This window comes from Cannabis sativa, chromosome 6, assembly GCF_029168945.1.
Source record: "Cannabis sativa cultivar Pink pepper isolate KNU-18-1 chromosome 6, ASM2916894v1, whole genome shotgun sequence".
Classification (NCBI taxonomy): Eukaryota; Viridiplantae; Streptophyta; class Magnoliopsida; order Rosales; family Cannabaceae; genus Cannabis; species Cannabis sativa.
In genome coordinates, this window is record NC_083606.1 from 71804763 (window position 1) to 71876851 (window position 72089).

The window sequence follows — 72089 nt, forward strand, 5'->3', positions numbered from 1 at the left end:
GATATCATGGGACTTCCAACTCCCTCAATGGACGAAGAATATTTAACACAATATAATCAATGTGTGTTAGATCAACATTTCAAGATATATTATGAAGATGAAAATGAAAATATAATCAAAGTTGGTGGTAGATTGAGTGACAAAAATTTCGAACAAGAACTCTACACTCCTAAGCTTTCTGATTATTTGCCTAAGCAAAATAAAATCGAAGAGGTATATACATTTACACTTATAAAATAAACACATAAAAGTTATAATTTATTGCATTGATGTTCTTACTTTATAATTATAATATGCATGAAACAGCAATATGTTGATGTTGAAGCGAAATTAGAGTCTACAAAACGAAAAATCCACAACAATTACCAAAAAATAGAGCAAAAGAACCATACAACGACAAAACTTTCTGAAGAAAAAGATTTTTCTAAAAAAATCAAGGCACTGGAAAACAACAAGGCCGATGATCACTTGTGTGACAAAAAGTCCCAAACAGTAGAATCAAACACCCAAAAGCTTCTTGACCATCTCCCTAAGAACAAACTCGAAAAGGTATATTATATTTATACATTAGACAAACACATAAATTATAATTTGGTGCATTTAAATCTCTTTTTTTTTTTATATTGATGTTCTTACTTTATAATTATAATATGAATGAAGCAGCAAAGTGTTGACTTTGAAGCAAAACTTGAGTCTACAAAACGAAAACTCCACAACAGTTACCAAAAAATAGAGCAAAAGAAGCATAAATCGATAAAACTTTCTGAGGTAAATGATTTTTCCAAAAAAATCATGGTACCAGAAAGTAACAAGGCTCGTGAGCACTTGTGTGACAAAAGGTCCCAAGCAATAGAACCAAACACCCAAAAGTTTCTTGATCATCTCCCTAAGAACAAACCCGAAAAGGTATATTATATTTACACTAATTAGACAAACACATAAATTATAATTTACTGGATTCATATTTTTTTTACATTAATGTTCTTACTCTATAATTATAATATGCACGGAAGAGCAACAAAGTATTAATCTTGAAGCGAAACTAGAGTCTACAAAACAAAAACTCCACGACAGTTATCAAAAAATTGAAAAAAAGAAACACCAATCGATCCTACTTTCTGAGGTGAAAGATTACTCCAAAAAGATTGAGGTACCAAAGATTATCAGAAGTTCCTTGCAAGTAAAACAAAAGACTCTCAAACTTCCTAATTACGTGCCTAAGCAAGATAAATCCGAAAAGGTACATATATTTATATTTATTAGCCAAAGAATTGAAAGTTATAAGTTATTCCATTAATGTTCTCACTATATGATTATAATTTGCATGAAACAGCAAAGTGTTGAGGATGAGACAAAACTAGAGTCCACAAAAAGGAAACAAATGGAGCAAAAGAAGCATATAATATGCATGAAACAACAAAATATTGACCTTGAAACAAAATTAGAGTCTACAAAACAGAAACTCCACAACAGTTACCAAAAAATAGAGCAAAAGAAGCATAAGATAATTCAACTTCTTGAGGTAAAAGATTTGCCCAGGACAACAGAGGTACAAATTTAATTCAACTTGTACAATTTCATTACTAATGCTTTCTTACTTGATAAAATCAATACATTAATACTTATTATTATTTTTTTGATTCAGACTAAGAGGCGATGCTTGTGGCATAGACGTTAAATGAACAAAGTGATAATTTTGCAAATGATTGGTGGTTTGAGTGGGTGCCAACCTAGTTGGTATGTACTCAAATCATCCAACAAAATCAAAGGATGCTACAATTTCATGTATATAATTATTTCACAAATGAAGACTCTATAATTCTTACTTCATGTATGTATCCAATTTCAAAATATGTTTATATTATAGACAGAAGAACAATTATTCTTATAATGCAATACAAAATTATTTCACATATTTACTATTACTAATCAATTTACCTTTAAAATTTCAAGGCCTAAATTATTTAGAAACTAAGATATTCTTGGAAATGTGGATGTGGATTATAAGTATTATTATGTTTTTATATTTGTGCTTCAAATTAATGAATAGAGTCATAAAATATGTATTGACAAAGAATATAAAAGTATCAAAGCTAACCTTAATTAGCCAATGATAATGACTAAATCCCATAACAAGAAGCTTTTGACATTAGTTGCTAAACAAAAGTAAAAAAAAAACAAACACCAAAACAAATTTGATAATTTTGGTATTATATGGAGCCAAGTTGATGACACCAACAAATAGTTACCACCTAAAACAAAAACTACTATCTTTTATCTATCTTAAGAGTCAGAAATCTTCTATCCTAACACCATTACTGGCAACTAGATAAGCATCCTTGGACCTAGATTTCTTGACTCCAGCAGTGAACCATACCTTATCGGATTTGGAACTTTCAACTGCCACACAAGTGACCTTAACCCAAACTAGCACTTGTTTTCATTCCCTCAATTCCTGTTAGCTTTCCCCTTAGCAGTATCGCTTTCACTCGGTTTGCATACCTTATTACAGATGAATCCTTGAAGCTAACTTCGCACGGTGATGGCAAATACACGATCAGCCTTGCCTTTGTTTCATCAAATTCGTAACAGGTTATGTTCTGAGGAAAGAGTCCCGGTGGTAAGTTGTACTCTCGGAGGAGATCTGGCCAGGAATCATCTAGGAAGGGTGGTTTCTATTCATACGTCCCGATTGGATTTCTCGGAAGCTCTTTGTGGAGAAGCGGCAGCCTGTTGCTTAGCGGTGTCGGTTGCCTTAGATTTGAAGTATAATTATGTAATTGTGGAGAGTGACTCGAGACTAGTAATCAACGCTCTCAATGGGAAGGTGTCCCATTGGGCACTTGAGAACTATGTCTCCTTTTGTTCTAAGTCTTCTCCTTCTTTAATGTGTTGTAATTTTTCTAATATTAGTAGGACATGCAACTATGCGGCGCACAATGTCGCTAAGTGGGCTTTTACCCACCAAGTGTATGGATCGGTCCCGATCAATTCTGTTCCGGAAAATATTTTATGTAATGACCATGAGGTCTAGTTTTATTCAATATAACTTTACGCTTATTTTTTTTTAAAAAAAAGAGTTATAATACAATAGATATAAGTGGAGGGGGAAGTTCTTCTGCAATCAGCATTCACCGAAAGAGCATAATTAGCTAGCCTATGAGCAGCAGTATTCACATATCTATTAAAATGAGATATCTGCACTCCTGAAAAATTGGACACTAACTGTGAAATGTTTGGTAACAAATAATGAAAATTAGAGACAGCAGTTTGATGTGACTTCAATTCGTTTAAAAAAATAATAATTTAGAGAATAATATAATATGAAAAAAATTATTTAAAATTTGTTAAAAAAAGAAAGAGTTAGTATTTTTTATTTTTTATAACATAAAGTAGTACATATATATTAGAAAAAAGAATTTAAAAAAAATGCATAGTCGTGCATATTATTTAGTAAAAAAAATAAGAAATTAATAAAATAGTCTAAAAATAAATAAAATAAACAAGTAAATGAGATGACGCATTTTAATTATTAATAAAAAGTAAAAAGGATATAATTGTAACTATACTTAAACATACCTTAAAAAGTTACATGTCACTCATTTATAAAGAGAGTGCAATATAGAGTGCTCTCAGCATTCCTCTTTTAATCAATTGTCTTTATTTCACATGGGTCCCTAAGCATGTATCATATTTGTGTGTAATTTATGTGTACACATATCATTATTTATTGCACAAAATATGTTAACTTTAGAGAAAAAAAAAATTAACAATAGAAAAAAAAAAAACCATATATAAATAAAGTTAACAAGATTTCTAAGAACAAATATCGCTGAAATAGTTACCAGAGCAGACATCGTCACCAAAAAAATCGATGGAGCAGCCATCATCCCTGAAATTTGTTAATGTCGCTGAATTTTTTTCAAAAATATTGTGTACTGTGTTAAGTTTTCACTATTGTTTTACGGTTATTTTTTAGTTATTCCACTGTTGTTTTTAGTTATTCTGTTTTGTGTTCCATTTTTGTTTTTATAAAAACACAGTATTTTCGAAAAAAAATTCGTGTGACAGTATTTTTGTAAAAATTAATCAAAATTTTAGTATTTTTTGTAAGTTTTTCTTTTATTTTTAAATCCTTACGGATAGAGTATTTTTTTAAATCCCCACAATAGAAGAGTCCAAAATGTATATTACACAAAAAAAAAAAAAAAGTAAATATATATTGTCAAGAGTTCCTCAAGTGTTCATGCTTGACCTTAATTTCATTTTAATATTTAGGTTTACAATGGTTTTTTTTCTTCTTATTATTACCTTTAGTTAGTTATTTATTTATTTTATATTATATTAATTATTATTTGTACTTTAGTTAATTTTTTAATCATGTTATTTATTTTTTTAAGGGCTCCACGTATTTTTTAAATTAAAATTAATTTGTTTTTTTTAAGAAAAAAAGAAGAGATTATTTAAATTTAACACTTTTGAAACATGTAATAATTTTTAAAAGGATTATATAATCCTAATATTTTTAGAACTTAAAATAGATATTTATTGTAAATATATAACGTTTTCATTTTCATTTTCTATACATGATCAAACTATCAAAGTATTAAAAAATCTACTGTCCACTCCACATCTCTTACTTTCCACATAATATCATATAATAGTGATCACAACATCTCATCTTTACAAAATTTTGCAAATGGTATTTTATTTCTTTATTCCTTCTTTAATTAATTATTATTATTATTATTATTATTATTATTATTATTAAGCATATCTCTATTTGAAACTTACCAAGCTACTCGAGATGTTTGCAAACGCAACAACGCAGTCTCTTCTTTTCTCACTTCATTTCTTCAGTACAACAACATCCAACAAATCACATTTTCAATATAAACTGCTCTACCTCTCAGTTAAGGGAGGTGTTTCTATAGACTACTAAAATATCAATACACACACCCTTCTTTGAAAAAGAAGAATCATTCCAAATAGTAATACTGTTATGATTTTTTTTATTTTCAATTTCATGATGTTACTAATATCATTTTTAATATATTTTCTTAATAAGTTGTGTTTAATTTTTATTCTTTGAAATTTTATACAATATTTTATATAAATTTTCTTTTTTAAATTACTTTGATGCTTATTTTTCCTCTTACCACTATGTATTAAACATTGTTTATTTTTAACTTATAATATAACATTTATAAATTAAAATAAACATAACTTAAAATAAAACTAAACATATATATCTTGCGCATAACATTTATATAAACTAAAACTTAAAAGCTAAAAAAAATATAATTATAGATCTAGCAATAACAAAAACTACATAAGAGATCTATTAGACCAAGATGAGTTCAAGACAAAAAAGAGGCATACTACCAATTAATTCACTAATAATCATATAGCACCAGAAGGAACTCCACCCATGTTGTAAGGAACTGGTACTGGTAGTATGCCTTCAAGAGCAGGGCTCGTTTGAAATGTCGTATTAGGTTGTATTGTATTGTATTGTATTTTATGTAATATTTTTATATAAAATTATATGTGGTATTAATTTTTATGGACACCTAAATATATAATATTTTAGTATATATTAAAGTTTAACATAGTATTATATAAAAATATGATAAATAATCTAATTCAATACAATACAATACGACCTAATACGGTGTTCTAAACGAGTCATCAATGGAAAGATCGGCCAGGCATGTTACGACCAGGTGGGAAACGGTGGAAACCACGCCCCCTAGGAAGCATCTGTGGCTGCACAAATGAAGGGTGTGGTTGGACAATGGGCATATAAAAGTTTGGCCTCACCCCAGGAAGTAACTGTTGTTGGTACCCAAACCCGAGTTGGGGAGGAATCATAGGCATACAGGGGTTAACTGGTGGCACCATTGTTGGTGGACGCATTTGAGAGAATTGTGCCTGCAACCTTGCTCTTCTATCCTCTTTGCGTTGTGCAAGTGCTACATACAGTGGTTTGCTAACGACCATTTTACCGTTCATCTCCACAAGAGCTCGGGATGCTTCCTCAACAGTCGATAAAGCAACAAATCCAAATCCCATGCTAACACCATTAGGTTTACGCATGACCTTGCATGAAGTAATTGTACCAAACACAAAGAACAATTCCTTCAATTTTTCATCAGTAACACTATCATCTAGATTTTTAACATATAGATTCATTCCTTTGTTTTTGTCAACATTCTGCTCAGCACCCAATTTTCTTTTCTCTTTGCGAATAAAGGGTCCAACAAAAACTTGTTTGTCATTAAGTAGCATGCCATTGAGCTTCTCAATTGCACTTTGAGCAGCCTCTTTACTATCAAATTGAACAAAACCATATCCTTTGGATTGACCCGAAACATCATCAGTTGCTATTTTGCAAGATAAAATGTTACCAAATATTGAAAATGTTTCGTGTAAAGCTTTGCTGTCAATTCCTTTATCCAAGTTCTTAACAAATATATTTGCAATTCCACTCTTTCGAATACTCGGGTCCCGATAAGAATACATTATCCTAATTGGCTTACCATTAACAGTAGAAAAATTCATCAAATTCAATGCCCGAGAAGCTTCTTGAGGATTACTAAAATTCACATAACCATAACCAAGGGACAGATGTGAGATCAGATCCCTGCAGACCCGAACTGAAACGACGTAACCCATTTGGCTAAATATCTCAAAAAGATCGGCTTCGTTGATGGAGGCATCAAGATCGCCAACATATAAAGATGTCATTGTCACACCATTTTGAGTAGGAACCTCAACTTGATCAACCTGAGCCATTTTGAGGATATATAGAAAGATGAGAATGATGAGTTTTGACTACACCAAAGATCAGAGAGATTAAGAGAGATATGGTGGAGAATAAATTCGACTGATACTAAAATGAGAATGAGATTGAAAACGTTATTGTACACTTATATATATATATATATATATATATATAGTAATAATATCCCTTTTAACTTATAATCACACTAGGATTAGATGTAATCTTTTTTATGTAAATATTTTTGTAAAAGATATAACTAACTCATTAACTGTAATTAATAATAATAATAATCGTATTAGGATATATAAGATATAATTTTTGTATTTTAATAATATATACTAGGGCACGTGGCAAACGAGTTAAGAAATTAATTAAAATCTAAATGTTTTTTTTTTTAATTTGATAAAATAAGGAACAAGTAAAAAAAAAAAAAAACTTATAATTGCAAACTAAATATAATTGATTGGAAGAAGAAAAGACATGAAAAGAAACCGGCGAGAACGAGACTTCCGATGGGTACATATGGACGGTTGAGATCAGTTCCGCATTCGTGGCAATTGTAGATTAAAGCTAATATTGATTAGTGTGTTTGGTTAGTGAGAAAATAAAAATAGTTTCTTTAGTTTTGAATAAGAAGAAAAGCTAAGTGAAGACTCTTATATCATTGTAAATCTTATATCATAATATATTTTTGCAAATGGTATATATATTTTTGTTTATATATCTTAATATATCTTATATCATTGTAGGTGTGAAAATGAACAATTTCACTTTATTGATCTAAAAAATTCAGATATTATTTATGTTTGAATATATAAAATGTATGACATGGCATGTATTTTTTTTTAGATAACAAAGGCTATTATATTAAAACAAGAGTTGCAACAATGGAGTTAGAAGAAATCACCTGATTGGCTCCTTTGTGATTGAAGAATCTGGATCTAGCTTATCTGTTCACTCGATTAACCCTGAGGAGGAGAATGTCAAATCTCCTCCACAGGCGACATGAGAGGTGTTGCTTGGAACTATAGAGGGTTGGGGCAGACCTCTACAGTTCAGGAGCTGAAGTCCCTGCTCAGATCGCGCTCTCCGGATTTTGTGTTTTTGACTGAGCTCAAGGTGGATGCCAATCCCCTGAGGCACATACTTCTCTCTTGCCTAGTCCTTCGCCGCCTATGAAGGATAGCTGGACGCCTCCACCTCTGGACTGGATAAAATTAAATTGTGATGTTCGCGTGGGTTTGGAGAGTATGTGCACAGCTGTTGTGGCCAGGAATCATCTAGGAAGGGTGGTTTCTATTCATACGTCCCGATTGGATTTCTCGGAAGCTCTTTGTGGAGAAGCGGCAGCCTGTTGCTTAGCGGTGTCGGTTGCCTTAGATTTGAAGTATAATTATGTAATTGTGGAGAGTGACTCGAGACTAGTAATCAACGCTCTCAATGGGAAGGTGTCCCATTGGGCACTTGAGAACTATGTCTCATTTTGTTCTAAGTCTTCTCCTTCTTTAATATGTTGTAATTTTTCTAATATTAGTAGGACATGTAACTATGCGGCACACAATGTCGCTAAGTGGGCTTTTACCCACCAAGTGTATGGATCGGTCCCGATCAATTCTGTTCCGGAAAATATTTTATGTAATGACCGTGAGGTCTAGTTTTATTCAATATAACTTTACGCTTATTTTCAAAAAAAAAAAAAGAGTTATAATACAATAGATATAAGTGGAGGGGGAAGTTCTTCTGCAATCAGCATTCACCGAAAGAGCATAATTAGCTAGCCTATAAGCAGCAGTATTCGCAGATCTATTAAAATGAGATATCTCCACTCCTAGAAAATTGGACACTAACTGTGAAATGTTTGGTAACAAATAATGAAAATTAGAGACAACAGTTTGATGTGACTTCAATTCGCTAAAAAAAAAATAATTTAGAGAATAATACATATGAAAAAAAAAAATTTAATTTGTTAAAAGAAAGAAAGAGTTAGTATTTTTTATTTTTTATAAGATAAAATAGTACATATATATTAGAAAAAATAATTTAAAAAAAATGCATAATCGTGCATATTATTTAGTAAAAAATATAAAAAATTAATAAAATAGTCTAAAAATAAATAAAATAAACAAGTAAATGAGATGACGCATTTTAATTATTAATAAAAAGTAAAAAAGATATAATTGTAACTATACTTAAACATACCTTAAAAAGTTAAATATGTCACTCATTTATAAAGAGAGTGCAATATAGACTATAGAGTGCCCTTAACATTCCTCTTTTAATCAATTGTCTTTATTTCACATGGGTCCCTAAGTGTGTATCATATTTGTGTGTGATTTATGTGTACACATATCATTATTTATTGCACAAAATATGTTAACTTTAGAGAAAAAAAAAATTAACAATGAAAAAAAAAAAACCCATATATAAATAAAGTTAACAAGATTTCTAAGAACAAATATCGCTGAAATAGTTACCAGAGTAGACATCGTCACCAAAAAAATCGATGGAGCATACATCATCCCTGAAATTTGTTAATGTCGCTGAATTTTTTTCAAAAATACTGTGTACTGTGTTAAGTTTTCACTATTATTTTACGGTTGTTTTTTAGTTATTCCACTGTTGTTTTTAGTTATTCTGTTTTGTGTTCCACTTTTGTTTTTATAAAAACACAGTATTTTCGAAAAAAAATTCCGTGTGACAGTATTTTTGTAAAAATTAACCAAAATTTTAGTAATTTTTGTAAGTTTTTCTTTTATTTTTAAATCCTTACAGATAGAGTATTTTTTGAAATCCCCACAATAGAAGAGTCCAAAATGTATATTACATTAAAAAAAATAAATAAATAAATAAATATATATTGTTAAGAGTTCCTGAAGTGTTCATGCTTGACCTTAATTTCATTTTAATATTTAGGTTTACAATGGTTTTTTTTCTTCTTATTATTACCTTTAGTTTGTTATTTATTTATTTTTATATTAATTATTATTTGTACTTTAGTTAATTTTTTAACCATGTTATTTATTTTTTTAAGGGCCCCACGTATTTTTTAAATTGAAATTAATTTGTTTTTTTTTTAAAAAAAAAAAAAAGACATTATTTAAATTTAAAACTTTTGAAACACGTAATAATTTTTAAAAAGATTATATAATCCTAATATTTTTAGAACTTAAAATAGATATTTATTGTTTATATAGAACATTTTCATTTTCATTTTCTATACCTAATCATATAATAGTGATCACAACACCTCATCTTTACAAAATTTTGCAAATGGTATTTTATTTCCTTATTCCTTCTTTAATTAATTAATTATTATTATTATTATTATTATTATTATTATTATTATTATTATTATTATTATTTCCGTTCATTTCGTTAGTTTGTTTTTTGATTTTATATTACTTGTTAGTTTTATCCACGTGCGCTTAGTTGTAAGTTATTATTTATTTTTTTAATAGATAATATCTAATAATATCCTAATCCTAATAGTATAACTTTAAAGTTTATATATATAAGTAATTATAACGTTTTCAATTTCATTTTCACACTCAAAAAATTAATTACTCTCTCTTGCTCTTAATCTCTTCTCTTTTTCGGCCTATACTAACAATTCATCATCTTAGTCCATTACAAGATTTGCAAATGGTATATATATTTTTCCAAATTAATTATTATTTCTGTTTTCTTTTTTGAAAAATCATTTCTGTTTATTAATATACTAATTCAATTTGGATTTTAGATGGATAAAGACATGATACATAGCTTACCTTCCATATTTAATGGAATTGAGGAGAGTGATGACAATGATATCATGGGACTTCCAACTCCCTCAATGGACGAAGAATATTTAACACAATATAATCAATGTGTGTTAGATCAACATTTCAAGATATATTATGAAGATGAAAATGAAAATATAATCAAAGTTGGTGGTAGATTGAGTGACAAAAATTTTGAACAAGAACTCTACACTCCTAAGCTTTCTGATTATTTGCCTAAGCAAAATAAAATCGAAGAGGTATATACATTTACACTTATAAAATAAACACATAAAAGTTATAATTTATTGCATTGATGTTCTTACTTTATAATTATAATATGCATGAAACAGCAATATGTTGATGTTGAAGCGAAATTAGAGTCTACAAAACGAAAAATCCACAACAATTACCAAAAAATAGAGCAAAAGAACCATACAACGACAAAACTTTCTGAAGAAAAAGATTTTTCTAAAAAAATCAAGGCACTGGAAAACAACAAGGCCGATGATCACTTGTGTGACAAAAAGTCCCAAACAGTAGAATCAAACACCCAAAAGCTTCTTGACCATCTCCCTAAGAACAAACTCGAAAAGGTATATTATATTTATACATTAGACAAACACATAAATTATAATTTGGTGCATTTAAATCTCTTTTTTTTTATATTGATGTTCTTACTTTATAATTATAATATGAATGAAGCAGCAAAGTGTTGACTTTGAAGCAAAACTTGAGTCTACAAAACGAAAACTCCACAACAGTTACCAAAAAATAGAGCAAAAGAAGCATAAATCGATAAAACTTTCTGAGGTAAATGATTTTTCCAAAAAAATCATGGTACCAGAAAGTAACAAGGCTCGTGAGCACTTGTGTGACAAAAGGTCCCAAGCAATAGAACCAAACACCCAAAAGTTTCTTGATCATCTCCCTAAGAACAAACCCGAAAAGGTATATTATATTTACACTAATTAGACAAACACATAAATTATAATTTACTGGATTCATATTTTTTTTACATTAATGTTCTTACTCTATAATTATAATATGCACGGAACAGCAACAAAGTATTAATCTTGAAGCGAAACTAGAGTCTACAAAACAAAAACTCCACGACAGTTATCAAAAAATTGAAAAAAAGAAACACCAATCGATCCTACTTTCTGAGGTGAAAGATTACTCCAAAAAGATTGAGGTACCAAAGATTATCAGAAGTTCCTTGCAAGTAAAACAAAAGACTCTCAAACTTCCTAATTACGTGCCTAAGCAAGATAAATCCAAAAAGGTACATATATTTATATTTATTAGCCAAAGAATTGAAAGTTATAAGTTATTCCATTAATGTTCTCACTATATGATTATAATTTGCATGAAACAGCAAAGTGTTGAGGATGAGACAAAACTAGAGTCCACAAAAAGGAAACAAATGGAGCAAAAGAAGCATATAATATGCATGAAACAACAAAATATTGACCTTGAAACAAAATTAGAGTCTACAAAACAGAAACTCCACAACAGTTACCAAAAAATAGAGCAAAAGAAGCATAAGATAATTCAACTTCTTGAGGTAAAAGATTTGCCCAGGACAACAGAGGTACAAATTTAATTCAACTTGTACAATTTCATTACTAATGCTTTCTTACTTGATAAAATCAATACATTAATACTTATTATTATTTTTTTGATTCAGACTAAGAGGTGATGCTTGTGGCATAGACGTTAAATGAACAAAGTGATAATTTTGCAAATGATTGGTGGTTTGAGTGGGTGCCAACCTAGTTGGTATGTACTCAAATCATCCAACAAAATCAAAGGATGCTACAATTTCATGTATATAATTATTTCACAAATGAAGACTCTATAATTCTTACTTCATGTATGTATCCAATTTCAAAATATGTTTATATTATAGACAGAAGAACAATTATTCTTATAATGCAATACAAAATTATTTCACATATTTACTATTACTAATCAATTTACCTTTAAAATTTCAAGGCCTAAATTATTTAGAAACTAAGATATTCTTGGAAATGTAGATGTGGATTATAAGTATTATTATGTTTTTATATTTGTGCTTCAAATTAATGAATAGAGTCATAAAATATGTATTGACAAAGAATATAAAAGTATCAAAGCTAACCTTAATTAGCCAATGATAATGACTAAATCCCATAACAAGAAGCTTTTGACATTAGTTGCTAAACAAAAGTAAAAAAAAACAAACATGTTAGGTTATAATTAACCTATATTTCGGGTCTTTAAAGTTAGCATTATCTCGTCTATTGGTGTCTTTTGGAGCAGTTTTACGCTTGATTTTCATGATTTCAGGTTCCCGGGGTGTTAAAGTTCGAATTCAGTCAAATGGCGAAAAACTGGGACAAACTTGGAAAAATTGGAAAATTTGGTTCCTGAAGCATCAGTAGTCGCGACCTCTGATGAGCCTGGTCGCGACCCTTTTTCCTGGTCGCGACCCAGGTCGCGACTTCGTAAGATAGGCAGAAACTCGGTTTTTCGAGTTTTGCCTGTAGTCGCGACCAGCTTAGATGCTAGTCGCGACTATGTACGGAAATCGCAGATTTGACCTAATTTTGATTTTTCACTCAATTGGAGGCTCACCACTTATCCCTATATAAGGAATACGACATTGAAGGTCAAAGGGAAGCAAAAACAGACCTAATAGTGGAGGCAAAGTGGAGAGGAAGCTATCTTGAAGACCCGGAGCGATACCACCTTCTAGTTTCTTTCTTTTACCCTTTTTATTCATCTTTATGTTTGTTTTTAATTCTGAATTAATCATGGATGTTTTTAGAGTAGTTATGAACTAAATTTCCCAATAAGGGAGGATGATGATTGTTGTTTAAGTTTATGCCTAGTTAAGAAATAATTGCCATTCCTTCATCTTATGTGTGAATACTATCTTTATTTGTGTTTAATTTCATGTGTAAGCTTGATCACCTTTTACATGCTCTATGATCCTAATTCGAAATCTGAAAAGTGAGAATTAGGAATGCTAAAATTTGGATAGTCTAGGTTTTGATGTAAAACGAAAGTATTTACATAGCCTAGTGACTAATAGATTATTGCTTAATGCTGATTTTGTGTTGATCTAATTAAGAAGTTAATTAGAGAACGTATTATTTAGAACCTAAAAGATCTGAAAAGAGTTAGGTTAATTTATAATCTGTCTTTCACATTGAGATAAGGATAGCAATTAGGTATTAACATAGGTGACTTATCAACAGGATTCACCTCCCTAATCTCTCATCTTGATTAATCTTCGTTTATTTTCTCTTTAATTTCTGAGTTATTTACTTTTAAAATTGCAACTTATTATTTTACCAAATAGAATCATAATTATAATTTAGTAGTACTCAATCCAATTCCCTGTGGTTCGACCTCACTTGCGTGAGATACTACTTGATACGTACACTTGCGTAATAAACAAAAAAATTCGTAACAAGTTTTTGGCGCCGTTGCCGGGGAATTGTTTAAAGATTGATATTACACAAAATTATACTAACTTCTACTTTGGTATATTTTCTCTTGCTGATTTTTCTAACCTTTTTTCTTGCAATATTTTCTTGATCTATTTCAGGAATCATAAGTGTATGCGCCGTCAAGGACAAGCAGTGATATTGCCAGTTGATCCCGAAATCGAGAAAACTTGTAGGAGAAACCGAAAGAACAAGAGGCAAGAGGGAGTTTCGGCAATCGCCGAAACTTCGTACATCATGGCCGCCAATGCCGCAAACAATGGAGGCAATAACGGTAACAATGGTGGCGCGGAGAAGATCGAAGCTAATGGCCGCAGCTTGAGAGATTACATTCTCCCTACTCTGACGGGAGTGCAGTCATGTATCAGGCCACCGGCAATGGATGCAAATAACTTTGAGATCAAACCTGCCATACTGCAGATGGTGCAGTCTTCAGTTCAGTTTGGTGGCCTCCCTTCTGAAGATCCTAATCTGCATCTCTCTAATTTCATGGAACTTTGTGAAACCTTTAAAGTTAATGGAGTTAGTGATGATGCTATTCGACTGAGACTGTTCCCATTCTCTCTTAGAGAGCGAGCCAAGAGTTGGCTAAACTCCTTGCCACCCAACTCTATTGCCACCTGGAATGATCTGGCAACGAAATTCTTGTCAAAGTTCTTTCCTCCAAACCTAAGTCTGCAAAGCTGAGAGGAGAAATTAATAACTTTTGCCAACAAGATAATGAATCTCTCCATGAGGCTTGGGAGAGGTTTAAAGATTTGATCAGAAAGTGCCCTCACCATGGTATAGAGAAGTGGATGCTGGTCCACAACTTCTACAATGGGTTGGTAGGAAATACAAGAACTTTAATAGATGCTGCAGCTGGAGGAGCCTTTATGAGGAAGAGTGCTAATGAGGCTTATGATCTATTAGAGGAGATGGCTCTAAACAATCAACAGTGGCCAACTGAGAGGAGTCAATCAAAGAAAGTAGCTGGTGTGTTAGAGGTCGATGCCATCACCAAGTTGACAGCACAGGTTGAGGCATTGACAAAGATAATTGCAGGGCAAGCTAAACAAGCCCAAGTTGTGTGTGAATTATGTGGGGGAAGCCATCACTTTTCAGAATGCCAAGCTGATGTGGATGATTTGCCAATGGATGAAGCTAAAGCCATTGGAAACTATTCACAGAACAACAACAACAATTATGGGTTCAACCAGGGTAACAACCGAAGAAACAGTGGGTTCTATCAGCAACGAAATCAGAACCAGAATCAGAATCAACAGTTTAATCAAAGAATAAACCTCTGGTGGAAATTCTAGTTTGCAGACAGATTTACTGCTTCAATTCATGACTGAAACTAGATCTTCAATCAAAGACCTGCAGACACAGATGGGCCAACTAGCAACTCAAGTAGCAACCCGTCCTCAAGGGAATTTGCCTAGCACAACTGAAGTAAACCCCAAGGAAAACTGCAAGGCAATTACCCTGAGAAGCGGTAAAAATTATGATGGTCCTGAATTGCCACAACTAGTGAATGGAGAAAAGGAGAATAAAGAGCAACCGATGTCGACCCCAACACCCACTCCAACGAAGGCTACTGATAGTCAACCACAGCCACAGCAGTCTCCACCAATTAATATAGATCACCATGTGAAAATACCCTATCCTCAGAGGCTCAGAAAGTCAAGTCTGGACAAGCAGTTCACCAAATTCCTGGAAGTGTTCAAAAGACTTCACATTAACATTCCCTTTGCTGAAGCTTTAGAGCAGATGCCAAGTTATGTGAAGTTTATGAAGGAAATCCTGTCAAAGAAGAGAAAGATGGAGGACTATGAGACAGTGGCTCTAACTGAAGAGTGCAAAGGCCATCCTACAGAAGAAACTCCCTCCTAAACTCAGAGATCCAGGGAGTTTCACTATTCCTTGTACTATAGGAAAAATTGAGGGAATAAATGCACTTTGTGACTTGGGAGCTAGCATTAACTTGATGCCTCTATCGGTGTTTAAAAGACTGCAGTTGGGTGAAGCAAAGCCAACAACAGTAACTCTCCAATTGGCGGACCGATCACTAGCCCATCCTAGAGGAGTCATTGAGGATGTGTTAGTTAAGGTTGATAAGTTCATCTTTCCAGCTGATTTCATCGTCTTGGATATGGAAGAAGATAGCAATGTCCCAATTATTCTTGGGAGACCATTCTTGGCAACTGGCCAAGCCTTAATCGATGTTCAGAAAGGTGAATTAAAGCTGAGAGTCCAAGGAGAAGAAGTGGTCTTTAATGTGCTAAAGGCTATGACGTACCCAAAGGCAAGTGATAACTGCTTCTTTATTGATTTGATTGATGAAATGGTGAGTGAGAAAAAGCTGCTAGATGATCCTCTTGAACTAAGTCTAACTGAAGATGAATTGACGGAGCAAGAAGGACAAGAGGTCATGGGGTATGTGAAGTGGCTCGACTCCTATGGGCCTTTGAACAGAAGATACTTTGAGGAATTGGGAGCAGTTCCAAAAGAGCTGAAGCCATCTACTGAAAAGCCCCCAGAACTTGAATTGAAGGTGCTTCCTAGTCACTTGAGGTATGAGTTTTTGGGTCAAGATAAAAAGCTGCCAGTTATTGTTTCAGCTTCTCTCTCTGATGTGGAAACTGATAGACTTTTGAGGGTACTTCGGGCTCACAACAAGGCAATCGCTTGGACACTAGGAGATGTTAAAGGAATCAGTCCTTCAACAGTGATGCATCGAATTCTCATGGAAGACAACGCCAAACCAACTATTGATGCTCAAAGAAGACTCAATCCACCCATGAAAGAAGTAGTTAAGTGGTTGGATGCTGGAGTTGCTTATCCTATTTCAGATAGTAAGTGGGTTAGCCCGGTGCAAGTGGTCCCGAAGAAAGGTGGAATGACAGTGATAAAGAATGAAAAGAATGAGTTGATTCCTACAAGAACGATCCTTAGGTTGGAGGATCTGCATCGATTACAGGAAACTCAACAAGGCAACAAGAAAAGATCACTTCCCTTTGCCCTTCATCGATCAAATGCTAGACAGATTAGCGGGGCAAGAGTATTACTGTTTTCTTGATGGATATTCTGGGTACCACCAGATAGCTATAGCGCACGAAGATCAGAGAAGACTACTTTCACATGTCCTTATGGTACCTTTGCCTTCAGAAGAATGCCCTTCGGCTTGTGCAACGCCCCTGCCACTTTTCAAAGGTGTATGATGGCTATCTTTTCAGATTTGATTGAATCTTGTATTGAAATTTTTATGGATGATTTCTCAGTGTTTGGTTCTTCCTTTGATCATTGTTTGGAAAATCTGGAAAAAGTACTAACAAGGTGCGAGAAGTCTAACTTGGTGTTAAACTCGAGAAGTTGTCACTTTATGGTAACGAAGGAATTGTTCTTGGGCACAAAATTTCAAAAGCAGGAATTGAGGTGGATAAGGCAAAGGTCTCAACAATAGAAAATTTGCCACCTCCAGCTTCGTAAAAGGAGTGAGGAGTTTCTGGGACATGGCCTTGGCTTCTACCGCAGCATTTATCAAGGACTTCTCTAAAATCTCAAAACCTTTATCGAGCTTACTTGTAAATGGAGTTCCATTTGAGTTCGGAGAAGATTGTTTAAAAGCTTTCAAGATTTTAAAGGAGAAATTGATTACAGCACCGATAGTAACTTCACCAAATTGGGAACCGCCGTTTGAGTTGATGTGTGATGCTAGTGACTATGCCATTGGAGCGGTTCGGGGTCAAAGAGTTGACGAGTATTCCACACAATCTACTATGCTAGTAGAACTCGAATGACGCTCAATTAAACTACGCCACTACAGAAAGAAATGCCGGCAATAGTGTTTGCTTGTGACAAATTTCGACCCTACCTAATTGGAAATAAGGTAATTGTTTACACGGATCATTCGGCAATCAAATACCTTATGACCAAGAAGGATGCAAAACCAAGATCGATTCGGTGGGTACTTTTACTTCAAGAGTTCGACTTAGAGATAAAAGATAAAAAGGGCACCGAGAACTCCGGTAGCGTACCATTTGTCAAGATTAGAGCTGCAAGAGAGTCGAATACAAAGGAGGTACAAATAAATGAGCAATTTCCCGATGAACAACTCTTTAGTGTGAGGGAAAACCTGATGGTACCTTGGTACGCTGACTATGTTAATTTCTTGGCTGCTAAAATAACTCCACCCGAGCTTTCGCGTCAACAATTGAAGAAATTCTTTTCTGAGGTGAAACATTACTATTGGGAAGAACCAATCCTCTACAAGCACTGCGCCGATCAGATCATAAGGAGATGTGTTCCTGAAGAGGAGATGTATTCTATCCTAAATCACTGTCATGCTTTACCATGTGGGGGACATTTTAGTGGGAATAGAACGTACCGCAAAAGTGTTGCAAAGTGGATTCTTTTGGCCAACGCTATTCAAGGATGCTACTACTTTTGTAAAGGCATGTGATCGTTGTCAACGAACAGGTAATATCTCAAGAAGAAACGAGATGCCTTTAACAGGAATTTTAGAAGTTGAATTGTTTGATGTATGGGGAATAGACTTTATGGGTCCTTTTCCTTCATCCTTTAGCAATCAGTACATTCTTTTGGCTGTTGATTATGTGTCTAAATGGGTCGAAGCTTCAGCTACACCTCAAAATGATGGAAAGACAAGCTTCTCCGCTTCTTACAAAAGAACATTTTTACCTCGGTTTGGTACTCCTCGAGCAATAGTAAGCGATGAAGGGAGCCATTTCTGTAACAAGCAGTTTGAAGCACTCCTCTCAAGATATGGTGTTCGACATCGAACTGCTTTACCATACCATCCCCAAAGTAATGGCCAAGCTGAAATCTCTAACCGAGAGATTAAGATGATTCTGGAGAAAACAGTGCAAAGATCAAGGAAAGATTGGTCAAGGAAGTTGGATGACGCACTGTGGGCGTACAGAACAGCTTTCAAAACACCAATTGGCATGTCCCCATATCGGTTGGTGTTTGGAAAGGCTTGTCATTTACCGGTGGAGTTAGAGCATAGAGCTTTTTGGGCCATGAAGACTCTCAACATGGAACTAAAAGCTGCAGGGGAGAAAAGACTGTTACAGCTGAATGAGTTAGATGAGTTTCGGAACGAAGCCTATGAAAACGCCAAGATATACAAAGAGAGAACTAAAAAGTGGCACGATAAAGGTCTAATACGGAAAGAGTTTCAACCAGGACAAAGAATCGAAGCTACTCTTCAATTCAAGGCTGAAATCGTTTCTGGAAAGCTGAAATCAAGATGGTCGGGACCATTTACGGTGGTCAAGGTGTTTCCTTATGGAGCGGTGGAGTTAAAAGGTGAAAGTCCAACAACTTTCAAAGTCAATGGACAAAGGTTAAAGCTCTACTTGGGAGGTCAGTTTGACCAAGCCAAGTCCGCCATGATCCTGGCGCCACTTTGAAATCCAAGGCTCAGCGTCTAGCTGCATGACGATAAACACAGCGCTTCTGGGAGGCAGCCCAAGTATTATTTTGTTTTGATTGTTTTGTTAGTATTTTCAATTTTTAGTTTAGTACCAGACATTATTTCTTTTTAATTGAATCGTGAAAAGCGTGAAAAAAAAAATAAAATAATTTTTTTCGACCTGAAGCCCAGAAGTCGCGACTAGCATTAAGTCTAGTCGCGACCTATTTCTCAAGTCGCGACCTCAGTCGCGACTTGCTGATTTTCCAGAAACACCTAAATTTTCCTCGTTAGCAAGTCGCGACTAGCCTTTGGCCAGGTCGCGACTTGCTGACGAAAAATTCTATAAATTCACACTTTCCCCCTCATTCAACCCTACACAAACCAAATTCAAATTTCAAATCCTCTCAGCCGACCCTACCCTCTTTTCCTCTCAAAAATTCAATTTTTCATCTTCAAACTTCAATCTTTTCATCTTTTCTCAAATTTCTTAAACCCAATCCAATCAAAAACCCAATTTCACTCAATAATCTACACATATCATCAAAACCCACACCAAAAAAATACCCAAAACCAAAAATCACCATTGTTGTCACCCTCAAACTCAAGCTTTCAAGAACATTCAACAATGGAGGTGGAGTAAAGCGTTTTCGGGTTGTAAGTATCACTTTCTTCATTCTTTCAAGAATTTGATTAATTATTTTAAATTTTGAGTGATATAATTGTGTGTGGGGTAAAAATTGATAATATTGGGTTTATTATTATTATATTGTGGTATTAAGTGGTTAGGAACATTGATTGAGTGAATTTTGTATTTTTGGGATAGAGGAAATTTAAGGGGAGGTGCTGCCCAATTTTTCTTAGAAAAAAAAAAGTTTCAGAAAAAAAAAAAATGGCACCAAAGAGGACAAGGAATGTTGAAGAAGGTTCGTCTTCGAACCCACCACCAACGGGTTTTGATAGAACCTGCTTTGGTAGTATCGAGGCTCACAATCACTTCGTAAGGTTGAAGAATAGAGCCTATATTGAAGATAGGGGTATTGAATTCCCTGAAAAATCCATTGAGACGCCAACCTCGGTTTGAGACAATCAGAGCGCAAATTGAAAGAATGAAGTGGGGAAGTTTTGTGGATACTCGGGGTCGGGCTAATGTTACTATGGCCTGTGAATTCCTTGCAAATTGGCCCGACCGTCGAAATGGGGAAGTGAAGGTTCGTGGAAAGAAGGTTCCCGCCACTGCTGACGCATTCAATGTGATGTTCTCAGTCCCAGATTACACTAGGGAGGAACAACGCCTCCGAATTATTGAGGAAGAAGAGCAATTTGACATGGTGGATGTCGCGGAGACAGTGGGATTTCCTGGGTTGAGGTTCCATGACAATGATGGTACCGAGGGGTCGCCCAATATTCTGTACCGGTGTGAGATTAACCCGGTGGCAAAAACATGGCTGTACTTTGTGAGTGCTCGGTTAGTGCCCAACAAGCATTTTTCCGATGTCCAAATGGATCGCCTTAAATATGTGTACGCCATAATGAAAGGGTACAACATTAACATTGGACAAGTCATACGGCAGAGCATTGACCAAATCGTGCAAGGAGCCACGGGAGGTGGTTTCGGTTTGGCAGGGGTTATCACAGAACTCTGCGGGGCATATGAAGTTCCCCAGTTAGAGTTTGACAACACGGTGTTGCCACTTCGTAAGATGGACATCGCCTTTGTCAACAGGCTGAAAGAGCCACACCCCTATGGGCAGCCACCACCTGATGCACCGCAAGGGCGTAGGCGGCAACGTGAGCCTAGTGTTGAAGAAGAAGAAGAGGAGCAAACACTTCAATTGCCTGGGCCCATCGATCCCACAACACAATACACTCATGCACATCTGAGTTACATAATTCAGCAGAACAACCACATGCAACAATACATGGTGCAAAGGAGTATCTATGATGAGGGACAAGTTCAGCAACTCAACTCTCTCATCAACAGAATGAACATTGGGATTGATGACCCGAACTACTTGGCACAACCTCCTCGGTTCTATCCCTATGACCAGCCGCCACCACCCAACCCTTTCTGAAAGGGTTTCAGGTAAGTTTCTTCTCTCTGCATTTTACTGTATACATTGGGGACAATGTAATATTTAGTTTGGGGGGAGAGGCTTAAGGAAAAAAAAATTTTAAAATTTCTGCACTTTAAATTCTGCATTTTAATTTTCTGTTTTAGTTTTTTTTTGTTTTAGTTAAGGAATGGCAATAAGCTTGATGATAGTTGTATACTGCTGATTAGTGTGATGTGATCTGAAACTGCAAAATAACTGTGTGCTTGATTTTGTTAACTCTTTGGATTAGTTTGGATGCTTAGAAACCTGTGTCTTTCTGCAAATACTCAAGTTGTGAAAACTGTTATAACTGTTTTACTATGGTTTGTGGTAAGATTGACAGGATAGCTTAGAACTTGCATGTTTATTCTTTTGAGGCGAAATCCTTGGTAGTGTTCAATTGGAATATGATTTAGGCATTTGTTGGATAGTTTGAGCCTTTCAAGCCTACCATAATAATGTTTATCCCTAGTTAACCCTATTGAGCCTAAACCCGTTATGTTTTTCACCCATTGATCTGAAAAATTTTAACCATACTATTGATTTTTCTTCACCATTATATGCATGATATCATAAGCTAAATAATTAGTTTGGGGGAGAGAAATATTTAGTGTGAGAAAATAGTTAGAGGGAGAAGAACTTGTAAGATTGAGAAAAGAAAAAATGTGTAATTCAATGTCACTGAAAAAAAATTGAGATGATGATGAAATATGAATGATGAAAAAAAAACACAATAAAAAGTAAGAATGTGTTTGAAAAAAAATTCAGTGATGTTGGGAAAAATAATAGAGATATCTTCTCTCAATCTTGGTAGATGTGGGAACGCTATGGGGGATTGAAAAAAAAGTAAGAAGCTTGTGGGTTCTGTTTGTGTGCTTATGATATCTTGAGCCAAAATTATCTTTTGCCTATCCCTGAATATCTGAGCCATATTACCTAAACCTTGAAAAGACCTAATGATTCCAAAGAATACTGTCAACATTAGTGGAGAAAGGTAAGCATGCAAGCTTATGAGTTATCGGGTTGTGGAACTAATGGAAAGAGTAAAACTTTTATGACAATGTTTCGTACTTGAGTAGATTGTTGCAGTTGTACATAGTGTTATTAATTGAGCATCCGAGTTAATTGTTAGAGTTAGTAAGAACAAAATTCTAGTTTATGCAAGGAAGGAAACAGAGCATGAGTCGGCAAGAAGTGTAAAGTGATTATCCGATAGAGTAGTTAGTTTTTTATCTTACTCGGGGCGAGTAAGAATCTAGTTTGGGGGAATTTGTTAGGTTATAATTAACCTATATTTCGGTCTTTAAAGTTAGCATTATCTCGTCTATTGGTGTCTTTTGGAGCGCTTTACGCTTGATTTTCATGATTTCGTGTTCCCGGGTGTTAAAGTTCGAATTCAGTCAAATGGCGAAAAACTGGGACAAACTTGGAAAAATTGGAAAATTTGGTTCCTGAAGCATCAGTAGTCGCGACCTCTGATGAGCCTGGTCGCGACCCTTTTTCCTGGTCGCGACCCAGGTCGCGACTTCGTAAGATAGGCAGAAACTCGGTTTTTCGAGTTTTGCCTGTAGTCGCGACCAGCTTAGATGCTAGTCGCGACTATGTACGGAAATCGCAGATTTGACCTAATTTTGATTTTTCACTCAATTGGAGGCTCACCACTTATCCCTATATAAGGAATACGACATTGAAGGTCAAAGGGAAGCAAAAACAGACCTAATAGTGGAGGCAAAGTGGAGAGGAAGCTATCTTGAAGACCCGGAGCGATACCACCTTCTAGTTTCTTTCTTTTACCCTTTTTATTCATCTTTATGTTTGTTTTTAATTCTGAATTAATCATGGATGTTTTTAGAGTAGTTATGAACTAAATTTCCCAATAAGGGAGGATGATGATTGTTGTTTAAGTTTATGCCTAGTTAATAAATAATTGCCATTCCTTCATCTTATGTGTGAATACTATCTTTATTTGTGTTTAATTTCATGTGTAAGCTTGATCACCTTTTACATGCTCTATGATCCTAATTCGAAATCTGAAAAGTGAGAATTAGGAATGCTAAAATTTGGATAGTCTAGGTTTTGATGTATAACGAAAGTATTTACATAGCCTAGTGACTAATAGATTATTGCTTAATGCTGATTTTGTGTTGATCTAATTAAGAAGTTAATTAGAGAACATATTATTTAGAACCTAAAAGATCTGAAAAGAGTTAGGTTAATTTATAATCTGTCTTTCACATTGAGATAAGGATAGCAATTAGGTATTAACATAGGTGACTTATCAACAGGATTCACCTCCCTAATCTCTCATCTTGATTAATCTTCGTTTATTTTCTCTTTAATTTCTGAGTTATTTACTTTTAAAATTGCAACTTATTATTTTACCAAATAGAATCATAATTATAATTTAGTAGTACTCAATCCAATTCCCTGTGGTTCGACCTCACTTGCGTGAGATACTACTTGATACGTACACTTGCGTAATAAACAAAAAAATTCGTAACAAAACACCAAAACAAATTTGATAATTTTGGTATTATATGTAGCCAAGTTGATGACACCAACAAATAGTTACCACCTAAAACAAAAACTACTATCTTTTATCTATCTTAAGAGTCAGAAATCTTCTATCCTAACACCATTACTGGCAACTAGATAAGCATCCTTGGACCTAGATTTCTTGACTCCAACAGTGAACCATACCTTATCGGATTTGGAACTTTCAACTGCCACACAAGTGACCTTAACCCAAACTAGCACTTGTTTTCATTCCCTCAATTCCTGTTAGCTTTCCCCTTAGCAGTATCGCTTTCACTCGGTTTGCATACCTTATTACAGATGAATCCTTGAAGCTAACTTCGCACGGTGATGGCAAATACACGATCAGCCTTGCCTTTGTTTCATCAAATTCGTAACAGGTTATGTTCTGAGGAAAGAGTCCCGGTGGTAAGTTGTACTCTCGGAGGAGATCTGGCCAGGAATCATCTAGGAAGGGTGGTTTCTATTCATACGTCCCGATTGGATTTCTCGGAAGCTCTTTGTGGAGAAGCGGCAGCCTGTTGCTTAGCGGTGTCGGTTGCCTTAGATTTGAAGTATAATTATGTAATTGTGGAGAGTGACTCGAGACTAGTAATCAACGCTCTCAATGGGAAGGTGTCCCATTGGGCACTTGAGAACTATGTCTCCTTTTGTTCTAAGTCTTCTCCTTCTTTAATGTGTTGTAATTTTTCTAATATTAGTAGGACATGCAACTATGCGGCGCACAATGTCGCTAAGTGGGCTTTTACCCACCAAGTGTATGGATCGGTCCCGATCAATTCTGTTCCGGAAAATATTTTATGTAATGACCATGAGGTCTAGTTTTATTCAATATAACTTTACGCTTATTTTTTTTTAAAAAAAAAGAGTTATAATACAATAGATATAAGTGGAGGGGGAAGTTCTTCTGCAATCAGCATTCACCGAAAGAGCATAATTAGCTAGCCTATGAGCAGCAGTATTCGCATATCTATTAAAATGAGATATCTGCACTCCTGGAAAATTGGACACTAACTGTGAAATGTTTGGTAACAAATAATGAAAATTAGAGACAGCAGTTTGATGTGACTTCAATTCGTTTAAAAAAATAATAATTTAGAGAATAATATAATATGAAAAAAATTATTTAAAATTTGTTAAAAAAAGAAAGAGTTAGTATTTTTTATTTTTTATAACATAAAGTAGTACATATATATTAGAAAAAAGAATTTAAAAAAAATGCATAGTCGTGCATATTATTTAGTAAAAAAAATAAGAAATTAATAAAATAGTCTAAAAATAAATAAAATAAACAAGTAAATGAGATGACGCATTTTAATTATTAATAAAAAGCAAAAAGGATATAATTGTAACTATACTTAAACATACCTTAAAAAGTTACATGTCACTCATTTATAAAGAGAGTGCAATATAGAGTGCTCTCAGCATTCCTCTTTTAATCAATTGTCTTTATTTCACATGGGTCCCTAAGCATGTATCATATTTGTGTGTAATTTATGTGTACACATATCATTATTTATTGCACAAAATATGTTAACTTTAGAGAAAAAAAAAATTAACAATAGAAAAAAAAAAAACCATATATAAATAAAGTTAACAAGATTTCTAAGAACAAATATCGCTGAAATAGTTACCAGAGCAGACATCGTCACCAAAAAAATCGATGGAGCAGCCATCATCCCTGAAATTTGTTAATGTCGCTGAATTTTTTTCAAAAATATTGTGTACTGTGTTAAGTTTTCACTATTGTTTTACGGTTATTTTTTAGTTATTCCACTGTTGTTTTTAGTTATTCTGTTTTGTGTTCCATTTTTGTTTTTATAAAAACACAGTATTTTCGAAAAAAAATTCGTGTGACAGTATTTTTGTAAAAATTAATCAAAATTTTAGTATTTTTTGTAGGTTTTTCTTTTATTTTTAAATCCTTACGGATAGAGTATTTTTTTAAATCCCAACAATAGAAGAGTCCAAAATGTATATTACACAAAAAAAAAAAAAGTAAATATATATTGTTAAGAGTTCCTCAAGTGTTCATGCTTGACCTTAATTTCATTTTAATATTTAGGTTTACAATGGTTTTTTTTCTTCTTATTATTACCTTTAGTTAGTTATTTATTTATTTTATATTATATTAATTATTATTTGTACTTTAGTTAATTTTTTAATCATGTTATTAATTTTTTTAAGGGCTCCCCGTATTTTTTAAATTAAAATTAATTTGTTTTTTTTAAGAAAAAAAGAAGAGATTATTTAAATTTAACACTTTTGAAACATGTAATAATTTTTAAAAGGATTATATAATCCTAATATTTTTAGAACTTAAAATAGATATTTATTGTAAATATATAACGTTTTCATTTTCATTTTCTATACATGATCAAACTATCAAAGTATTAAAAAATCTACTGTCCACTCCACATCTCTTACTTTCCACATAATATCATATAATAGTGATCACAACATCTCATCTTTACAAAATTTTGGAAATGGTATTTTATTTCCTTATTCCTTCTTTAATTAATTATTATTATTATTATTATTATTATTATTATTATTATTATTATTATTAAGCATATCTCTATTTGAAACTTACCAAGCTACTCGAGATGTTTGCAAACGCAACAACGCAGTCTCTTCTTTTCTCACTTCATTTCCTCAGTACAACAACATCCAACAAATCACATTTTCAATATAAACTGCTCTACCTCTCAGTTAAGGGAGGTGTTTCTATAGACTACTAAAATATCAATACACACACCCTTCTTTGAAAAAGAAGAATCATTCCAAATAGTAATACTGTTATGATTTTTTTTATTTTCAATTTCATGATGTTACTAATATCATTTTTAATATATTTTCTTAATAAGTTGTGTTTAATTTTTATTCTTTGAAATTCTATACAATATTTTATATAAATTTTCTTTTTTAAATTACTTTGATGCTTATTTTTCCTCTTACCACTATGTATTAAACATTGTTTATTTTTAACTTATAATATAACATTTATAAATTAAAATAAACATAACTTAAAATAAAACTAAACATATATATCTTGCGCATAACATTTATATAAACTAAAACTTAAAAGCTAAAAAAAATATAATTATAGATCTAGCAATAACAAAAACTACATAAGAGATCTATTAGACCAAGATGAGTTCAAGACAAAAAAGAGGCATAGTGATAGCCATGGCTACCAATTAATTCACTAATAATCATATAGCACCAGAAGGAACTCCACCCATGTTGTAAGGAACTGGTACTGGTAGTATGCCTTCAAGAGCAGGGCTCGTTTGAAATGTCGTATTAGGTTGTATTGTATTGTATTGTATTTTATGTAATATTTTTATATAAAATTATATGTGGTATTAATTTTTATGGACACCTAAATATATAATATTTTAGTATATATTAAAGTTTAACATAGTATTATATAAAAATATGATAAATAATCTAATTCAATACAATACAATACGACCTAATACGGTGTTCTAAACGAGTCATCAATGGAAAGATCGGCCAGGCATGTTACGACCAGGTGGGAAACGGTGGAAACCACGCCCCCTAGGAAGCATCTGTGGCTGCACAAATGAAGGGTGTGGTTGGACAATGGGCATATAAAAGTTTGGCCTCACCCCAGGAAGTAACTGTTGTTGGTACCCAAACCCGAGTTGGGGAGGAATCATAGGCATACAGGGTTAACCGGGTGGCACCATTGTTGGTGGACGCATTTGAGAGAATTGTGCCTGCAACCTTGCTCTTCTATCCTCTTTGCGTTGTGCAAGTGCTACATACAGTGGTTTGCTAACGACCATTTTACCGTTCATCTCCACAAGAGCTCGGGATGCTTCCTCAACAGTCGATAAAGCAACAAATCCAAATCCCATGCTAACACCATTAGGTTTACGCATGACCTTGCATGAAGTAATTGTACCAAACACAAAGAACAATTCCTTCAATTTTTCATCAGTAACACTATCATCTAGATTTTTAACATATAGATTCATTCCTTTGTTTTTGTCAACATTCTGCTCAGCACCCAATTTTCTTTTCTCTTTGCGAATAAAGGGTCCAACAAAAACTTGTTTGTCATTAAGTAGCATGCCATTGAGCTTCTCAATTGCACTTTGAGCAGCCTCTTTACTATCAAATTGAACAAAACCATATCCTTTGGATTGACCCGAAACATCATCAGTTGCTATTTTGCAAGATAAAATGTTACCAAATATTGAAAATGTTTCGTGTAAAGCTTTGCTGTCAATTCCTTTATCCAAGTTCTTAACAAATATATTTGCAATTCCACTCTTTCGAATACTCGGGTCCCGATAAGAATACATTATCCTAATTGGCTTACCATTAACAGTAGAAAAATTCATCAAATTCAATGCCCGAGAAGCTTCTTGAGGATTACTGAAATTCACATAACCATAACCAAGGGACAGATGTGAGATCAGATCCCTGCAGACCCGGACTGAAACGACGTAACCCATTTGGCTAAATATCTCAAAAAGATCGGCTTCGTTGATGGAGGCATCAAGATCGCCAACATATAAAGATGTCATTGTCACACCATTTTGAGTAGGAACCTCAACCTGATCAACCTGAGCCATTTTGAGGATATATAGAAAGATGAGAATGATGAGTTTTGACTACACCAAAGATCAGAGAGATTAAGAGAGATATGATGGAGAATAAATTCGACTGATACTAAAATGAGAATGAGATTGAAAACGTTATTGTACACTTATATATATATAGTAATAATATCTCTTTTAACTTATAATCACACTAGGATTAGATGTAAAAGATATAACTAACTCATTAACTGTAATTAATAATAATAATAATCGTATTAGGATATATAAGATATAATTTTTGTATTTTAATAATATATACTAGGGCACGTGGCAAACGAGTTAAGAAATTAATTAAAATCTAAATGTTTTTTTTTTAATTTGATAAAATAAGGAACAAGTAAAAAAAAAAAAACTTATAATTGCAAACTAAATATAATTGATTGGAATGCTGAACTGGTTTTGAAATTGAAATTGAAATTGAAATTGAATGTTGATGCTGCAATTGACTCCACCAGCAATAAGATGGGACTTGGAGCCATCATAAGGGACTCATGTGGGCATGTACAAGCTGCTCTCTCTAAGCCACTGCCTGGGAATTTACTACCTCATGAAATGGAGGCAAAGGCTCTTTATTATGGTCTCCAATGGGCTCAATCTTTACATATTCATCTAGATTTGGTGGAATCTGATTGCTTACTGCTAGTTACTAGTTTAAATGGTTTAGCATCTAGAAATTTAGGATTTAGAGATCTTATTTCTGATGTTAGAAATCAATTGTCCTATTTCCCTAATGTTTGTGTGTCTCATGTCCGAAGAGATGCAAATCAAGCTGCTTATGGTTTGGCTAAGCAAGCATTAGCGTTAGATAATGATTGTGTGTGGTATGAGGATTTCCCTCCTTCCATTTTCTCTGTTATTGTAAATGACGCTTCTAATTATTAATAACAGAATTTTTTCTCAAAAAAAAAATATAATTGATTGAAAGAAGAAAAGACATGAAAAGAAACCGTCGAAAACGAGACTTCCGATGGGTACATATGGACGGTTGAGATCAGTTCCGCATTCGTGGCAATTGTAGATTAAAGCGAATATTGATTAGTGTGTTTGGTTACTGAGAAAATAAAAATAGTTTTTTTAGTTTTGAATAAGAAGAAAAGCTAAGTGAAGACTCTTATATCATTGTAAATCTTATATCATAATATATTTTTGCAAATGGTATATTTATTTTTTCTTATATATCTTAATATATCTTATATCATTGTAGGTGTGAAAATGAACAATTTCACATTATTGATCTAAAAAATTCAGATATTATTTATGTTTGAATATATATAAAATGCATGACATGGCATGTATTTTTTTTTAGATAATAAAGGCTATTATATTAAAACAAGAGTTATAATACAATAGATATAAGTGGAGGGGGAAGTTCCTCCAACCATGAGCAATCAACATTCACCGAAAGAGCATACTTAGCTAGCTTATGAGCAGCAGTATTCGCAGATCTATTAAAATGAGATATTTGCACTCCCGGGAAATTGGACACTAACTGTGAAATGTTTGGTAACAAATAATGAAAATTAGAGACAGCAGTTTGATGTGACTTCAATTCGTTAAAAAAAATAATTTAGAGAATAATACAATATGAAAAAAAAAAGATTTAAAATTTGTTAAAAAAAAAAAAGAGTTAGTATTTTTCATTTTTTATAACATAAAATAGTACATATATATTAGAAAAAAGAATTTAAAAAAATGCATAGTCTCCATATTATTTAGTAAAAAAAATAAAAAATAAATAAAATAGTCTAAAAATAAATAAAATAAACAAGTAAATGAGATGACGCATTTTAATTATTAATAAAAAGTAAAAAGGATATAATTGTAATTATACTTAAACATACCTTAAAAAGTTACATGTCACTCATTTATAAAGAGAGTGCAATATAGAGTGCCCTTAACATTCCTCTTTTAATCAATTGTCTTTATTTCACATGGGTCCCTAAGTGTGTATCATATTTGTGTGTGATTTATATGTACACATATTATTATTTATTGCACAAAATATGTTAACTTTAGAGAAAAAAAAAATTAACAATGGAAAAAAAAAAAAAAAAAAAAAACCCATATATAAATAAAGTTAACAAGATTTCTAAGAACAAATATCGCTGAAATAGTTACCAGAGTAGACATCGTCACCAAAAAAATCGATGGAGCATACATCATCCCTAAAATTTGTTAATGTCGCTGAATTTTTTTTCAAAAATACTGTGTACTGTGTTAAGTTTTCACTATTATTTTACGGTTGTTTTTTAGTTATTCTACTGTTGTTTTTAATTATTCTGTTTTGTGTTCCACTTTTGTTTTTATAAAAACACAGTATTTTCGAAAAAAAATTCCGTGTGACAGTATTTTTGTAAAAATTAACCAAAATTTTAGTAATTTTTGTAAGTTTTTCTTTTATTTTTAAATCCTTACAGATAGAGTATTTTTTGAAATCCCCACAATAGAAGAGTCCAAAATGTATATTACATTAAAAATAAATAAATAAATATATATTGTTAAGAGTTCCTGAAGTGTTCATGCTTGACCTTAATTTTATTTTAATATTTAGGTTTACAATGGTTTTTTTTCTTCTTATTATTACCTTTAGTTAGTTATTTATTTATTTTTATATTAATTATTATTTGTACTTTAGTAATTTTTTAACCATGTTATTTATTTTTTTAAGGGCCCCACGTATTTTTTAAATTGAAATTAATTTGTTTTTAAAAAAAAAAAAAGACATTATTTAAATTTAAAACTTTTGAAACACGTAATAATTTTTAAAAAGATTATATAATCCTAATATTTTTAGAGCTTAAAATAGATATTTATTGTTTATATAGAACATTTTCATTTTCATTTTCTATACCTAATCATATAATAGTGATCACAACACCTCATCTTTACAAAATTTTGCAAATGGTATTTTATTTCCTTATTCCTTCTTTAATTAATTATTATTATTATTATTATTATTATTATTATTATTATTATTATTATTATTATTATTATTATTATTATTATTTCCGTTAATTTCGTTAGTTTGTTTTTTGATTTTATATTATCCATGTGCGCTTAGTTGTAAGTTATTATTTACTTTTTTAATAGATAATATCTAATAATATCCTAATCCTAATAGTATAACTTTAACGTTTATATATATATATAAGTAATTCTAATAGTACATATAACGTTTTCAATTTCATTTTCACACTCAAAAAATTAATTACTCTCTCTTACTCTTAATCTCTTCTCTTTTTCGACCTATACTAACAATTCATCATCTTAGTCCATTACAAGATTTGCAAATGGTATATATATTTTTCCAAATCAATTATTATTTCTGTTTTCTTTTTTGAAAAATTATTTCTGTTTATTAATATACTAATTTAATTTGGATTTTAGATGGATAAAGACATGTGGGACTTCCAACTCCCTCAATGGACGAAGAATATTTAACACAATATAATCAATGTGTGTTAGATCAACATTTCAAGATATATTATGAAGATGAAAATGAAAATATAATCAAAGTTGGTGGTAGATTGAGTGACAAAAATTTCGAACAAGAACTCTACACTCCTAAGCTTTCTGATTATTTGCCTAAGCAAAACAAAATCGAAGAGGTATATACATTTACACTTATAAAATAAACACATAAAAGTTATAATTTATTGCATTAATGTTCTTACTTTATAATTATAATATGCATGAAACAGCAATATGTTGATGTTGAAGCGAAATTAGAGTCTACAAAACGAAAACTCCACAACAATTACCAAAAAATAGAGCAAAAGAAGCATAAATCGATAAAACTTTCTGAGGTAAATGATTTTTCCAAAAAAATCAAGGTACCAGAAAGTAACAAGGCTCGTGAGCACTTGTGTGACAAAAGGTCCCAAGCAATAGAACCAAACACCCAAAAGTTTCTTGATCATCTCCCTAAGAACAAACCCGAAAAGGTATATTATATTTACACTAATTAGACAAGCACATAAATTATAATTTATTGCGTTCATATTTTTTTTTACATTAATGTTCTTACTCTATAATTATAATATGCACGGAACAGCAACAAAGTATTAATCTTGAAGCGAAACTAGAGTCTACAAAACAAAAACTCCACGACAGTTATCAAAAAATTGAAAAAAAGAAACACCAATCGATCCTACTTTCTGAGGTGAAAGATTACTCCAAAAAGATTGAGGTACCAAAGATTATCAGAAGTTCCTTGCAAGTAAAACAAAAGACTCTCAAACTTCCTGATTATGTGCCTAAGCAAGATAAATCCGAAAAGGTACATATATTTATATTTATTAGCCAAAGAATTGAAAGTTATAAGTTATTCCATTAATGTTCTTACTATATGATTATAATTTGCATGAAACAAAGAAAGTGTTGAGGATGAGACAAAACTAGAGTCCACAAAAAGGAAACAAATGGAGCAAATGAAGCCTATAATATGCATGAAACAACAAAATATTGACCTTGAAACTAAACTAGAGTTTACAAAACAAAAACTCCACAACAGTTACCAAAAAATAGAGCAAAAGAAGCATAAGATAATTAAACTTCTTGAGGTAAAAGATTTGCCCAGGATAACAGAGGTACAAATTTTATTCAACTTGTACAATTTCATTACTAATGCTTTCTTACTTGATGAAATCAATACATTAATACTTATTATTATTTTTTTGATTCAGACTAAGAGACGATGCTCGTGGCATAGACGTTAAATGAACAAAGTGATAATTTTGCAAATGATTGGTGGTTTGAGTGGGTGCCAACCTAGTTGGTATGTACTCAAATCATCCAACAAAATCAAAGGATGGTACAATTTCATATATATAATTATTTCACAAATGAAGACTCTATAATTCTTATTTCATGTATGTATCCAATTTCAAAATATGTTTATATCATAGACAGAAGAACAATTATTCTTATAATGCAATACAAAATTATTTGACATATTTACTATTACTAATCAATTTACCTTTAAATTTTCAAGGCCTAAATTATTTAGAAACTAAGATATTCTTGGAAATGTGGATGTGGATCATAAGTATTATTATGTTTTTATATTTGTGCTTCAAATTAATGGATAGAGTCATAAAATATGTATGGACAAAGAATATAAAAGTATCAAAGCTAACCTTAATTAGCCAATGATAATGACTAAATCCCATAACAAGAAGCTTTTGACATTAATTGCTAAACAAAAGTAAAAAAAAACAAACACCAAAACAAATTTGATAATTTTGGTATTATATGTAGCCAAGTTGATGACACCAACAAATAGTTAGCACCTAAAACAAAAACTACTATCTTTTATCTTTCTTAAGAGTCAGAAATCTTCTATCCTAACACCATTACTGGCAACTAGATAAGCATCCTTGGACCTATATTTCTTGACTCCAGCAGTGAACCATACCTTATCGGATTTGGAACTTTCAACTGCCACACAAGTGACCTTAACCCAAACTAGCACCTTTGTTTTCATTCCCTCAATTCCTGTTAGCTTTCCCCTTAGCAGTATCGCTTTCACTCGGTTTGCATACCTTATTACAGATGAATCCTTGAAGCTAACTTCGCACGGTGATGGCAAATACACGATCAGCCTTGCCTTTGTTTCATCAAATTCGTAACAGGTTATGTTCTGAGGAAAGAGTCCTGGGGGTAAGTTGTACTCTCGGAGGAGATCTGGCAAGGTTTTTGGTGGTGACCCTACAACAATATCATCAATGTGAATTATAGGGTATGATCTAGACACCATTACCATTTTCAAGATATCATTTCAGAGAGATTAATTAACATAAAAAATACCTTTGAGTTTGTTGAAAATCCACTTTGCTTTCTCCTCAACTGTACTTGACAAAGTCTGAAAACCAAACCAAAACAAAGAAAATCTTTAGTGTCTGCAGGTGGATATCTTGTAAGACAGTTTAGATTCATTTCTTAATTGCCATTCAAACCAATTTCTATAAGGGTTGTTACAATTTCTTGGTAGAAAACTAACTCTTAGCTCTAAAACTATATTAGTCATTTTCACTGAAAACAGCATAATATGCTCTCATCACATCTCATCTCATCTGGATTAAATTTAAACAGAGTTCTCTTCCTTTCCTTAAGCTTTTTTCTCCATAATGAAATGAATCATCTAAGCATAAAACCATCAAATGAGAATCTGAACACAAAATCCCCAGGTGAATTTTACTAATGAACCCCATTTATTTAATGCCAATTGTAGTTGTAGACTCAATCACTCAGTCATATCCCAAAATGTTCACAACAACAAACCTAAAAAAGCCATCATCTTTTCCAAAATCAAATCTTTAAATTCCCAAAATCTTCACAGAAAAACAGCAATATAAAGGGAATTTCCACACTTTGAAGGAAACAATGATAATACAAAATGGGTACTAATCAAATAAACCCACATTACCAAAACAATAAAGTGAATCACAAATAGAAAAAGCATAACAAAAGATTGAAGTAAAAGGAAAGAAGCCCAAGAAAAAAGAAAGTAAAGAAAAGGCATTTACTTTGAATACTAACACAAAAAATGAAAATGAAAATGAAAAAAAGAGAAAACCCCATTACTATTTAGTACTACTCTACTCACAGTGATTTCCTCAGAGATATTAGAGAGTTCTTCCTTTGCTTTCTTTGAAATCCATAAGCTTCCAACTTTTAAGCTACCCACTTTTGTCAGAGCCTTCTCCATTCTTCTCTTTCTCTCTCTCTCTCTCTCTCTCTAAAGCTTTACTCACTCATTAATCAGAGATAGAAAGAAGAAGAAGAATCAACAAAAATGGTTGTGTGTGTACTGTGTAGTGTGAAAAAGTGGCGCTTTTAGACTTTGGTTTAAAGAAGTGAACAAGGGTATTTTGGTAATTTCATAACCATATATTCTTTCTTTCTGGTGCTCATTCGCTATAAATGTGCTGTACTCTGCATGGTGAGAAAGGCTCATTGCTGATTGAGCCTTAATCTAGTTAAATTATGTGTCATTTAACAAGTACACTCTCAACAAGAAAATTATTATTAAAATCTCTGACTACTTTAACCCCATAATATAATTTATTATAACTTTATGTCTTATTATTCCCAAACAAAAGGGTACAATGAAATTCAAACAAGCAAAGCTACTTAAGAATCTATGAAGACTTTATTGCACAAATTTAAACTTGACTTGCTATTTTAAGAGTTAGATGGTCAGAGCTTTTAAAATCAAACATAGTGTACCAAGAGAAAAGCCACAAATTTCATAATTTTTTTAATCTAATTTGAAGCCTAAAAATATTTAATATCACCTTAAATTCATATATAATATTCAAAATCTGAATGATATGAATCTCTACATAGCTGAAACAGAACTAATAATATAGTAATTAAAGTTGATTCAATTCTCAATTTTGTTAGAAGCTACATGAAAATAAAAACACCCAAATAAAATATCAACTGAAAGTGTTAATCCTATTCTTTCAATCTCTTTATTGCAAGTGTGTGTAGCTGTTTCTACATATAACCACAACTATTCCTAATATCACACAAATATATTCGAATTGGGCAAAGATTGTTAATGTATATTACCTAAAATTATAGCCTAAATTCAGTCATTCTATCAAATTCAGCCATGGAAATACCTGCAATTGACGATCAATAGCCACAGACCCCTTTTGCTCTAGCAATAACAATATCAATCATAGGTTTTGTGGATTTAAGAGTCATATCTGTTGCAAAGGAGAAAAAGGTTTCACCTTTTTCCATCTGAAAGATAAGCATCAGATAGATAGAACAATGCCCATAAGATTTACAAGAATTTTTAACGCTGCAAGGAAAGAGAGAAATTTCAAAACAAAAAAAGGCAAACCTAATTGATCCCCTAGTGATAAATTTCAACAATCATCTTAATCACTTTAAACACAGAGACCTTCTTAATCTTCTTGGATTGGGGCTTTATTCAGTCCGGTACTAGGTTCCCTTCCCAAACCTGATTCAGGTAGGTCGATTTGCTTTCTGGGTCTCTGATTTCGACTCCAAATTCCGACATTTTGCTGAACCACAAAATGTTTTCATCCGAAGCTTTACAAACCAGAGCAGAGCAGAGCAGAGGAAGAATAAGATTAAAAAACCAGAGCAGAGCAGAGGTGGAATTTGATTGTTTTTTTGAAATAAAAGATAAAATAGAAATATTTATGAAAATAAAGAATTATATAATAAGAATAGAATTAGGATTATATAATATCTTAACTAACTTAAACTATTGTAATATGTATAGAATTAGGATTTGTGTACGTGTATAAATAGATGAGACCAAAACATACTTTTGAAAGTAAGTTGAGTTGTATTACCTACAATATTAATTTACAATTAATATTAAATCATACTCAAAACTAAACCTACTCACAATGGATGATATTCTCACAACTCACATATTTTTTGATGCAAATTTCAATGATGGTTCTACTAATTGGATACCTAATCACATCTTTACTCACCCAAATTTCAATTGGAAGGATGTTGATTTGGGTGACTTAGATGAGTTCCAATTCCTGGAAAATCAACAACAACAAGATCATTCCGATGACGCTAATGAAATAATTATTCAAGATCATGGCATAGCCTTAGATGATATCCCTAAGGAATTCTTCGAACCTAATCAACAAGTTGAACATGATCACGAGACAAAGAAGAATAGTAGTTCTTCCAGTGATCTTCAAACAAGCATCACAAAAGAATTATTAGAAATCAAATCGTCTCCTACCGAAAATGAACAACAACAAGATCAATCCAATGAAGTTAGTCAGATAATTATTCAAGATGATGGCATAGGCCTCGATGATCTCCCGGAGGAATTCTTCAAACCTAATCAAGAAGTTGAACCTGCTCATGAGACAAAGACAAATAGTAGTTCTTTGACTGATCTTCAAACAAGCATTATAAAAGAATTATTAGAAATCATATCGTCTCCTATTGAAAATAAACAACAACAAGATCAATCTAATGAACCTGATAAAATAATTATTCAAGATGATGGCATAGGCCTCGATGATCTCCCTGAGGAATTCTTCAAACCTAATCAAGAAGTTAAACCTAATCATGAGATAAAGGCGAGTAGTAGTTCTTGGAGTGATACCTCGACTACTAACACCAACAACTACCAAGGTTTCTACACATCACATCTAGTGCCTGAAATGAACAAGCCTTATTATTTGAACATGAGTAGTGAGAGTGGTAATTGGGACCAAAGTAATGATTACAACCAACAACCCTACCAATTTTGTTATACACCTCAATTAGTACCTAAACTTACTTATCCTACTGATTATTATTTGGATTATAGTAGTGAGAGTGGTTGGGACCAAAGTAACAACAAGCAAGATGCACAAATGGTAACGACAACACATACATTTCCTATTCTCACTCACACTCCTCCGCCGGCTATAGAATATCAACAACAAGAAACTCTTTCAACTCGCAAACGAAAATCAACCTCTTCAAACCATGGTCGTTGGACTGTAAAAGAACACATGTAAGTAGTTATACACCTAAAATACTATATTACTGTTATTTACTTCTTAAACATGTATTATCAAAAACTAATAATGCTTAGTGTTTTATATTTGTAGGATTTTTTTACAAGGGATGAGTAAGTTTGGTTCTGGTAATTGGACAGAAATATCTACTTTACTTGGTGGTACAAGAACTCCAGTCCAAGTGGCTAGCCATGCTCAAAAATATTTTAATAAAATGGAGAAAGAAAAACAAATTGCAGAGACAACCTCTGAGAATAATAAGAAGAAATTAAATAAGAGTATAAATGATATAAGATTAAGAGAAGATGGAACATTTGGTTTTCCAAACTCATTTCAAAACTGATTGTTTGATGAGGTACTGGCTCTAACCTAAATTGTCCAAATATTTTTTTAGTCACATGTTACCAAAATTTGATGAGGTGTCTATAAAACTATTTTTTTTAAAAAAAAAAATAATTTTATTATTTTTCTTTTTCTTTTTTTTTTCTTTGAGGGGTAGGGAGTCTCATTGCAAGGTTCTTTGGGTTGATGTTGGCCAAAAACAGACGATCTGAATGAAGCTTCAGCACCGCGCGTGGAAGAGAACTAGATGGAGAGAGAGTGGGGGAGAAAGAGAAACATAGTTTTCTTTTAAATTTCTTAGTATTTTTTTTTTTTTGTTGTTGAAATTTTAGTGTATAAATCTATTATGTATTATTTATAGTATAAACGTGATATTTTTTTGTGAATATTTCAGATTTGGGTTTGTTGTTTATTTTGTTTTGATTTTTGTTCAAGTTTTTTTAGGTGTAATTTGGATGTGAAAAATCTATTGTGGTGGTGATGGTGGGTAGTGAGGGTGGGTGGTGGGGAATGAAGAATCATAAAATTTGGAAAAAAAAAAAGATAAGAAGAAGAACAAAATAAAGTGTAATAAAAGAAAAAAAAAAATTATTTATATTTTTCAGTTTATGAGTATTGTTTTGCTTGCTTGAGTCTCCAGTTTTATGGGCTGGTTAGATTAGTATCTTTTATACAATAAAATTGTCTGCATCTTATAAGTCACTAAAAAAAGATGCGAAAGAGTTAAGATGAGCAAAGTTTCCTATACAAGTTGTGTTGGGAGTCTCATATACTACTCCATGGTGTGTTCTAGACCTAACTTAGTGTTAGGAATAAGGAAAAACAGTTAGACAGTTAGACAGTTAATATTGTTACACAGTCTGTTATTTTGTTGTAATTCTTTTAACTGTTTTCTGGTTTGTACCCTTTATCTTTCACTGGTGAATTGTCTGTAACAAATGCTATATATATTCAAGTGTTCAAGGCTTTCAACAATCAGTTGAGCCATCATTCATTTCATCATCTCTCTCTCTCCTCTCCTCTGTTCTTTCTTTTTCTTATCTTTGCTTGAGTTCTTTGAACTCTTTCATGGTATCAGAGCTTTAATGGAGTCCACAGGAAATTTCACACCCACGGGAAATGTCACTGGTGCACAAGTCAATCTTGAAGCTCAAAATGAAGATAACACAGCTCCGCCCATTCCTCCGGTTCAAGCTCAACTCCCAGTCCCAGAACCAGTTCAAATTGGCTTGCCTAACAACAACCTTTTACCTCTGAACCTTCGATTGGATCGATCAAACTACTCCTTCTGGCGAATGAAGAATCATAAAATCTAGAAAAAAAAAAGATAAGAAGAAGAACAACAATAAAGTGTAATAAAAGAAAAAAAAAATATTTATATTTTTCAGTTTATGAGTGTTGTTTTGCTTGCTTGAGTCTCCAGTTTTATGGGCTGGTTGGATTACTATCTTTTATACAATAAAAATGTCTGTATCTTATTAGCTAGTCACCAAAAAAAGATGCAGAAAGAGTCAAGATGAGCAAAGTTCCTTGTGAAAGTTGTGTTGGGAGTCTCATGTACTCCATGGTGTGTTCTAGACCTAACGTAGCTCATGCTATGATTGTGGTCAACAAGTACATTTCAGACCCTGGCCTTGAATATTGGGAAACACTAAAATAGACAATGAGGTATCTGCAAGGTACTTTGAACACTAGATTTGTGTTCAGTAAAGAGAACTAGTTCAAAGAAGAAATCACTGGCTATGTGAACTCATATTTTGCAGCAAAGCTAGACACTAGAAGGAGCCTAACATGATTTTTCAAGAGGAATACAAGGGAAACCAAAACACAAATTGCTACAAAAGGTAACCATTCTAATTCTAAAAACCCCACAAGAGGGCCAAGCTCTAATGGAGCTGCAGGAAAATAATTCTATTACTGCAAGAAGGAAGGCCACTTTAGAGATAGTTATTTAGGTTTAAAGGCTAAACTGAAGATCGAAAATCATCACAAGTCTAAAAGGCATGGAGTTGTTAATGTTGATGACGACTTTGAGTCACTGATACACTTGTAGTGTCATATGATACACTTGTGATGTCTAGATCTAATAAGTATATGAATATTTCAGATCAAAAATGTTTCGTCGGATCGGAGCTCCGAGACCTGATCAACCTAATAAATAGATATTTTTGACATGCCTAGTCTCTAGTATATATATATATATATATATATATATATCATTAGAGCATTGTTATTGGGCTTTAGTGGTGCCCAACACATTTTATAAATGGCATCTTACGATTGGTTAACAATATTTTTTAAAAGTTATTTTTTTAAGCTATATAGGACCCGATATCTAATTACATCAATAATAGTACAATACCAATGAGAGTGGCAAACACTAATACACCTTTTAGTATTTCTCTAAGCATTATTATAGCTAGTTAATTAAAAGAGAGAAATTGATTGACTACAAAATACAATAATATTATTAGCACATAATTAAAAATCACAGAAAAAAATGAAGATTCTCTTTTACAACACTATTAGCTCATAATTAAAAATCCTGCAAACTATTATTATTAATATTAATTAATTAAAGACTTAAAATATTAATTATATATAATATTACAATCAACAACACTCTTAATTCCTTAAAGTATATATATAAATATACATATATATATAAGGGTGGTTTTATAATGCACCAACTAAAATAAGTATACTGTTGTAACCCCTAAATATTTCAGCATTTATAAAGTTTTTTTAGTTTAAATTTTTTTCATAATTGTATACGTTATAGTTATTTAAGATATCTAGTAAGATGTTGAGAAATTTAAAATAATTTACAATATAGAAATCAATGTTCAAACTGTCAATAATTTTTTTGAATTTCTCAAAATTTTACCAAATGTCTTAAGTAACTATAACATATACGATCATAAAAAAAAAATGGACTAAATTCTTTTTTTCAGATATCGTAACAGATAAGGATACATCGGTGTATCAAGAGGTGTATTGTAGAATTTTCTTACATATCATATAGGTTAAGTCCAAAGTGCACCCCGTATAGGGATGTTTCGGTAAATCTCGATCTATTTCAGCATACAAAAGAATTTTTTAGTCAATTTTTCTTTTTATGATCGTATACTTTATAATTATTTAAGATCACTTATAAATTTTTTTAAAAAATTTGAGTAGTTTACAATGCTGAAATAAAATTTATATATTTTGTTGTATGCACGACTATTTATTTTTGGCAATATAAACTATATATTTAGCGATTTTAAATAACGTAATGTATGTGATCATGAATAAAAATAATACTAAAAAGTTTTTTAGATACCGAAACAGATAACGATTCTAGTAGAGAAATCCCTATATATATTAAACCCAATAATTTTTTTTTATCCTCTTCTCAACCATGGAAATCTCAGAAAATTAAACCCATCATGGATTAATTAAATTATTAAGTTTAGTACTGATCAAAAACATCTGCAGAAGCCATAATAGGTTGGTTCAGAAAGCTTTCCATAGGCACGACCGTACCGAAACAAACTCCCACCAGCAGCAGCCATGAAATGATCTCCACCGTTGGATCCAATTATTCCTCTACCCAAAACGACATCATTATTAGTTGCGTTTAATTAGGAAGTTAATAATCTCACCCAACGACTTGGGCTCTGAGGATAGAATTCTCAGACTCAACGCTGTGATGTTGACACTTGTCATGATCTGGTGATTTGCTTTTTTTAGCTGTGAAACCTGAGCCGTTAGATCATCTAACTACTCAAAGACAAGGTTTTAGTCGTACACGTATATAATAAGTTCTGGTTAGTTAATATAAAGTAATTGTAATACGAATAGAATTAGGATTAAAAAGATATCTTAACTAATAAAGAGTAATTGTAATATGAATAGAATTAGAATTAAAGAAATATCTAAAAGAACAATTGTAATATGAATAGAAATAGGATTTATTTATCTATACATATAAATATATGATACATGTAAAGACGAACATATAATTGAGTATTTATATAGCTACATACATATATATATATATAAGAGTATATATATTATTAATATTCTATAATAATCAAATTAATTAATAGAGTATACATTAGGAATGGATGATTGGATACCTAATGACATCTTCATTGACCCAAATATTAATTGGGATGAAGTTAATTGGGATCAATTAGATGATGACTTTCACCAATCCAATAAGGCTGATAAGATAATTATTCAAGATAATGGCATAAACTTAGAAGCGATCTCAATTGAAACTGATCACGAGATTAATAAAGCGATGAAAGAAGAGCCTATTGATGAGCAGAACAGTTTCAACTCATTATCATCATCCGAACAACTACTACCAGTAGTTGTTAATCATCAACAAACTAATTGTTTGAGTGATCAAGAAAACACAGATAAATTAGAAATCATGTAGTCTCCGTTAGAGAGTTCAACATCATCATCATCAGTTACTAACACTAACACATACCAATTTTGCTATACATCTCAATTAGTACCTCAACTTGCCCATCCTAATAATTATTGGGACCAAAGTAACAACAAAAAAGAAGCACAAATAATAACGATAACAGATACATTTCCTATTCCCACTCCCACTTCTGTTTTGACTATAAAAGATCAACAAAAATTAACCTCTTCAAACTATGGTCGATGGACTGAGAAAGAACACATGTAAGTAGTAATACATTTAACATGCTATATTATTGTTATTAATTACTTTTTATACATCTATTATAAAAAATACTAATAATACTTGGTTTTATATTTGTAGGATTTTTCTACAAGGGCTGAATATGTTTGGTTCCGGTAATTGGACAGAAATATCTACTTTACTTAGTGGTACAAGAACTCCAACCCAAGTGGCTAGTCATGCTAAAAAATATTTTAAGAAAATATTGAAAGAAGAAGAAATTGCAAGAACAACCTCTGAAAATAATAATAATAAGAAATTAAATAAGAGTATAAATGATATAAGAGTAAGAGAAGATGGCTCAATTTCTTTTCCAGACTAATTTAAAAGCTGATTGGATTAGTTTGTAATCTGATTATATTTTGAAAGAATATTATTTTTTATCAATTAATTAATTATTTATATGATTTCAATTCCAACTTTAATTTATATATAATTAATATATATTAGGTTAATATTACGTGCAATCCACGTATAATTAGTTTTTTTTTTTTAATTAAGTTCAATTAGATAATATGGATGTATGTTTAATTTTTTTTTTATTAGTAATGTATTTTTTTTTTTAATTTTTAAATAAGGTTTGAGATAAAATTTTAGCCATTGCTACATTGGTGTGTCATTTGGATGATTATATATAAACGTATTTTTTAAATTTTCTAAATTAGGTAACGTATCAAATAATGCATATATTGTAATTTGCTATATTCTTAACCAAAACTCACATAATCAAATTTGAGTGTGTCTATATATATAGGCTAGATTCGTAAATTTGATATAAAGGTTTTTTATTCTCAAACTTTACAACAAATATTATGATGTGTGAAAATCGCTTTACCATAACTAAAATGAAAAGCAATCAATTCCTCATTACAACTATTTTAATTTAAGATGTAAAATAAATAATAATAAAGTTAAAAATATGGTTAAAAATATTTATAATATTTTAAATTTAAATTTCTTTATATAAAATTTCTTTGTTCAAATAAAGAAAAAAGTTCATATGAAGAAATATATGACTATGTGTTAGTTGATTTGGTTAGAGCAGAACCAAAATATTTTTGGACATACCTAGAAGAATTTTCTCATGACACAATATAAAAAGTTTTAAAGGTTCAATCTTTTACTATTTTTGCTAAATAATAAATTTTATTTTAAGCATTTAAAAGAAAAAGAAAAATGGAGCAGATATAAATAAAAAATTGTGAGAGAAATGATATACAAATTCACTATGACCAGTTACAGAATATACTATAAGCTCTGCAATCTGAATTAAAGAAAATATAATATTGTGTAAATAAATATACATTTTATGTATAAATATAAATAGAGAGGGGTCTATTTAGAAAATAAAATCCAAATAGATGATAAAAATAAATCCACAAGCATGAAGCCAATTAACAACAACTATAACAATAATAATAATAATACAATCAACAACTTACCTATTATAGGTGCAATAAAAAAACTAATTGTCAAGGCTCCAAATTATCATATTTATACAATGAGAAGTCGGAAGCATTCTCTGACAAGGACCTCCTTGTGGAGGTTGAGGAGGTATTAATAGTGGTGGAACTTTGAAGCAAAAAATTCAAATAAAGTTCAGTATGAAATCTCATATATTCTTATTCTCAGGCAAAGAAAATATAAAATTTATGGGTTGGGTTCATTAAAAATTACACACGATATTCTTTATTTATATAAATTCTTTATATAAACATTCACAAGCTTAAAATACAGATAAATACCTTCTTTGCATCTTTCTTATAAACATCATAAAAAAAAGTTAAAGTAATCTCTCTCCGGTGAATGTTTATCGCTTCCTGGTGAACTTCAATTCATCTAAAGGATTATCACTTAACTCACATTGATCACAGGAAAAAAAATATAAAAAACTCAAAGGCATATGCGAACATAAAAATACAAATACATATATATACTTATAGTGCAAAAAAAAATTGATTGAGACTATATTAAATCAAAATAAGAAAGCTCAAGAAGTGAAAAAGCTGGGGGATTGTCAATTACATTTGTAGTTAATTTATCGTTTTTACAATTGTTGAAAGAAAAGCTATAATCGTTTTCAAATGAGATTTATTCGCTTGATTTAGTATTTGATTGAGAGTCTCGGATTTTTATCCATTAATTAATTATTTATATGATTCCAATTCCAACTTTAATTTATATAATATATATTTCATATGTATAAGATCTTGCAAACCTTAAAACCTACCAATTAATATAATATAATCAAACTCTACTAATTACAACATATTTGATGTGTTCAAGTGGGATATATATTCGAACCTCACACCATGTGGGATCAAATTAAATTACATATTTTTGTTTTATGTTGAATTTTTAATAAATGTGAATTTTCTTCAAGATGAACACATGATTGTCAATAAATAAGTACAAAACATCATCATCAACTTCAAAGGATCACTATTTTCTAAAAAAAAAAAACAAATACTTCAAAGGATCAAAACACATAAGTGAAAAAAATTCATTTTATTATTAAGTATTCCTTTGCAATTTTATTATTATTACAGTATTATTATTAATACATAGCTAATAATATATTGCTGCGTATTTTTAAGTGCGGGCTTAATTGGCATTTAAAGAGTTTGTTTAGTACGTCTTATTATTTCGTATTGTACTATATAGTATTATATTGAATTGTATTTCATATAATATTTTTATGTAAAACTATCCATGGTATTGATTTTTATAGACACCTAAATATATATATTTTTGTATAAATTAAAATTTAACATAGTATTATATAAAAATATGATCTATATAAATCAATTTAATATAATATAATACAATACAATCTAATACAACGTACCAAACGAACCCAAAGAGTATAACTATAATAAAATTAAAAGATAAGAAATTTTTGTTGCCATTTTTTAATTAAAGTCATACGTGTAATAATTATAAATATTAAAGTATTTCACTGTCAATATTCTTATTATTAATAAATAAGTGATACTATACTACTAATACTATACTAAACTCAAAAAAAAATCAAAAAAAATTATAATTATACACATAGTTTAATAGTTTTACCCTTTCTTTTACAAAAAGTAAGTTAAGACTTCCAATCTACCAATATAAAAAAAAAAAAAAAAAAAAAAAAAAAAACTAATTCTGATAAAATAGTAAAACTATATTTTTTAAGAGAAATGCTAAAAAATATCAGTGGTGTCTAGTATTTACCTACGTGTTAATATCGCTATTGATCCAACTAAGTATCAAGTCCCGTATAATTTAATATAATAGTTTTTAGAGGGTATCGCTAGCGAGGGTCGGTCCAAGCTTTGGGCAGCTTGGGCCATTGCACAAGGCTCCCTATTTTTTGGAAAAAAAATGCCTATTTTTGTTGTTTTACACTTTTATGTTCAAAGTTTTTTTTTTTTTTTTTTTTTTTACATATTTATGGTATTTTATAAAACTACAAGAAAATAATAAGAAATCCACATAAAAGTACCAAAAAAAAAATAACAACAAACAACATAAAAAAATAATATACAAATAAAAAAATCAACAATAAAATAACAAAAGTACAACATAAAAATACATCAAAAGATCATATTTTTTGTAAATAAATTTTAAAATCGGTACAAATGCTTAAAATTATGTACGATATTTTTTTGTAATTTATTTGTTGTTTTTGTATATTTATGAAATTATCCCTAAGAAAAGTTAGGAATGTATCTTAAAAAAAAATGTTAATAGAACTGTGGTCTAAATGTACACTACTTTTTTTGTTTTGTTTTGTTTTTATAAGAAGCTCAATTTTAATTTTTCGCCCCAAAATACTTGGGTCGGTGCTGTCGCTAACTAATCACAAAATAACACGTCTTGAATGTGCTAAACACTATTGGTGTCCAATAAGGATGCTTATTTTTTAAAGATAAACCATTTAATACAAAACAACAACTAATAAAGATTAAAAAGTACCTAAGAATTCAGTCAATTCCATTCATAGATTTCAAACAAACTCAAACTCTATCCATTCCATTATAAAAAAAAATATCATAATGTGGATGAGAGAGAGGGACCACACTACTCTCTCTCTCTTTCTTTGTTTTCATCAAGCACCAAAACGACATCGTCTTGTAAATTATATAATCATACCAAAGTCTCAAACTTTCATCATCGTCTTACAGTTCAATCTCAACAAATATGCTTCTCTCTCTCGTACAAACCTCTTCATCATCATCTTCTTCATCTTCATGGCTTTCATTTTCATCAAATTATTACTTCCACATTCCAACCCATTCTTCTTCTTCTACCCTTTTGCCCAAAACCCTTTTCCCTGATACCCTGAAAACATTGTTACTCTATTCAAGTAAAAAATCATCACTTGGGTCTGCACTCAAATCAAGAAAGTCCTCATCTTTACTAACCATATCTACTATTCAGGCTTCTTTGCTTGAGTCTCCAGTTTTATGGGCTGGTCGGATTTGTATCTTTTATGCCCTTTTGAAGGCTGGTTTAGTTGGATCTCAGGCTAATCCACTTGTTTCAGGTTCACTTCTTTAATGGGTGTTTTTCTTAAATAAGTTTTAATGGATCTTTTATGTACTCATTGATTTGTTTTTATCTGGTTTTAGATTTGCAAAGAAGTAATGAAGATGGTGATGGTGTTAGTGGTGAAACTGGTGATATGGGTTTCTCTAAGTGGATGAATAGCATAAAAGGGAAGCCAGGTTTGTGTTTTTTTCAAATCTAATGATGTTCTTCTAAACTAAATTGTGTTTTGGTCCCCCCCTTGGTATGTTGTTGCTTTTGAATTGTGTTTTATGATCATTTATCACTTATTAAAGACACTAAACATAAATGAGTTTGAGATATTGTTCTTGCTGTCCTTAGATAATTGATAGGAAATTCCTAATTAGATATGAAGAAGAAATTTCATTGTAAGTTGTTTAAAGGACTCATTTCACAATGGTCTATTTCCTTCAAACAATCAGATAGCATCCAGAAGAATACAATATGGTTCATATTGCTCAATGTTGTATGGAAATGTTCATTGAATTAGAAAATATAAGTTGGTATCATTAGTTTTAGGATTGGTGTGAGGACTGTAGTTGAGTTGTTTATGTGACCCAAGTCATGATTTTTGTGAAAATCAGTGAAAGATGCAGCTGATAGAAGGAAATTAGTGAGTAAATGGCATCCCACAACAAAAGGAACACTCAAAAGGAACTACAGGGTGCCATCTAAACTCGAAGGAAGGCGACTTCTCAAAGCCATTGCTTCCTTATTGTCAGACGACGATCACTTCGTAGATGCATCCTCCCACAAGGTAGCACAATTGTAGAAAGTGCTAAATCATGTTTTATCCCATTTGTTCTTTTTGTCTTCTCTTTTTGCTTAATCGAACGATGTTGTGAACTTGTAGGGTTGTCAAATTCGAAGGGAGAGCGCACATGGAGAGAGCGTTTGTTGCAACAATGTGAGGGCCCTGTTTGATGAACTCCCAACTCCACACCTAATTGTGGAGATCACACCATTCCCTGAAGGGCCTCTCACTGAAAAAGATTACACCAAAGCTGAGAAATTGGAGAGGGTACTTAGAACTGGCCCGAACGTTTGATTCTTCTCTCGAGTTAAATCATCGCTGTCTCTCGTTAGAACTACAGCTTAATTGTATGTATGTTTTGAGCCTTGTACATATTGAACAGAAAAGTTTGCTGCTCCACATTTTACCTGAACTGAAAACATAGCAAGCTTCCTTAAATTGACAGTTTTAGTTTTCTTGACTTTCAGAATTGGTAGTAGTAGAAGTAGAATTTAGATACTTTTAGTTGCTGTCTTGACAAGAATGAAGAGATAATACTAAAGGGTATTATTGAATCTATGTAGATCATGCCATTGGAGTTGAGTTTTTAAGATTGTGAAATTTTCTGAAAATGATCATAAGTAAATAAATGTGCACATAATACAAAAGTAATCAAAATTCAGAAAAGAGGATTTTGGCAAAGCAGAAAGTTAAATGGTAATAGTAGAGCCTAAGGAATCTGGTGCAATCATTTGATTCTTAGGTGAAAAGGGTATTGAGTTCCCAGTTAGATCTGTGGCAAAGAGATTAGCAAGGGCATATGATGAGATTGAGGTTGGCCCATGTGGTTGTTAGGTTGAGACCAATTGGGCATTGGCATTCCTAAAGGCTGGTTTGAATAGTTAAATCTTATCATTCCCAACTAAAAGGCTGGTTTCGAATAAAAGTCCCCCTTTTTAATACTCAAAAACTTTAGCTTTCTTACCTTTAACAATCACCCAAATATTAGCCAAACAAAAGTTTAATTTCAGTTCTTAATATTTCCCTTTACTTCTTTCCAAAGAAAAACTCCTTTATTAATTGCAATGAACAAGGCTCTACACTTTAGCCTATAGTATATTAGTATTTGGTGACCTGAAAATTACAGCATAATCTAGAGATGTCCAAGTGGGACTCAAACATCATCATCTTCAAAGTTCAAAACACCCAAGTGAAAATACATCTTGGATGACCACCCTACCCTAATACCCAAAATTGAAAAACAGAAATACAAAAATCCTACATTATTTAGATGTTGAAATTTCTTAACTATAGAGTATTTTAAAAGATAATTGTAATGTGAATAGAAATAAGATGTATGTATGAACATAAATAGACGCTTAGCTTAATTAATTAATGAGACTAATAAGGCGATAGTAGGAGAACCATTTGATTATTGATTGGTAGTTCAACAAGCTAACCATAACTATTGAGTGATCAAGGAAACATAAACAAATTACAAATCATGGAGGAGAGTAATCTCACTCATCTCAAAAAGTGTAATTATATATGTATTTTTTATTTATTTAAAAAAATATATTTTAGAGATAACTATACTCAATGACTTTTTCCAACCAGTTGTAACTTTTATGCTTCCAAAGAGATGTAGTCGTCGTCCTATTTGTTTTTCACAAAGAGTAACAAGAAAAGGAGCACGGTCTTTAAGTCACATAATGGTATAAGAGTAGCTCTTCCCATTGCATCCCTGGAGGGTAACCTTTTCAATTGGGATAACACATTATTCACATACACTCGAGGAAAAACATTTGACATTTTATATGAAATCTATCAACCATATTAGATAAACAACAATTGAATTGATATCCATATGCAACTCTGTTGAAATTAAATGGTGCACACACCAATAGAATTTCTGAGATGGGCAAAAGTGTGGACATCTAATGCCTTTGTGAAAAGATTAGCAAGTTGAGCATTTGTGGATATATGCAAATGGTTAAAAGTTTAGGTTCCACCATCTGTCTAATGAAATGATATTTGAGGTCAATTTGTTTGGTGCGGGAGTGTTGGACATGATTTTTAGAAATATTAATAGCACTTGTGCTGTCACGAAACAGAACCAAAGAGTCTCGTAGAAAACCATAATCCGTTACCATTTTGTTAAGCAAAATGAGTTGAGTACAGCTACTCCCAGCTGCTATATACTCAGCTTTGACAGTGGAAAGAGAAATAGAATTTTGCTTCCTACTCAACTAGGAGACAAGATTATTCTCAAGATAAAAACAGCTCCCAATGGTACTTTTACGATCATCCGAACCTCCAGCCAATTTGAATCACTGAAACCAACAATGGACATGTTAGTATCTCTTGAGTGCCATAAGCCAAACTTAGAAGTACTTGATAGGTATTTAAAAATACATTTTATTGTAGACAAATGAGTTTTTTTGGGATTGGCTTGGTACCGAGCACACAATCCAACATTAACACAAATATCAGGTTGACTGACTATGAGGTAAAGAAGACTCCCTATCATGCCCCTGTACAAAGTTGGATCAACAGACTCACCAGACTCATCTTTACTCAACTTAGTTAGGGTGCTCAAAGGGGTAGGGGCATGTTTAGTGTGGACTAAGTCAAACTTCTCAAGCATCTTTTTGACATATTTAGATTGAGAAATGAAAATACCTCGATCAGTTTGCTTGACTTGCAACCTTAGAAAAAACTAAGATCTCCTATAAGACTCATTTCAAATTCACTTGTTATGAGAACAACAAAATTAGCAACCTCTCTCTCACATGTAGATCTAAAAATAATGTCATCAACATAGATTTGTGCAACAAAAATACTTAGTTGCAAGTGCTTGATAAACAAGGTATTATCAACAGTACCTCTCACAAAATCACGGGAAATGAGGAAAGAAAGGCTCTGCACTTTAGCCTATAGTATATTAGTATTTGGTGACCTGAAAATTACAGCATAATCTAAAGGTGTCCAAGTGGGACTCCAACCTCATACCTTGTGGGACCCAATCAAATTACATGTTTTTGTTTTATGTTGAATTTCTTTTGACGCACAAGATGAACACAATTTTAGAGAAATGAGTGTCAAACATCATCAACTTCAAAGATGAAAACACTTAAGTGAAAGATGACCACCCTAGTACTCAAAATTGAAAAACAAAAACATAAAAATCCCACACCACTTAGATGGTGAAATTTCTTTTCATTCCATTTTATATAATCACCTAATCCAAAAATAATAACCTAATAGAGATTCTTTATTAAACTTTTTATAAAGTTTTTAGTAGTGTTTTCTTAATGAAATAATTACCAAAATAACGGTAGGTTTTTTAGGAGATTTTTTACCACTCTTAAGAGCTAAATGGTGTATTAAACTTATTAAACATAAGACACCCACAACTGAAAATATGTATGATATGGTAGGAATACACAACTGAAAAATATGTATGATATGGTAGGAATACACAATTGAAAAATATGTATGATATGGTAGGAATACACAACTGAAAAGTGTTGATTTGGTGTTCATTAGTTAAGGCTAAAGAGGATTAGTTCTACTGTTATAGTTTGCCCTTTTCTTAATATGTACCCATTACCATTACCAAGATGAAAAGAGTTACAAAGCCGGCCATGTTTGTTTTTATGGCAGTCAAGAGCCTAAAAGAAAAAAAATACATACATATTTTTTTAATAAGATTTCTAAAATTTTTATTTTGGAAAATTTTTTCTTTTTTTTTTGAGGCAAATAACTATAAGAAGTGTGGTGTGTTACTAATTGTTCCATCTAACAACTTGCAAGAATTGTGTGGGTTATTAAGATTTGTACCAAGTCTCTCTAAGGGCTTTTTTTGATATTTTTTTTTACAGATTAATACTTATATATTTTGAAGTTCAGTCTCATTTTCTAAGTTAAGAGATATAGAAGTAGAGAGAGAGGAAAAAGGGTCTTGCTCAGAGTGGAACCTCTTAGAGGAATTGGAGTAAGCCATTAATTAGGCCGAGCCAATATTTGGGAGGAAGGAATCAAATTGTTCATGGTCGTAAAGCCAATATCCTGATATAATGAGTATAGTCAATGTTCGAGATCCAATCTTATGACTAAGGAGTTAAATTTCATGTCTCCAGAACGATGGATTAATCTAAATGTTGATGCATTGTTAAATGTTCTTTCTAATACTATAGATATTGGGGCAATAGTTCGAGATACTACAGAAAATGTGCTCGAACGTCTATGTAAATTCTTATTTGGTATAGTTTTATAACATTAATGTTTTGTGTAGTCTTTTCTGCTTTGATTATTTATGTGGTAATTTTTCTTATGAGGGTAAGAAAGGGTGACCCTTTTATGGCATATGTTTTGCCCAATCTTGAGAAGCTTATTACTGTTAGGTCTTGAAGTTTTCAACACTCTATTAATTTTTTTAGCGACGATCTAAAAAAAAAAACGTTTTTGGGACTGTCGCGAATTTTGCATTTTGTAGTAGTCGATGGTGGGGTATGCTTCTTGTAAATATAGTCTAGGAGATAGTTTATTTCTACAGTTTACTTGCGATGGACTCATGGAGTGGGAGAAATTTCTCTCCGGTGCATGTATATTGTTTATGTGTTTGTTGTTTATCTTTCTCTTTATTTTAATATCTTTCTTTTATTAGTTGGTCTTTTTGCTTTCTTAATTTCTTTTTTGAATTTATTGTTTGCTTTATAGCTGTTTTAGGAAACTTTTCAGTCATTTAAGTAGAAGTTTTAGCATTAATGGTAATGTCGGATTGGTCTCACACTCTTGGTCTTCCTCTTTATGCTGTGGAGTTTGATTGCTTAGCCTTGGTTTCGGTTTTGAGAAAGCACTGACTGAAATTATTTGTATTAATTTTAAGAATTTCATGTTTATAATTTGTCTTAAAAAAAAATAATTTAATTATTGTCTACATTAACATGCTTAATTTTTATTTTATTTTTTGGTCAAATTTTTAAAATACATTCATTCATAAATATTTTTTAGAATAATAGAAGAATTTTTTTTTTAAATTATCATACAGTCAATTATCCTAATAAAAATAAGTAGTATTTAAAAAAAAAATTAATAATAGTGATAATGCCTCTCAGAAAACAAACAAATAATATTCTGATCATTTTAATTATTAAATCTTTTCAAAAATTATGTTTAAAAACAGAAGCGAAAAATGGGGCGAGAGAGGCTCGAACTCTCGACCTCAGGATCACTCTAAGCTATGAGACCTACGCGCTAGCCAACTGCGCCACCGCCCCTTTTGTTGTTAATGATATATTAAATATATATTTATACAATAAACATTATTTGTGTTTGGATTAATAATAAAGTAATTTGCGGCGTAAATACTTAAATTTAATTCTTATTTTCAGATAAATACCTAAGTTTAAAATTTGACAGTAACAATACTTAAGTTATATTTTTAGAATTTTCGTAAGTACCTCACTATTACGTGTCAAGCCATTATCCTCGTGTTATTGTCTTATCGATTATTTAAATTAATTTTAAAATAAAAATAAGAATATAATGACCGAGATTAATTAGGGACAGCCACATGACCATTAACTTGATACTTAACGGTCAGATACTTAAAGAAATTATAGAAATATAACTTAGATGTATTCATTTGTAAGCTAAACTTAAATATTTATAGTAAATTACTTTTAATAATTAATTTCCATATCTTTCATTTATTTTTAATAAAAAAAAGAGAGAAAAGGATAATATATATATATTTATATATATATATATGAACTATCAAATTAGTCCTTATTGCACTTCCCAAAATAGAAAATAATTATAATAATATAATATGATATCTTGTTTTTCTATCATTATTTGATTTATATAATTAAGAGTTGTCATGTTTACAATAATCAGAAATAATTTTACTTGAACTCTGATTAAATTTGCAAGATTTTCTTAATATATATATTGAACTTGAGGATGTTCGTAATTAATTCTTTGATAAAAGTCTTTACACTCATCATTGGCACTAAATAAAACACAAGGTTTCTTTTTTCACCATATTTATTTTATGTTAGCTAATTAGGATTTTTATTCTCTAAATTTTGATATATATTAAATTTTTTTCTTAGAATATTTAAGATTGTTAAAAAAATTTCTCTGAATTATTGATATTGTTAGATTTAAGGACTTTATTCTAATTTTAATAAGAAACGTCTAATATTAATGAATGTTCATGGAATATAATTTGATACATATCAAATTGTTCGAGTAGTTTGATTTGGTAGAAATTAAAATGAAATTCCGTATTTTAATATTCCCAGTTTAATATTTAATTAAGTGATTAATTAAATGCGGAATAATAAAACTGGTACTGAAAACAGTTTTTTTGTAGTTACAGAATAAAACTCTGTAACTCCAGAGAAACCCAGAAAAACAAACAGTGCATAAAAGTAAAAACACACAAGATTTTTGTACGTGGTTTCAACAATCCTTTCAAATTGTTACTAGTCCACGGGGCCACGCTCAGAGATAAGATTCATTAGATCGGTATCAAAAATACAAAGTAATTGACTTATGCATAAATAGACTCCCTCTTATTGTATGCCGCAAGCTTGATGTATTCCACCTACTAACCGAATCTTGATAAAACTCCAAGAGCTCGAACTCCCTTCGATCACCTTGAAGAGTGCTTGAATCCTCCCGATTCAAGGCTTAAAGGCTATCTCCCGAAAGCCTATACAACCATCTCCCGAAGGTTGTGTGCTTGTATCATCCCGATGCAAGACTTCAAAAGCAATCTCCCGAAAGTTTGTAAAACCCTTCTCCCGAAGGTGTGCTTGTATCCTCCCGATGCAAGACTTCAAAAGCAATCTCCCAAAAGCTTGTAAATACCCTTCTCCCGAAGGTGCACTGATGTTCTTCTTCGTTGTAGACTTGAATACAAACTCAAGACAATACAAACAACAAATAAACAGAGTAAGAGTAGAACAACTCTTCTCTACATAACAAAGACACTCTTTTCTTAAGATATGAAAGTGAATAAAAGAGTTTAACAAAACAAAGACACTCTTTCCTTAAGATATGAATACAATTCTAAGTGTATGAAAGAGATGCAAAACTTATCAGCTATAAGATGTATTTATAATGAATATACATCTCATAGACAGCTTACATTCGGTCTGAACAAGACCTCAACCCACTAGAACTTCCCTAAAATAATTCTTCAATCAGTACAGGAATTTCCGTTTCTGTACCTACAGAATCGTGGGTAGTAACTACAACTTTCCTTTTTTTAGCTCCGGTTTTCTCTTCAAGAAACCTGATCTAAGAAAATGGGAAACTCAACACAAGATCAGATTAACAGCTGGTTAGACAATCAAAACTTACCATATTTACCTCAATTTCCATAAATAGGAAAGCTAGACAACTTTCCTTCCAAGTTTAGATATACACAAATAGGGAAACCATATCAATATATACCAGCCGAAATATGCAATAAATAATAAAATATTTTTGTCAATTAAATATGCCAAAAATGGAATTAACATAAAATTTGGAGAACATAATTTAGTACATAAATAATTACTGAATTAGTAAAATTGAATAAAAATTGATAAAAATTTTTAAATCTAACAATCTCAATAATTAAAAAAAATTCGACCAAAAAAAATTTATCTACCAAAAGTTTTAATTAACCTTTTTGCCTTGACAAGTCAAAATACAATTTATTTCTCACATTATTGTATAACACATCAATATAATTATATTATTAATAGCACTATATAGTACCACAGGTCCACTTACCTTTTCTTCTTCTTCTTCTTCTTCATTCAAATGCCACCTATATATATATAAATTCAAATTGTAATTGTATTATATACAACGTGAGCACATAACTATAATATAATACATATACAATATTTACAATAATTAATAAAATCAACATTTAATTTCTTGGTGTACGAATTTATCATATCTATTCATACACGTGTGATCATATCCATATTATATATAAATATATTAATTTTATTCGAATAATTTAAAATAAATAGAAGCATCATTCATGCATGTAGTCTTCCATTCATTAATTTTTTGTTTTTGTTTGGTATCTATATAAGATCCTTTCTATGTATTGATAAAAGTAGCACTTTTAAAAGACCATCTCGTATTTAATAATTTGTGTTAATTTTGGCCAAAATATAAACTAATATTGCTTATATATTTAGCTCTTTTTTTTAAAATAAAAAATAAAAAATTTACCCCATTGTACAAGACAAAAAATAAGTTAAAATAGACTTAACAAGTTGTTATAGAATTGGCCCAAATATTTTAAAATAAAAAAAACGAACAAAATTCGTGCGCATTACCAAACGTTTTTAGAATACGTTTTAAACCTTTTTTTTTTTTTTCTAAAAAATATATTTTAAATTTGTGTGCATTATAATTTTATTACCAACCTTTTTTTAAAATCCATTTTAAGCTTTCCGTTATAAATAAAATAAACTTTTTTTTTATTTATATATGTATAATAGAAAAAAAAAATTGACTATTCTTTTTTTTTAAAAAAAAAAAATAATTTTGTGTAATAGCCTAAACTGTCCAATACTTGGGCCGGCCTATCGTAATGTGGCATTATCATAGGGATAATTACGGCAAATACTAAAATTTTTAACTTTTTTACTTTTATACTGTGGGGCGGAATTTTTTTCAAAAATACTGTGTAAGTTTTATACTGTAATTGTGTTAAATTTTCACTGTTGTTCTACAGTTATTTTTTCAGTTATTCTACTGTTGTTTTTAGTTCTTCTGTTTTGTGTTACAGTGTTGTTTTATAAAAATACAGTATTTTTGAACAGATTTCCGTGTGCCAGTATTTTTGTAAAAATTAACTAAAATTCTAACATTTTTGTTAGTTTCCCTTATCATATTAGCTTAAGTGTATGGGGATATATTTGATGGAGTTTTCCAATAAAACCTAATGAAGGAGCAAATATGCTTAAGTACTATATTTTTTTAAAGTATTAGATACTAATGATGTCTAACATCATGATAAAGTAGCACTTTGTAAATAGTTACTGATATTTTATAATTAATAATTATTAAATTAAATTATATAAAATTTGATAACGAAGAGTGCTATAAACACCAATGTGTAGTATTTTTTTTACACAAGCCACTTTGTGTATGCCCTTTCTTGAAAGTTATATAAAATAAACAAAGGCACAACACAACCAATTACCTCATATCCACACATAGAGAATTAATATTTACAAGTACACACAATGCATGTCGTGTAATAATCAATATGTATATATATATAGATACGTGACCTATTATAAACCACCAATTTCATATGTGAATATGATGATATTGAAATTTTAAAATGTGAGAATGACCATGCAAATTTAGTTATATTTATCATTTTACTACTCTTGTAACTTTCAATTGATTTTTTTTTTTTTTGTTGTTGATAATTCACACGTGTACTCTACTATATCTATAAGCCTAGAAAGATCATATATATAATATATAGTGGTTTTATTAAATGACATGCATTATTGATTTCATATTTATAACTACACGTTCTTAGTGGGTTTATATATATATTATATATATATATATATATATGGGTCCATTTAGCAACTCTATTCTCATACGTAAGCAATGTTAAATGATTGGTTTGGTCTAATTAATATTTATATGTATTGGAGGTTTTAATATATAGTTGTATTGAAGGTTATATAGTTAATATGTAATTATGAGCATTGCTATTAGGTATCAGTGGTATTTAGCACTCTGACATATAGGAGGGTGTTAGGCACCACTAGTACCCTTTAACATTTCTCATATATAATTATAATGGTTATATTTATTTTTAGTTGTTTGATTATTATTAGACCATTATAATTAATTTAAAAATTTATTAAAAATAATTAATAAATTACATGTAATTTAATATTAATTTGATTTTATTTATTTCTTTAAAATAAAAAAATTATAAAAATTAATTATTTTAAGTATATAATTAATTTAGGTCTAAAAATAAAAATTTTATTTGTTCCTATTATAGGAAGTCATAAAAAATATAATGTAACTTACATTTTTAATGTAACCATTAAATACTGTACATATATAACTATAAATACTTATTTTAATTAATGATTGATTATGAATGAAGGTTATGGATCCATTAAAAAAAAATCAATTAATTAGGATGTTTTTGATAATACTTTTTTAATTAGTTTTCGATTTTTTTAATAGAAAAGTGAAAATATTTTTAAATAAACATATTTTATGTATAAAACTGTTTTCACTTTTTAATATAATAATTGAGAATTAAAATTTTAAAAAAAATAAAAAATAAAAAAAATTACTTTCAAAATTTTTTTAAATAATTTTTTTTCTTAATTAATATTTTAGACTCCGACTATAACCTGGACCTCGGGACTTGAACTCTGGCCTCGGTCCCAATTTTTAACACGGACCACGATCCCGACCCTGACCCGAACCTAGACCTGATTTAAATAAAATCAAAAATTAAAAATGAAATAAAAGCTATAAAACACACTTTAATTTTTTATTTTTAAAATTAAAAAAAAAAAGTAAAAGTAATTATATTTTTTAAAAATCAAATTTTAAAAATACAAATTTTATTTTTATTTTTGTAATTAAAAAATTAAATTAATAAAAATATTATCAAACACCTCATTAAAATATTATATTATTAAAAAAATATGATTTTTTTTTGTAAGTAAAAGTACTCTTTTCTAATAATGTTGATATGGTCCCTCCCTCCGGCCACTTGCTTGGCATTTAAGAACTTTTCTTAAAGTAAAAATTAATATCAATAGTAAAAATTAGTTTAGTGGCCATATCAATTATGTAAATTTTTATATCTATGCCTTTATAGTATTTAATATAAATTTTGTATATATTTGCTCTTTTTATTTATTTTTTAGAAGTACTTTTGCTCCCATTATGTGCAGACTTTTTGGGTCTTTGAGAACTTAATATTAATGTTATAATAATACCATGTACTGTTTAAGAAAATACCAAAACAAGTTATTAAGAATTAATGTTCTCTCTTTTGCTAATTTTGTTCGAATAATATTATTTTAAAATAATCATTATTGTAATAATATATTATATTCTTTTAATTCTAGCTAGCATTACATATATATAGAAGAGATCCCAATAAGTAGGCGTTTGGTAATATAAGAGGCTGAAATTAAAAGTCCCAAGTATAGACTCAAGTCAACCATGCATGGCCATATTAATTAATTACCACAAATAAAAATTATTAATATTTATTAGTTATTACTCTTCAATTATATCAACTGTACCTATACATGATTACTACAATAGAAGAAAAGGTTCATATATATATATATATAGTGCACTATTTATAGATACATATTTTGGTTGATTTTTTATTTGTTTTGGAATCAAAAAGAGTTTTTTAATCTAATTTCTTTGAAAATTAGATATATTGTAGCTATCTAGAAAAATTTAAATAGTTTACAATATCGAAAGTAAGAATTACATATTTTATTGCACGGGCGACTATTTTTTATATACGAGTAATAAGTAACTATTTAAACAATATTTTTGACATTATAAATTTTTAGAATTTTTTAAAAATTTACAAGTAGTCTTAAATAGATATAATGTATATGATCATGAAAAAATAAAATAATTTAAAAAACTTGCTTAAATACCGAAATAAATAAAAAATTTACACCCTACTACATAAATTTCCAATGTATATGATCAAATATATTTATATATCTTTATATATTAAAAGTGCCTATCTAACGGCAATTCTTGGTTTAACAGAATATTCTTAAAATTAAAAAGAATATTCTGTTAAATTTAACGATTAGGTTTGATCTCCCGTTAACAAATAAACCCAATAATTAAACCCAAAAAATTAAACAATCTTTTAAATATTAATAATCTTTTTTTAAATAAAAAAAATCATTTTACCCACATATCTCTCTAACAAACCTATTTTGGGAGAATATTAATATTTTTTTTTATTTATTTTTTAAAAAAGAAAAATCTTTATATATTAAAGTTAACATTACGTTATCTAATATTTTCTCTGGATAAGCATAGGAAGCAGAAATACCACTTCTATCTTTGTGTGATTGCAGATATACCACTTCTGTCATTGACCCACTTTTTAGCTTTATAAATGGAGATGTTCATATAATATTAACACTTTACAGAATATTTATAAATATAAACTTACATTACAATGCTATGTTAAAAAAAGAACTAAATAGAATAATCTACTACTCCAATAATAAATTTATTTACAATTTTATAATTACACTAATATTATTTTTAATACATTATTAAATAATATTTCAAATATAAATATTTAATTTTTTCAAACAAAAAATTTGTAATCTTTAAAAATAAAATACATTCAAAATCTTAAAAATACCAAAATCTTAAATAAAACTAGCAATACGTGGCTCGGCACGTACATTCACCTAGTATATTTATACATATATTGTTTTTTATTTTTTTTTTTAATTTTTGAACATTTAAGTTTCTAGGTTCATACTATATGACAACTACATCTCAATAAATTAATTAATAAATAATACAATCTCAGCTTATAATAATTAAGTCTCTGCATATAATTAATTATAATTAATAATCCCTTCAATATAATTCTACCCCTTAAATGAATATGAGAAAGAATTAAATGATATAATTAATTATACATATTCAGCTTTCTACCAAAGTTTCAAATAATGTAAGATCCAACTTGATGATGATGCTATTTTTTTTTTTTTTTTTTTTTGACAAAGTGATTAAAATCACTCATGAATTTACGACGCCCACGTCCGCCACCGGCGCTGGAACCTCCTCGAACCAGGATAGCTCATCGTCTAACCGCAGAGCATGCTTTGCCAACCATAGGCCGCTAAAAACTTAGAGCGAGCCCCATGGGACAAAACTGCCCCCGGAAATTTAGACAATAAAGTTATAACATCTTCCAACAACGCTCTCAACTCAATAAAAAACTGAAGTTCTACCTGAAAAAATATCAAAAAAATAGAATAAAACTTTAATTAGAAAATTATTCAAACTGAATAGAATCAACTAACCACCAAGACTAAGCAACTAGATCTCCCTATAAAATACTAGAACTAGCCAAAGGGAGTACCCTTTGGCTAGTAATAACTAAATTATAGCATTCTACTTCATAAGATCCCTATTCCTTACCTTTACCCTTTTAAAAACAAACATAAATAAAATTTTCCTTTTAATACCCATTATTCCTTAAATATTCAAAATATTATATACTAATTCTTTCATTTATTTCTTAAAAGTATTACTTATTTTTAGACTAAAACATGTCAAAATTCTTAATAAGTCAAATTGTTTATTATTTTATTTATAGCGTAAAACATGGTATCTATAATCTTTATTCAACCTAAATTAAACCAAAATTGTATTAATATCCTTAAAACTTAAGTTTGTACTCTTCACATTCAAAAATACATTTTTCCTAATACCTCTTAATCATACATTTAATTAATAATATTAAATTAATATTAATTAATCCAATTCGGTATTATGACATAATGCTTCCTTATTTATTATTTAAAAATATGACCTCCTAATTATTATACCATTCAAATTATTATAAAAACCATTAATATTAGTATCTTCCTATACAACTAATAAGGCAATAATCTCAATACTTCATTAGCATTTACTTTCCATTAATTTCAATATCTTTCCAAAAATAAAAATAAAATAAAACAAAATATTCTCAATTCACAATAAATGTTCCTACCTCCAATTAATTACAAAATCCCACATTTATAATTTATATACCAAAATTAATATTATGTTATTTATAATATTATGTTATCTATAATAAACTCATATTTATAATTTATCTAGCCAAAATTAATATTATTTCCATAATAAGCTAATAAGTCAATAATTTCATAATTACATACCATAATTGTTAGCTATTAAATTTTATAATATTTTTATAATTAATGATATCTTGTAATTTGAACCAAATTACCCTAAATAATTAGGGGCCAGCCATAAATCAAGGGTGAAAACCTTGAAAGGCACCAAAGCCATAATAAAGGGGCAGCTCATTCCTTAAATTTGTACTTCTATTTCTTCCATAAAAAAGCTAATATCACTCATCCAGAAATTATTTAAAAATACAAATAATGTAATAATTTTGGTGCATTCCTATAATATTGATAACAAACCAAAATTCCATAATAATTTGACTTCCCAAATATATTTGAAGCAATATATTCTCATTAGACCATTGGTATTACCACCTCCCTTTATTACAAGATCTTCAATTCTTATTCTTCAATTTATTTAATTAATTATAATATTAAAATCTGAATACTAAAATTTCAAACACGAAAATTCCTAAAAAAATATAAACCAAAATATAGCTAATAGGAATTAGCATTTAAAGTAAACTCTCTTAAACCTTATTTCAGTTTAAAATATTCTTTAATTCATACCTTAACCCAAATAATCCTTTTATTCCGACTAATAAATCTGTATAGTGTATAATTTTAACTTTAAAATATTATTCTGTCAAAATTTTCTTATACATTCAATACCGGAAATCGTGAAAATTTAAACAAACTACCCTAAATAATTAGGGGCCCAACCATATAATAGGTGCTAAAGCCTTGTAAGGCGCCAAAGCCATAAATAATGGCACAAAATAGAACAAAATCAATATAAAACAAACCTATAACAAAATTACCACTATATCCTATTATATCAGCTCACCCAAAAAAGAACAAAATCAATAACAAACAACAAGATGAAATCAACTATCCACCATTTCAGCCTTCAACCCAACACGACACTGACCGAGATCTCCCAGGCTCAAAACTAAATTTAAAAAATTTAACTCAAAAACTTCATCACACCGTGCAAACATTTAAGCAAAAATTCTAAAATCTATAGGTCTTTCACTAACTCAAAAAGAAACAAGCATAAATTCTCAAACAAACCAACTACAAACAATCTTAATGAATCTAAAACTAAAGGACTAGTGTTATCTAGATTCACATACTGTATGTATATACAATCTGTGGTACAAAAATGAAAAATAAAATAATATAAACTAGAGGAATAGTGTTACTATGTTTTAGAAATCCGTCTCCTATGGAGAAATTGTGGTCTCAAGGGCCAAGAAAATTTAGAGTATTAAAGATTTTGGGTTCGAAAAGATATTTCTAAAATTCATAACTCATATGAATATCTAAAAAAAATGAAATATTTAATTCAAAACAAAAAAGAAACTCACCTTATAATCGAGTTTTCAGTCCAATCCAAAAGAGGATCTGAGATATCATTCAGATTTGATCTATCTTTTGTTTTCACAGAGTAATATTATTATGGATATTTAAAGTACCATGAAATAGAGAATAATCAAACAAAAATGGAAATTAAAAAAATAAATAATTTAAAGATATGATTGTATAAGAAAAAAAATTATAGAGATAGTTTTTTAATATAAATTCGAAAATAACTATATATGTAATTTTATTATTAATATATTTATTATATTATATTTTGGGATATTTTATTGAAAAATAAAAAAATTTGTCTACACAACAAAATTAAATTATAAACAGAATAAAATATAATAATATAATAATAAAGTGCATAGGTGAAAGGAAAAATAAGAGTGTATATATTAGAATTAGTATGACATGCATAACATATTTGTAAAAGAGAAAAATAGTGAGAAGAAAAATAAGAAAGAATTGATAATTTTTACTTATAGATCACTACATAAATAAAATTTAGAATCTAATATTTTTATATAATTTCATAGAAAGACAATACAAAAAAATAAAAGAAAGGAATTATACCTGATCATGTATCTTTATATTTAACGTTTATTGTTATGATATGATTATATATATATATGAATTATGTATAATAATTCATTAGAAAAATGATAGTAAGATGATGATGCTATTTGAAAATGCATTAAATAGACTTTTTTTTTTTATAAGCGTCACTAAAATTTCCAGACAAAATTTCAAAAAAATATTAAAACTTACAAGCACTTTTTATCTGGGAATTTAGTGACAGGAGTACTATGAAAATTACGTAATATCTTTATCTGTGAAAAAAATAATTAGAAAAATTTAAAATTTTAACTAATTTTCAAAGAATCCCGCAACCACGAGCACAGGCACAAGTCTTTAATGGCAAAAGATTACCTCAGTAAAAAAGTAATTTTTTTTTTATAGTGTAATTATATGTATACTTAATTATTTCGCGTATGATTGTCTGTTATTGCCAAAATTATAAGATAGATGAATAAATTATTTAGTATAATAATCATATTAATAAGTAAATAAATTATTATGTAATTTACCATTAATTTTGTTATTTTTTTTTTAAAAAAAAAACTGTGATTATAATAAATTAATCTTCAATTAATATGGAAAAATGTAATTTCATGGCAAGCAATTTATATAATATATTTTCGAGCATTTCAGTAGTACTTAACATCTTCTAGACATATTGCATTGTCATTGGCTAACGATATACTTTTTAAAAGTTATAATATTAAATTATATGAGACCCGATTCTTAGTTGGACCAATAACAGTAATAACACATAAAGTCACCACTGATACCCTTTAACATTTCTCATAATATATACCTTTAACATTTCTCATAATATATAGTAGACTGTCACATAAGTACAAATTAACCCTCTTCAAAGATTTAATTTGTGTATTAATTTTAAGTAATCACGGATCAATTTAAAACAGTCACGGATTAATTCTCTATATATATTATTACTTTCTTAAATAATTAAAATTAAAAAAAAAAAAAAATCACGGGTGGGAATCATACTCCCAATATATCTCTCTATAAAAATTTTACATAATAAAAAAATAAATTATTGGTAAAGACAGAAATATATTCCTAGATGCTTTAACAGCAAAATCATTGGATTTGTTAAAGAAAAAAAAAACACAGATGACAATTATTTTCTACTTATTTTTATTCAAAACAACTAATAAAAATACACATATAGTCCTGGCTAACAAATTAGGGAAAAAAACAGGAATATTCTAAAAATGGTAAAATATTACAACAATACTGTGGGCCGGCCCAATCAACATTTGTACAGCCCAAAATGAAAATATTACAAAAATACCACTTGCCCTTACCTTCAGCCGCACGTCACAAACGGAGAGGATGAATGAAGCTCCATCGATGCAGTCGGCCACGCAACCAGAATGAAACCAGATCGAACGTAAAACAACTGTAAATCCCGTCGAATTTCAATAGGAATCGAACAAATCCAACGATCTAAACAGAAATTTTTTTAAAAAAAAGAGCAGGACAACCGTGGAGAAACTGAATTTCAACATTTGATTTCGGTTTTTATAGTGCAATATCACTCAAACGATCGTCGAAAATTCAGATTGAAGCAATGTAAATCTGTATTGAACAGATCTGGAGCTCCCCCTCAAATCCAAAAAAAAGGTATGAACTGAATTTTTTTTTCAACAATGATACACAGCATTTTTAGTTGCATTCTGGTTGATTCAATGGTGTGCAACAGGCAATACATATGGTAAAAACCAATAAACAAGAACTGATTATGATTAAGGAAACAAGGGATACTAATAACTTCGTTTCATTTTTTTTTTGCGTTGGCTTACAGTTGCATTATCGTTTGAAAATGGTTTCGAAATCATGAAGAAGTGTTATATGACAAGTACCAAGAGCTAGCATATGCACAAGGTAAGATATATGTTAATGGTAGCAAATTAGTTTTATAATAGTTGTAAATCGATCTGATTCGAATAAACATGATGAAAAATGACAATGCGTTATAACTATGTAATTTTGGGGATAAAATCGTTGTTTTTCAGTTGGTTTACAGTTGCATAATCATTTAATAATAGTTTCATTACGTTTTTTTGCAGGAATTTATTGTGGAAAAGATAGAGTACAGAACAGTTTGAGAAATGGTTAGTTTCCCAAAATTTAAATGAAGTTTCTTAATAGTTTTATTCTCGTTTCTTTGTAGTTTATTAACTACCAAAAAAATGGCAAAATCAGGAATCTGGACAGGAAACACAATGCTTGAACAAAGGAACAGAGATAGTAGTAAGTTTGTACTCTATTTCATAACATAATAAAACCAGTTTTAAAATTCGTTGCCTCGGACTAATAACAATTGCAAAAACACAGGAAAGGAAAGACATTCCATTCCTAGTCTTCTACAATGGAAAATTCGATGATCGAATGAATTATGAAAATTATGAAGCCAGTGGACACTACATTTCTGCCAATTGTAACTATGAAGATTTGCAACAGAAACTGAAAGATGTCCTGGAATGCAACCAAGAAAACACTGTTTTGCAACTGAAATATCAAGTGAAGGAAGGATACCAACCATTGAGGATAAAGGATGATCAAAGCCTGCATTTCTACATACAACTCAAACTGAAAGACCCCGACTTCACAACATACCCAATGTGTGTGAATGTCATCAACAACCCAACAACAACCATCGATGCAACATTCTTTGGAAATGACAATTCATTAATTACACATAGAAGCGCCTTCCAACCAATCGAATACAATGCAGCAACAACGAAGACTCAACAAATCAACAACCTATAATTGAAGCAAGAGTACCGGAATTTGGGGAAGAAAGTTTTGACTTCATGGACTATGCAAAACTTGTGGCAGAGGAAATGGTTGAGCAACTGGAAAACAACAGAAAAAAGGAACCAGAAATCACAGATTATGACGAACTACTAATCACAGATCCGCATCATCCAGAAATAGAAGAAGCACAAATATACAAAGACAAAGAAACACTGCAGAGCGTGCTTGGTTTCTATGCAATTAGGAACAACTTCCAATTCAGAGTTAAAAAATCATGTGCAAAAACATACAAGATTTGTTGTTTGGATCCAAAATGCAAGTGGGCACTAACAGCATCCAGAAACGGGCCAACAAAGTCATTCATCATTCGAAAGTACGACAGAAAGGTGATACACACTTGTGATCTAAACATCAGATTTGCCGACAAGAGACAAGCTACAACGAAATTGATTGGAAACTACATCAAGCCACGGTTCACCAACATAAAAACAACTCAAACGCCACAAGACATCGGAAGGAGAAATGAAACACAAGTATGGGGTCAGAATGAACTACATGAAAGCATGGAGAAGCAAAGAGCACGCGCAAGAAGAATTACGAGGAAAAGCCAACGAATCATACAGGTTGCTGCCCGGTTTTTTGCACATGTTGCAAAAAACTAATCCCGGAACAATAGTGGACATGGAAACAGAGGATGACAACAGCTTCAAGTACTTGTTTGTCGCACTGGATGCATCAATAAAAGGATGGAAGAAATGCAAACCTATAATAGTTGTTGACGGAACTTTCCTTAAATCAACATATGGAGGTACACTCGCTCTCTCGCTTGTACACGGGATGCAAATGGGCACATTTTTCCACTAGCTTTTTCTGTTGTGGATTCAGAAAACAACAACTCATGGCAATGGTTTTTCACAAAAGTGAGAGAAACATATTGGATTAGAGAGGAATAAAGGTTTGATCTCGGATAGACATGAGAGCATAAGTAAGGCAGCTTGTCAAGTATTTCCAGAAATCACACATTGCTATTGTGTATACCACCTGTTAAGCAACCTAAAAGCAACCTTCAAGAAGAATGCAAGCAAGCTGGATAAACCATTCTTCGCTGCAGCCAGAGCATACACAGAGAGGAAATTTGAATACCATATGAGCGAGTTGGACAGCTTGGACATCCGTGTAAGACCATATTTACAACAAGTTGGATACCACAAATGGTCAAGATACCACTTTCGCAAAAACAACAGTATTCAACTATGACTTCAAACATTCTTTGAATCTCTAAATGCAGCAAACTTGGCAGCTAGAGAGCTACCAATCACAACACTGATGGAGTCATTGAGAGCATTGATTCAACAATGGACATACACAAACAGGAAAAAAGCACAGAAAACAACAACATTTTTAACACCTACAGCAGAAAAGAAATTAGTCGACAACTTTGTGGAATCATTGACAGAAAATGTAATGACATGTTAATTATTTTAGTTGCATTTCAGTTTCTTTATAGTTTGTTTTTCGTTGTCATACATATTAACAGTTTCACACTTAATCCGCAGGTAAAACCAATAAACGAGACCATGTTCGAAGTCATTGAACTAACCAGATCATGGGTCATCAACCTCAAGGAGAAAACGTGCAGTTGCAACAGATTCCAACTTGATGAGTTACCGTGTGCTCATGCGCTTGCTGTTATAAAAGAGATGAACTTGAATGTTTACAACTACTGTTCGGGTTATTACACCACGCGAACATGGCTTGAAACATACAGCGGCTCAACATATCGGTACACAATCACACAACTTGGGATGTGCCACAAAACATAAAAGATATCATTGTTACGCCACCAAACCAAAAAATAAGATGCGGAAGACCAAGGAAACGAAGGTTTTTATGCGAATGGGATACAAAAAAACATAACAGGTGCGGCAAATGTGGACAACACGGACACAATCGAAAGACATGCAACAATCAAGCAATAAAATAGATACATATGAAATATTTGAATTGTTTAATTTTGTGTGCAAATTCAAACAGGTTGATCTGTGATGCTCTAAATACATGGGATTTCATTTTTATGAAATTTGAAACAGTTTTTTAATAGTTTCAAAATCGTTTTGTTACAGTTGCGACCCTTTGTAAAATATTAAGTACCGGAATGACTTATTGTTTACAGTTTTAAAGGCAGTCAGTCAATAATTGATAAAACATAACTTGAATAAGGGAAAATAGTTAACGGAATACGAAGAATAAATATACATTCATAGCACTATTTAGGAAAAATGAAAACATAGTTTGTATTTAGTTGGTTAATAGTTTCTCAATAGTTGTGCGACCCTATATATGAACTTGAACAATTAAAAAACCACAAAACTTTGGGAAATACAAACCTATACAATAAAGATATTATAAGTAGTGAATGTCAAATATCCTAAAAGTTTTAAACCAGCTACATAGTATAAAATCAAATATAATACCTACATTGAAACAACAACACTAAAACTTGTCAAGTAAATAGATTCAACAAATAACATAATAAAGCCACCAAAATAAAAGTTCCTATTTCTTCAATTTAGATGCCTTAGAAGACTTGGATTGCTTCTCATCCTCGCTATCAATACTTTCGTCAATTTTCCTTTGTCCGTACGAGTAGAAAAGTGCAGCAAGTCGGGTTCGATAAACTTCGATGTCAAAGTCTCGGGGACATCCTTTCCGTGTATAAAGAATTCGGCAAAGGCAGCAACATATGCTCCACAATCACTGTTAAAAAACATAGAGAAAAAATAAACAAGATTAGAAACTAAAAAACAACATAAAAGAAACTTAAAAGAAACACTCACTTCTTCTGCTGAGACGCAAGACCACTAAGCTCCACGATTCTGAATGGAGCTGTAGGGTCAGAAACTGAGGCAGGAACTTGTGCTCTATTCTTCCAGAACCCAAGTAAATCGAAAAACAAAGGCAACAACACGGAATAAGCCTTCATCGCATTCCTAGCTGCGGCATTCATCTTCGCGGTTCTCAAAGAATTGTACAGAAATAACGTCCTTTCGTGCACGTCAAGACGCCCAAAAACCCAATGACTTTCCCTTCTTAAATTGATGATGAAAAGCACGTGATCGGCTTCATACCAAGGCTTGGAACAGGGAATGCGCATACCTCGGATATAATGCGCAATTGGGTGGGCAGCGTGAATGTGTGACATCTTAGTCTTCATTGACTTGGCCTTGTTAAATTTGTGGTACAATGCTTGGATGGAATCATCAAAAAGACAATCAGTGGTTGCGAAATTCAACGTCACAGCGGAAGAATACTTACCTTTTTTCCGAAGGTAATAGAATATGGTGTTCATATGCTGAGAAAAAAAAACAACACAGAAACACAAATGAAAAGGTTTAACAACTGTAAAAAAACTGAAATGTAGTATCAAAACTAAAAAACATTTATAAAGAAACTAAAAACAAACTACCATAAGTACAATATAAATTGGAAACTTTACCGAGTCGTTCATAAACATGTCGCATGTGGCCAAATGGTAAAACCAAGTTTTATCCTCAACATAATCAACACCTAGCCTAAAACCCGGGGTAAATTTCTTTGCGCCGTCTTCATAACAATTATAATGCCTACAACAGCAAAAAACAAACATTAAAACGGGAATAAAAGCTGGAAAAAAAAATAATACAAAAACGAGATTTAATAAAAAACGAGTCACCAGGATGTTTAAGCAATCCTTCACCAATCCAAGAGTCAAATTTTGCCTCAATCTCGGTAGATACGGGATCAGCAAAAGCATCATTAAGAGCATAAAGGCCCTTCACATAAGTCACCATTTTGAAATCCCTATCATCCCCAGCAGACTGAGAACCTGAGGACATAAGCTCCATTGGAGTGCTCCCAACATCGACGGACCCGAAATCAACAAATGGAGATTTCAAGGCCGGAGCACGCTTCCTCTTATCCAACAGAGGTGTATCAGAGACAGTATCCTCAGTTTCTTCATCAGTATGAATGGCATCTGACTTTTCACCAACAACATCTGGATTGGGTGCGGGGACCTAAAAAATAAAGAATGCATTAAAACAGTTGCAAAACATAGTAGAAACTAAAGAGCAACCAAAAAGAAACCTAGTTTTTTTGAAAACAATTAAAAGTAAACTTACATTGATTTTAGCAACAAATTCTCCAAGCCAGCCAACACAACTTGATCATCATCTATTACAAGCTGGCTCAACCCATCAAAGAAATCGTCCCCCTTCAATCGAGACTCATCGCCCTTCGGCTTCTCAACATCCTTAACATTTTTATCACTCCCTCCAACATCCTCAGAAGGATTCACATCAGCAGAAGGGACAGCAGTAACAGCCTTGTCAGCATCATCAGCATCCCCACCAACTTTAACCAACTCACCACCATCGTCGGAGTCGGAATCAATATTTTCTGGATCAGGCAATTGCTTGTCATCATCCTCGGCATCATCATCATCATCATCATCATCAGGATCATCATCAGAATCTTGAGTTACTAATTCATCCGATGACTTTCCCTGTATCAGCCAACATAAATAAAACTTAAATAAAACAGTAAAGAAACTATACAAAAAAATAAAAAAACCTAAACAATAAAGTAAGAATAAATACCTCGTCAGAAGGACGACGATGAATGGCATTAACCTTCTCTTGGATATCCTTAATTACAGTCATTACAGATTTGAAATTAAAATCAACAAAACACCTCAACGAAATGAAGTCCTCGGCCAATGATGATTGATTCGAACTGAGCATCTCCAGCTTAGATTTCATCCAATCAATATCTGCTGAATCAG

The 72089-nt window shown here is 30.9% G+C and overlaps 5 protein-coding genes, 2 non-coding genes and 1 pseudogene across 10 annotated transcripts in view; 2 read left to right on the forward strand and 6 right to left on the reverse strand.

The window, feature by feature from the left end:
* Positions 1 to 5423: 5423 nt before the first annotated feature.
* LOC133038928 (polyadenylate-binding protein 8-like) lies at positions 5424 to 6914 on the reverse strand. The gene has a single exon (XM_061117582.1). The coding sequence runs from the start codon at positions 6796 to 6798 to the stop codon at positions 5692 to 5694; it is 1107 nt and encodes a 368-aa protein (XP_060973565.1). The 5' UTR covers positions 6799 to 6914; the 3' UTR covers positions 5424 to 5691.
* A 7808-nt stretch (positions 6915 to 14722) lies between these two features.
* Positions 14723 to 14829, reverse strand: LOC133039564 (small nucleolar RNA R71). Its single transcript, XR_009688702.1, has one exon. It is a non-coding gene; the product is annotated as a small nucleolar RNA R71 (small nucleolar RNA).
* A 12173-nt stretch (positions 14830 to 27002) lies between these two features.
* On the reverse strand, positions 27003 to 28828 carry LOC133038929 (polyadenylate-binding protein 8-like; annotated as a pseudogene).
* Positions 28829 to 33850: 5022 nt separating this feature from the next.
* Positions 33851 to 36915, reverse strand: LOC115695901 (uncharacterized protein At5g01610-like). Of its 4 annotated transcripts, none has more exons than XM_061117586.1 (5): positions 36648 to 36915; positions 36361 to 36484; positions 35337 to 35689; positions 34538 to 34592; positions 33851 to 34438 (listed from the first exon to the last, which is right to left on the reverse strand). In XM_061117586.1, exons 3-5 carry the CDS (start codon positions 35436 to 35438, stop codon positions 34059 to 34061), a joined length of 537 nt encoding a protein of 178 aa, XP_060973569.1. In that variant the 5' UTR covers positions 35439 to 35689; positions 36361 to 36484; positions 36648 to 36915; the 3' UTR covers positions 33851 to 34058. The 4 variants fall into 4 exon arrangements, with proteins under 4 accessions (XP_060973569.1, XP_060973566.1, XP_060973567.1 ...); XM_061117583.1 differs by having other exon boundaries at positions 36361 to 36545; XM_061117584.1 differs by having other exon boundaries at positions 36588 to 36915.
* Positions 36916 to 37125: 210 nt separating this feature from the next.
* On the forward strand, positions 37126 to 38596 carry LOC133039411 (uncharacterized). Its single transcript, XM_061118303.1, has 2 exons — positions 37126 to 38249; positions 38347 to 38596. The coding sequence occupies exons 1-2, from the start codon at positions 37126 to 37128 to the stop codon at positions 38594 to 38596; spliced, it is 1374 nt and encodes a 457-aa protein (XP_060974286.1).
* Positions 38597 to 47333: 8737 nt separating this feature from the next.
* Positions 47334 to 49077, forward strand: LOC115695886 (uncharacterized). Its single transcript, XM_030622985.2, has 4 exons — positions 47334 to 47840; positions 47926 to 48021; positions 48448 to 48620; positions 48717 to 49077. The coding sequence occupies exons 1-4, from the start codon at positions 47495 to 47497 to the stop codon at positions 48909 to 48911; spliced, it is 810 nt and encodes a 269-aa protein (XP_030478845.2). The 5' UTR covers positions 47334 to 47494; the 3' UTR covers positions 48912 to 49077.
* Positions 49078 to 53794: 4717 nt separating this feature from the next.
* TRNAM-CAU (transfer RNA methionine (anticodon CAU)) lies at positions 53795 to 53878 on the reverse strand. Its single transcript is given in 2 exon segments — positions 53795 to 53830; positions 53841 to 53878. It is a non-coding gene; the product is annotated as a tRNA-Met (tRNA).
* Positions 53879 to 69831: 15953 nt separating this feature from the next.
* The window catches only part of LOC133039412 (uncharacterized), a 4111-nt gene continuing 1853 nt past the window's right edge, over positions 69832 to 72089 (reverse strand). The window contains exons 2-8 of the mRNA XM_061118304.1: positions 71905 to 72089; positions 71443 to 71810; positions 71371 to 71392; positions 70980 to 71322; positions 70764 to 70930; positions 70105 to 70619; positions 69832 to 70024 (exon numbers count right to left, since the gene is read on the reverse strand). The exon at positions 71905 to 72089 is cut by the window's right edge and continues 136 nt beyond it. Of these exons, the coding sequence (XP_060974287.1) occupies positions 69832 to 70024; positions 70105 to 70619; positions 70764 to 70930; positions 70980 to 71322; positions 71371 to 71392; positions 71443 to 71810; positions 71905 to 72089 (1793 nt within the window). The remainder of the gene's footprint in view (positions 70025 to 70104; positions 70620 to 70763; positions 70931 to 70979; positions 71323 to 71370; positions 71393 to 71442; positions 71811 to 71904) is intronic.

Bases quoted from the DNA above. Each gene is read 5' to 3' on its own strand.
- LOC133038928 (XM_061117582.1), bottom strand. From the start codon at position 6,798: ATGGCTCAGGTTGATCAAGTTGAGGTTCCTACTCAAAATGGTGTGACA.
- LOC115695901 (XM_061117586.1), bottom strand. From the start codon at position 35,438: ATGGAGAAGGCTCTGACAAAAGTGGGTAGCTTAAAAGTTGGAAGCTTA. The intron at 34,593-35,336 runs GTGAGTAGAGTA...TTTGGTTTTCAG, and splicing joins ATATCTCTGAGGAAATCACT to ACTTTGTCAAGTACAGTTGA. The intron at 34,439-34,537 runs GTATTTTTTATG...ATATTGTTGTAG, and splicing joins GATTTTCAACAAACTCAAAG to GGTCACCACCAAAAACCTTG.
- LOC133039411 (XM_061118303.1), top strand. From the start codon at position 37,126: ATGGATGATATTCTCACAACTCACATATTTTTTGATGCAAATTTCAAT. The intron at 38,250-38,346 runs GTAAGTAGTTAT...TTATATTTGTAG, and splicing joins TGGACTGTAAAAGAACACAT to GATTTTTTTACAAGGGATGA.
- LOC115695886 (XM_030622985.2), top strand. From the start codon at position 47,495: ATGCTTCTCTCTCTCGTACAAACCTCTTCATCATCATCTTCTTCATCT. The intron at 47,841-47,925 runs GTTCACTTCTTT...ATCTGGTTTTAG, and splicing joins GGCTAATCCACTTGTTTCAG to ATTTGCAAAGAAGTAATGAA. The intron at 48,621-48,716 runs GTAGCACAATTG...GTGAACTTGTAG, and splicing joins TAGATGCATCCTCCCACAAG to GGTTGTCAAATTCGAAGGGA.